Consider the following 64,067-nt stretch of genomic DNA (forward strand, 5'->3'; position numbering starts at 1 on the left):
GCTCCTGCCTTTCTGATCAATTCAATCTCCTCGTCAATCGGCCAGCCACCGTCACGCCAGGGAGGTAAAGCCATGACCGCGGTCCAGCTAACACAGACAGATAGACTACCACGGGAATTGCTTAGTGGCGTGTTGCGAGACAGAGAGTAGAGAGAGAGAGAGAGAGAGAGAGAGAGAGAGAGAGAGAGAGAGAGAGAGAGAGAGAGAGTGTGTGTGTGTGTGTGTGTGTGTGTGTGTGTGAGAGAGAGAGGGTGTGTGTGTAGTGAGGAGGGGATGAGGAGAGTTGAGTTGGTTGCAGTGGAGACCAAGGACTTGAGTGTGAGAAATAGATTTGGCTCCTCCTACGATATGCTCTCTGATGGGCCCCATAATTCTGCACCCTGCACACGTCTACTCATTTAGCCTTCTGGTGGAAAAGACAAGGCATGGTAAGCGCTGCTCAAGTGATGTTCTTTTGATTGGCACGGTACGACAGAATGATGAGTATACATGGCGGGCGCCCTTCACTTCAGTCAGAAGCTGATCATATTATGACATCTATACAGCATGGTAGAAATAGGTCAAAAATCGTTCATTTCTGAGTCACGAAGTAGTTGATGTCAGAATGCGGAAATTGTACCCGTGTTCATGGATCAGATGTCATCTCAAATCTCTCGAGCTTCTAGTGCAGTCGCCGTAAAGCCTCTATCATAACCTTGACTTCGCTAACACCCGTTGCGCCGACGGACTTGACGATCTCATCCTGTACACTTGGTTCGCAGGTCAAAAACCGTTCTATTAATTCACCGTCCACAAAACGATACGGTTCTTTGGCCTCGCGCACCATGCTGCGGAACCCACGGAACTCATTAAATGGGATATTACCCAGAGACTCGACTTTCCCTGCCATGGTGGCTTGCAAGCGCATCAGGAAGTCCTGGTGTTGTGGGTCGATCACAGCAAATAGGTAGATTGAGCCCTCGACCTGTTGTAGAGCAGTCAGAAGTCTGCACAATGATTAGGGTGATATCAAAAGGACAGGATGACATACCGTGCCCAAGAACGCTCGGGGAGTGACAGTTACACTCGCCAGTTGTTGTATGTGGACCGGCCGGATTCGATTGACCATCTCCCCTAGCGAGATCTCACCGGTGACCTCCAATCTGCGCTTGTCATCCTCCTCGACACCGGTCCGATTGCGGCGAAGCACAATCAAGTTACCCTCGGCGTCACTCTCGAGAAAAGTGTCCTCCGCGATGCAGGCGACACCTGTGGCCCAAACCGTCTGGAAGTGTCGAGCTACCTCTGTCAAAGTGTCGGGGAGACCATCTTCACCTTCCTTCCATTCTACCAAGCAGACACTCTTCATCAGATCTGCGACAGCGATCACGTTGCCTGTCACCGTTACATCCACAGGCGCAGTAGAGGTCCTGTAGCTGGCTAGTTTCTCCAGCTTCATCGCTCCGAAATTGTTGTTGACCACTTTATAGACCACGACCTACTAATTGTTAGTACGCGGGGGAAACATCGCTCACAAGTGTTGCTGGAGAACTTACAGTCTTGACGAGAGCCGCTACAATCTTCTCACCTAGCATGGCCAATGCACGACAGGCACCTTTCACAGGCAAGTCGGCTACCTTGGCCAGTTTCCGACCATTGTCAACCTCGAAGACCAAGATCCGGCCTCGAATCGACTCTTCTCCCTCATCGTCCAGGTACGCTGTGCCAACAACGAAGCGATCCTTGATCACCTCCCGACCATTTTCATCTTTACCGGCTGAGAACTCGGCACGGACAACGCTCTCCACTAACTCCTCGGGTTGAAAGTCAAAGGAATCGAGGCGTCGGAACAGAATCTCATCCGCAAGGACAAACCTGCTTTGAACCTGCTCTTCGCCGTCTTTCAGTTTGCGCTCGATGGTGCCAATTCCAAAAGCTTTCTCCGAAGGTGAATAAGCCACTCTGCGGGCAGTTGCGCCCACTGGAAGGGTCTGGATCTGCGTTGTCCTCTCCGTGTCCACCAGAGCGATCTTCAGATCGTGGCGCGTAGCAACAGCGATAGCTTCGGGATATGCCTCGGAGTTGAAGTGGCAGATGCGAGAAGCACCCTCAGAATTCACAGCGGAATAGATAATGCGACCTTCAGAACCATAGATAAGGCTAGGGTTCTCACAAGTTGCGAAAACGTTGTAGAGTCCATCCCCTCTCGGGAGCTTCTTGAAGGTCGGCTGCTCAGAACCCAAGATGAGTTTGTTCATGCCTGACAAAGAGTAGTCTTTGGTATCAAATGAGTAGGTGATGACGCTACCATCTGCCATCGAAATGAAAAGAGTTGACGGACTGTCCATGAGGACATCCGCCACTAGGACAGAGCGAGGAAATGCCTCGCCTGCAGGGCCCAACGATAACGTGTGGAGGTCACTCAAGTCTTCCAGCTTCAAAACCGAGACCTTGGCCAACTGGGGGAATGCGACAATGCAGGCATCGGTGGGACAAGAAGGGATCGTGACGCCAGAAATCTGATTGTCGGCGCCGAAGTCTTTCTGGGTCACTACCTGCGGCTCATTTTTGAGTGCTATAACGGTCACGAGTTCACCGCCAACCACAAGGACCATGCATTCATCGTTGGCTGAAGCAGCAGTGATTACAAGTTGGTCAGGTGGTGTCCACTCGTATGTGACCATGCCACTCTCAAGGTCGGCGATCAGGACTCTTTGTTCGGTGACTTGTAATATCCGGCCTCCAGGTAGATTGGCGGCGAGAAGTGTGTTCTCCGAGAGACTCAGCCCAAGGAAGCCGTCGAGTTCCTCCACCTCACCCTCCGGACTAAACTGGAAAATTCGTGTTTCATCCACAAAGGTCACAAGGAGAGTATCAAGGAATCCACCCTGGGCGGCTACTCGCAAACCCCACAGATCGGTGATGTGTTCCATCTCACCCAGCACACCCAACTCCTCCATGCCGACGCCGCTTCGCACGCTTCTGAGAGTTCCGTCGTCGAAGGCACCTGAACCAGTGACGATGCGGGCTTGTCCTGAAGAGAATTCGTGCGTTTGACTTTCGTTGGTACGGTTCCCAAGGTCCATAATCGTGAAGTCAAGGATCGGTGCCACATTGGAGAGCGTCTGAATTACCTCGAATGACCCATTTCCGATCCGAAGGACTTGTGAATCACCTTGGTGGGAGCCGACAAAAATGATTCCAGCCCCAAGGTACACTAATACGGATGCCCGTGATGTGTTCCCTAAGTGATCCAACTTCCAAGACTGGACCTGATTGTTGGAATCCAGAACCAACATGAGAAGAAACAATCTTCCGTAATCATCAGCCAGCAGCCAGCGCTGACTATCCACACGCTCCCAGGCCACGAATACAGTAGCCTCATCTAAAGGACGAGACACGATCTCGTTGCTGTCCGTATCGACGTATTTGATAGACGTTTCTCCCAGGACAAGAAGACCGCCTAGTCTGATTAGTCACAGATCCTTTTATGCATAAAGGGGGAGGCACAAACCCAAAGGAGCGGGCACCGGTATGAGATGAGAGGCCCCAAGGTCGAGTTCCTCGGAAAAGCCGTCTAGCAGCTCCTCAAACGACGCATCCGCGCTCACGGTAGCGGTAGCCGCGCTGTAGTGCAACTCCCGAACCTTGAGTCTCACTTTCTTCTGATTATCCTCATAAAGCAGCGCAATCCGGGGCAACCCCGACTGGACGTGCAAAAATGCCGAGGAGCGCACGAACAGCTCGTCGATTCGGGTCGTTGTCGGCTCGCCAAGCTCACCAATGCGGGGTGCGTCTGGGCCTGAAGGCAAGGTGACCTGTCTTCCTCTCCTCTTACTGGGCAACTGCACGATGGGAATGACCGCAATGACACCCTCGTAGACTTCGAGCGTCATGAATCGGCCACTCGGATCGATCAAGCAACGATTGCCCGTTTGAGCCTCCCGCGAAGACGGGTCGGCGACATCCACATAGTTCCTCTCCGTGCGCACTTGATTCCTCGTACTGTCCCACGATAGTGTGCAGTAGGTGTAGCGGTCTGTACCCACAACGAGGTGGTCGGTGGACGAGTCAGCGGGAGCCGGAAGTCGGGCCAGCATCGTGACTCTGGCGAAGAGAGAGCACGAAGCGGCGAGGCTCAATCCATCGGGAGTGGGATTGTAGAACTCGAGTCGGTTCGCCTTCCTGTCGGGAAATGAAAGAAAACTGTTAGCCGCTGAACCGCAACGCAAAGGCCCGTCTGAATTGGAGAAGCAAGGTCAACCAACGCGACAACCAGAACCTCCTCCTCCGATTTCATGAACTGCAGCGTCAGCGCATGTCGTATGCTGCTTGCCCGGTGGATTGGCACAACGTAGGCCATCCTGGCGGTGGCACTAATAGCTGGTTGCGCTTTTCGCTGTGGGGACTACTGCGGGGATATGATAACGAGACGACAGACAAGCGACGGGCGCCCCGGGACAATGTGAGAACGCAAGCGAACGTGATGGTAAGGTCGGCGCTCTCAGAACTGTACAAGTAATTGCATAGCCTTCCTGCGAGCCGAAATATTTAAATGCGGATGGGGTGGGATTGCCAAAGGCCAAGAAGCTGGAATGGTAGGATTAGTGATAGTGAAATGACGATGGTCGCGGCGGGTTCCTCCCGCTCAGTAGCAGAAGATGGCTAGCCTCTAACTCCGTGTTATGCCCGAAGATCGGTGCTACTGTATCTTCACCTCTCTTTCACGGCAATCAGCCGAATCAAGACAACATCCTCTCTACTAGGGCAAATCATCATATGTAGTACACTCGACTTCTTCATTTCATACACGTCTACACTCCAAATCTTTCCACATGAGACGACGAATAGCAGTCAGTTCGATAATGTCACGAACGCGGAAATCACGGAACCTGTGAGGTTGTCTCGATCACAAAAAAATAATATACAGTAAGTAACAGATGTTTCTCAGATTTGTGTAACCATGGGTCTCTATATAGCATACTTGTGAATCATTTGAAGGTAGGGGGAAGCTATCATGATGATCTATCTTGGTTCCCTGCAAAAGTCGATGACCGAAACTCGGCCGACACACCACACCAATAACTCTGCAGAACCAATCAATGCCGCAGAGAAGAACCAAACACTAGGCATACATGAGCCACGCCAAGCAACAAACCAAGAAATGCGGCGAAGTTTATATGCAAAGTTCATCTAGACATGAAAAAATACGAATCAAAAAGTCGTATCGAGAGAAAGGATCACTATAACCTATGCACACCGAAAGGAATCATGACCACACATCCTCCTGGTAGCTACCACTGCTGCGCATGTGCTTAACCATCTCTTCGCCCTTTTCGGCAGGAAGACCGCGCTGCTTGGCGATGATTTGGCCAAGCACAAGGTTAACCTCACGCGCCATGTTCGCAGCATCACCGCAGACATAGAAGGTTGCCTTCTGCTTGAGAAGGTCGCTGACGAGTTCGGCATGCTCGCTCAAGCGATGCTGAACATACACCTTCTGGGAAGATTCGCGAGAAAATGCAGTGATGATCTTCAGCGAGTCACCAAGCTGTTCTTGGTAAATCTATTGAAATTACTTGGTAAGTCTCAAGTGCATACTGAAAAAGGGTCAGGAGAGCCAGAACATACCTTCCATTCATCCTGATACATGAAATCCTCGTTGCGGTTGCGGCAGCCAAAGAACAAAACTGTTGGTCCAACCTTCTCGCCCCGGGCAGCCAGAGCAGCTCGTTCCTGGATGAATGCGCGGAAAGGCGCAACACCAGTACCAGGTCCGACCATGATAACAGGCCGAGAAGGATCAGAGGGCAGCTTGAAGTTCGAGTGACGAACATGGACAGGGACGTGGATACCATCATACTTGTTGCGCGGACCGTTGATCTCGTAGGTCAGTCCGTGAGGGTCGGGAGAAGGATCGCCATTTTGCTTTTGCTTGAGAGCAAGGAGATAATTCGTCGTCACACCCTTGACAATATGAGAGGCGCCAGGCAGCCGAACCGACTCCACAACCGCAGTGACACTGATCTTATCTTTTTGCGCAAGGGAGGACGAGGAGATAGAGTAGTAGCGAGGCTGCAGCTTGGTGAGGCCCTCAATGAGTAGAGAGAAAGGCACGGCGGAGAATGGCTTGGAGGTGATGCTTTGAAGAGCCTGGGCGATGTTGAAGCACTGGTTCGAAATCTTCTCATGGAAATAGTCCTTGTCGCTACCGAGACGAACGATTTCCGCCTTGCTCTCCTCATCGGGAGCAAAGGCGGCGAGAGACGAGACGAATTGACGAGAAACAGGGGCACAGACTTCCAGATAGTAGCGAACAGCGGCATCGTACGTGGTAGGGGTGGGGATCGGAACCTTGGCGGTCACATCAATGCCCTTGATGTTGATAACCGTGTGTCTCTTTCCTTCGAGACCGAAAACTTGGAGGAACCGATCAACTTCCGCACCAGCATTGGTTGGCCAGATAGCGATGTGATCACCGGTTTGGTACGACAAGTTGCTTCCAGCAATACTGATTTCCATGTGCAGACAGTTACGATCCTTGACAGTGAAAAGTTCACGAGACTCGACGATCGGGGCGATATAAGGGTTGTGGGCAGAAAATGGACCTTTCGGGCTGCCTTCGAGATGACCTTTGGTGGCCTCACCAAGGTAAACAGAATCGTCCTCAGGGCTCAGAGAATCATCTTCGGTGACAGAGAAGACGGGTTCATACTCCGCCTCCCGCTCCTCCAGACCAATGGCTTCAGACAGCGCCGCCCACATGGGCTCCTTCCAGGCCAAAAAGTCTTCTTCCATAGTACCAGCGCCGTCATCGCCCTCACCGGCAGTGCCAATCCGCTGAGCTCCAAGTTTCTGGAAAGCGGCGTCCACGTTGCGGACCATCGAATTATAGTGCTCGTAAGTGTTGTTACCCAGGCCGAACGCGACATACTTGAGGGAGGATAGCGGCTTGTCCTCGGCAGAAGCGCCGCTCTCAAAAGCGATATCCTCGCCGGTGAGGAACTGGTAGAACTCCACAGCGTTGTCGGTGGGTTCACCTTCGCCGTACGTGGCCAAAACGAAAAACGCAACCTTATCGTCGGGGAACTGGTCCAGGTTCTCATAGTCATAATCCTCAAGATCAGCGACCATGGTCTTGAGCCCGAAGCGCTGAGATCCTTCCTTCGCCAATCGAGAGGCATAATCCTCTGCGGTTCCAGTCTGCGATCCATAGAAAATCACACAGTTCTTGCCAGTTTCTTCCAACTTCTCGACGATGTTTCTGGATTTGCCGGCCTTGGCGGCACCATTCAGGGCGGGACCTGTAGAGGCATAGGGGTCTTTGGCAACAGCCCAGTAGGTGCCCTTGGTGAAGTAGGCTACGCTACCCACGAAAAGCACCGCCAAGACTACCAAATCGAGGGTGTCGAGTTGCGCCATGATGGCGGGGGAGGAGCTCTGTGGGGGATGCGAGAGCAATAGCCCCGGGGGTTAATGTTGAGACTGGGTAAGCCTGGCAGGAAGCGCAGACTGACTCGAGCGGAGAGACGGGAGGGCGCAAAGAAGGAAGGGGGGTGAGTAAACGAGGGAAAACCGAAAGGTCCCTCAGGCTGTATCGAGTCCCGGCAGCGATCACCAAAGGAAGAATTCCAAGCAGGTGGCGTGCTCCAAGGAGGACTCCGGGAGGAGAGTACAAATATGGAATGGAAAGATAGAAGGAAAGAAGAAGAAGAACGGAAAGGGAGAAAGGAAGAAGATCAGGGCCAAGACCCGAGGAGGGTAAGATGAGGGAACCGTGGTCTGATCTAGGGAAAGACGAAATGCCGATAATCAGTTGGCCTCAGTCACAAGCAGCAAGCACAAAACTGACCGCCGGCGCATCAGAGAGCAGCAATGAGACGGAGGGGCGCCGAGAACCGGGCGGGAACTGTTGAGGGACGATCGATACTGGTAAAAAATGGGTCAAAGACTCAAAGTTGACAAACAGTGGAGTCCCGTCTGTGCCTCAGGCGAAAGTGGCCTTTCCCAGATTCCCACTGTCCTATTCGGGGGTCCGGTGCTTCGGAACTCGGACGGCTGGTGGGTTCAACCGTGCCGCTAATCTATCCTTGGCAATTGTTGCAAATTGCCAGCAGTGCAGTCGCCGGACTCCGATGATCAGACTCGACTGCAATTGAACTCGGACGTCTTTCAGTTCCAGGATGTCTCGCTTGGTTTTCTGGAGTTCTGGAATGGAATAAGATCGATTTGCTGTTAGAGTCCACAGTAATGTGGTGATTGTCCTCAAGTTAGTTGGGTCGATCTGGCAAGTCACCTCGAGATCCTAGGGGTGATCTTGAAAATTGGGCCTGTTCTACGAAATATATACCCTTTCTGATAATGTGAAGGTGTGGGGATACACCCCATGGGCCGACACTTGGACCGAAATACAGTTTGGTTCGGAAGGAGAATTCGGCCCTGGTATGAGCCTATGGCCATCCCAGAAACCCAGGTGGCGGTCGACTCAAGACGAGAAATGAACGTGAAAGGCGCCAAACAATCTGGGGGATCTCCCGAACGACGCTGCCGACCACCAGGCCAACTAGCCGAGTTCCGCCTTTGTGGCAGTTTCTTTGCGTAGGTAACTTGGTATACAGCAGCACATGCTCACTTTCGTATACATAAATTGTACACATAACTAAACCAACCGTCCTGGGCATTTGCGTACTGTACTGTATGTACTGTATGTCTCGTGCACGAGGGATCTGGCTGGTTCTGACTACGGTTGTGTCACTTGGAGCATCCCCGTACAACCACCGATGTAACTGTGCTTTAGACTGCTGCTTGTTCCGCGTGCCCCTAAGGCTTATTGACGTTTCCGCGCCGCGGTATTTCCAGACGCCAGTGCCGTTCCCCGACCAGCCTCATCACGATGGACGGATTCATTCCGCATATACCCTGAACTGTACATTGTGGTAGGAAAATCCGCAACAGCGCATCATTCTTCTAGAGGGTTCTATCGCAGTGTGCAAGTTGCAAGGAAACTTGTCCGCCATGCACCGATTCATATTGTAGCAGTAGGAGATCGCTAGCAAGTAGGTCTCGCGTCAGCGGTCGGAAATCTCTCGTAAGACTGCTCGCCGTTGCCGGAGCCATGACAGCGATGGTGGTATCTTATAGTGCCCACCACTGAAGCGCTGTCTGGACCATGAAAGGTTTCATGTTGTTGGGTTTCTTCTACTGTCCATGTTCAGCCTATTCTCATTAGCGCTATTGCCATCATTATCACGACCCTGGTCTAGTCCAGTGAAGATAATTCCAAGCTCTGTACGGAGCAGAGTTGCCACAAACATCATCTGAAGTTTGAGATGATTACCCCAGGCGGTCGCATTCGCCGCCCCCTTGATGTCCTCAACGAAGGATACCTTGCATTCGTGCGTGTCGTGTTTCACTTTCTCAGGTTGATCGCTTGGACGAGACCGGGGTCTCCGGAAACTCAATAGCAGAGCAATTAATGTTTGTATGCACAATTTTCACGGATACTCAAGCTTATTTGAGCATGATCCTCAATACCCGGTACCTCCTGCTTTTGGACAGACGCTTGAGGCTGCCGTGAAGAACAGAGAAAATACGAGGATATTCAATGATAACAAAAGAATTAACTCTTTCGCATGATATATCTTGATTTAATCATGTGATTTGATACTGTAGCCTGTATGGGGTAGAGTAAGTCAAAAGGTAACTTAGGGTACTAGGTAAAATATTGCCGACTCGATGTTGGGAGAACAGAGAGAGAGAGAGAGCGAGGATAGCAGTGACGTTCCCTCTCCTAAAGGTCCTCCGCACTGTTACCCATCTTCCCCGTGCTCCGAGCCTCTTTCGGTCGCGAACGAACCGGTCTTTCCAGCAACAAAGCTTCAGTGATTCCCAAACCTATGCATCAACAACCGTTATCTCTTGTCCCAGCTGACAACCTCTAAGCAGCAGAGTAGCAATGCACTGCCGGCTCAATCTTTTGGGTTGTTCCGCTCTGACAGAGAAGAGCATTACTCAGAAATGAATTCAGCCTGACTTCCAAACCACCACCAGTATAACAGTGCGTGATCCTGCCTGACCAAAATGCTTTCTTGTGTCTAATAACACTGCCGCTCTGCACGCTAAATCTCATTCTATCGCTACCTCCTATCCTATCACAGGCTTGAGATGATAGCTCGGTGCTAATCTGCTTCTTTCGCTACCTAGTGGCCTCACATCCGTCGATTAAGGCTGGTCCGTTGCAGTCAACGCCAATGCCCCTCATCCCTGACGATTCGAACCCTGTGTCGCACCATATCTTTTCAGCTCCACCAGAACGTCTCGTCACGAGAAGCACCCCATCGTCCACTGTTCACAGCCGCGAAACGTCTACGGTGAGGGGACTTGACTCTGCTTCCTTGTCCTCTTCGAGTCTACAGCCTCAGAACAACCGCCGTGGTGCCTCCCATTCTAAAAGTCCCGAGCCAATCGCTGGACGACCCGGTTTCGGATATGATGGTGGTCTCGAGAGGCGGCCGTCAAATTCCTATGGTCACCACCGTCAAACCTCGATTGTACACGGGATCCAGCACTCCCGCAACCCAAGTTTTGCTGCCTCAACAGCATCAAGCAGTCCGCTGAGTTCCGAACTGATCGTATCCCTGGGTCGAAGTGGCGCGGTCGAGCCGGAAGGTACCGGGTCAGGCCGACCAGAACAGCCCAGTATGCATTCAACCTTTCAATACCAGGGCAGCAACGGGGCAAGCGCTCATATACAGGGAACACTGGGCACAATAGACGATCGAGATGGGGACGATGTCGTTAGCGGCAGTCTGGCCATTGCGACGCATAAACGCATGAATTCCAATGGAAAGCCCAAACAGGAACGATCCCATAGCCGTTCACACTCGAGACCTCATCCTGATATAAAATCTACAGAGGAATATGCACTTCATCACCTTTTCAATGCTGTAAGTCAATCCACCTTTCCATGGTGAGTAAGACAAGCGTTGACCCTTGTTGAAGTTTATTGGACAAGCCGAACACAAGATCAACCAGGCTATCATGAAACTTGGTGAATCTGACGCGCCAGTCGAAGAGGTATGCGGGCCGGGTGCAGACGCAAGCTTCGACCAATTGATATCAGCTCTGGGTTACATTGCACGGCGGAATCCGAAGCCCCTGATTGACACCATCATGTACTGGAGGAAAGCGATAGGCGATGCGGCTATTGTGGCGAAACAGGTTGCTGGCCAGGTAAGTTTCTAAGTGTCTCGCGGTCCCCTCAGATCACCTCTTGCTAATTGCCTGAATATCAGCCCAAGCCACCTGCTGCTGATAACGGGCTTCTCATCCGGCGCAACACGGAGCCACCTCAGATTATTACTGAGTCAGCTACACCGTCCGACTCAAATTCCCCTCCCCGGACGCTGTTGTCTAGGCACGATGAAGTCATCATGGCAGAGCGGCGAGCGACAGTGTCGGTCTACCTGGTTTGCAGAATTCTGATCGAGATCTTCAATCAAAGTAGCCTTGCCTCAATTACTTCGGACATGGTGGATCGCCTGGAGGACATTGTCTTCGGTCAGTTGAAGGCCGTTGATCCTGATCAGATATCGGCGTCATCTCTTCGCATGGCCAATTGGAGAATTTACTCGCAGCTGCTCGGTATCATGAGCGAGACCAGCTTTGCGGGCGTTGCAAACAGATTTCTGCAGGAGCTGGATAAATATCAAAAGGACGAAACATTACGCGGGCCTTCGAAAGAAGGCGATGCCAAGGCCGAGCTCCTGATCTTGGGAATGAGGCACGTTCGTATCAGAACACACCCTGAGATCTGGGGTAAATGCTGTGAATTCATGCTGTCACTTGCGCGCTTGTTCGCGAACGCTCACGGACCGCGCGTCAAGCAGGCATACTGTTACATACTCGAAAAGCTACTACTTCCGGTAGCAGCAAGCACTACCTGTGACCTTACCCTCCCTAAATGGAAGGAGTTCATTGACTTGGTTCAGTCTCGTCTATCACAGATGATGACCAAGCCACGTCATTGGGCTGCAGCATTCCCCCTCCACGTGCTCTTACTATGCGTTTCAACTAAAGAGAACTTTTCTTCGCAATGGCTTTCGGTGATACAGAGCCTCCCGTCGAGGCTAAAAGATCGTCCTACACGGGGAACAGCTCTCCAGGCAATGTGCCGCCTGCTTTGGACATTCTTCTTTCGTTACTCGGAGTCACCAACGGCCACTCTACGTAAAGTCGAAGAAGTGGCCAGAATAGCTTTACCTCCAGGGAAAAGGACGTATCTCAGTACGGAGCCAGCCGTCTCTGACCCTCTGGTTCAGTTGGTACGGATGATCGGGTTCAAGCACCCTGATGTGTGCTTCCGTAGCATCATCTTCCCTATGATCAACTCGGACCTCTTTCTTTCAGGTAAAGAGCTCAAGATTGAGCAGATGGAGCCTGAGAAAATGGTCATTGGCATCAGGACATTCCTTGCTATCATGACAGACCTAGAGAATTGCGATCAACTATGCCCCCCGTTCCCCACGGGATCAATTCCCAATCCCTTCACCGACATCTCTGCTCCAACTCATTTCCATCGCCCACATTTGCTTGCTGACCCTCGACCACCCAATGCATCGGAGAATCGGGATAGCTCCTTGTCGCGACCTGTCAACACGGCAAGGCTTAGTGACAATGTCAGGGAATACTACCTTCGCTTCTGTGATATTCTTGGCAAGATTACCATTCTATGTGACAACACATTTGGTGGCCAGGCGGCTCTGGATGAAAAGTTCGGAGGCACGACACCCAAGACTCCAATTTCGGAAGCTTTCAGCTTTGGTCGACGAGATGATCACCTTACCACCCTAGATCAAAAACAAGGATTCTATGACCTACTTCATGTTGCTGTGCAGGCGCTACCTCGGTGTCTATCTGACCGCATTCCCTTCAATTCCTTGATCAATTTGCTTTGCACCGGAACGGCACACGTTCAGTCGAACATAGCCGTCTCGTCTGCCGAATCGTTGAAAGCCATCGCGCGTCAGTCCCACGCCCAGCAGGTCACGATTGGCTTCGCCAGGTTCATCTTTAACTTCGATGCGAGATACTCGACCATGTCCGATGAAGGCATGCTAGGACCAGGTCATATCGAATCTACGCTGAGGCTCTATGTCGAGTTGCTGAGGATTTGGATCGAGGAGATAAAGCAAAAGTCAAAGGGTGCTGCTGCAGAATCAAACGACAAGACCGGATCAGGTAGTCGAGCTCTACAGTTGGATCTCTCCAGCGTTCTGGCTCATGTTGAGGAAATCGAGTCCCATGGCCTCTTCTTCCTTTGTTCTCAATCTCGACGTGTTCGTGCCTTTGCCATTACAGTTCTTCGTCTCATCACGGAATTCGATAGCGCTCTTGGCAAAGAGAATACTCGAATCATACGGATCCTAGAAGCCGACTCACACCGAATACTGGATGTCAATAGTGAATCATTGACTGTGGCTGAGCTGAGCAGGATTCAAAAAAGTAAGCGAAGAAGTGCTGCTCAGCAAGTCGTGATAGATATGTGTAGCAGCGAGGTTTCGTATGACTCGACACTATGGTCAAAAGTTTTCCCAAACATCATCCGGATAAGCTTCGAGACCTGTCCTTTCGCAGTGACACTGGGACGTGAGATTGTGTGTGCCAGACTTGTTCTTATGCACAAAGCAATCACATACTATGCTGAGGGGCCATCGCATCAATACGGCCCGATGGAAGCTGCTCAAGCTCGTATATTGGGGCGGGGCAACTTGTCGGCCGAAATTGTGATTGAGCAATGGAAACTGTATCTGGTCATGGCATGCACCACTCTCAACAGTGTTGGTGCACAGTCACAAAGCCAGTTGGCAAACGCTCAACATGCACGAAAAGGATCCAAAGGGTCACAGCAGTCTCAAGATAAGATTAGCTCGGCTCGAAGTCTTTTTGCATTTGTAATCCCGTTGTTGTCAGCCGAGCGCCCTACCATACGAAATGCTATAGTGGTCGCCCTCGGATCTATCAACAAAAATCTTTACCGCACCCTTCTCGAATCGCTGCAGTACGCAGTCACAACTTGCAATGAGGAGGCCAAGATTCGAATCGGCACACATTATCGCTCCCCAAGCAGCCCGCGAAGAAACCGCAAGACGGATCGACTGCGGACGGAAGTCACATATGTGTACAAGCTAACGTCGCATTTTCTACAAGAATCGGATATCTACAATGACGACTGGATCGTCAACAACCTTGTCACCTATGCGAAAGATCTTCGAATATTCTTGAGTGATGCCGAGGTCCAGAATGACTGGGAATTCCAGCGTCTCAGGTTTCACTATTGTGGTCTCATGGAGCAACTCTTTGAAGGTATCAATCGAACTAGCGATCCCTCTCGGTGGATACCGTTCGAATCCAGGAAGTCCGCATTCTCTCTCATGGAAGATTGGTGTGGATATTCGCCCAATCAGTCCCAAATTTCGCAGAGGGAGGAGAACATGCGGAAATATGCTCCTTCGCAAAACAATGAGTCTGGAGCTGCCATGGAAATCGAGAAGAAGAACCTGCGTGCAGCAGCTCTGAGTGCCATGGCATCCTTGTGTGTAAGTATCTCCTAAATTTCTATTTTGAGACGGACGGCTGACTGACTTCTGCAGGCTGGACCAATCAGCATCACAACGGAGAGCGGCTCGGTGCTGCAATTTGATGTAGGTCGAATGCTATCTTGGATTGATATTATTTTCACTACTTCGATCAGCGACAAATGGCATGCCATCGGTAGACGTGCTCTCAAGAATCTGATTGTGCACAACAAGGAGCATACTTATTTGTTAGAGCGCTCCATCGAGATGTGCTATGTTGCAGAGAGACCCAAAGCGCTAGAAAGCTACTTTGAAGTCGTCACCCAGGTCCTTATTGAGCACACAGACTTCCCCCTCAATTTCTGGCGGATTCTAGGTGCTGTCCTTGTCACACTTGGAAATCAGAAGAGAGAGATCAGAATGAAGTCCGCCAAACTTCTTCGCATCTTGGAGGAACGGCAGCAGAAAAGCTCAAGACTGCAGGATTTTTACATCAGCATCTCTGACAAGACGACCGCTGTGTACAAACTCGCCCAGTTTGAAACGTCCAAGCGACTGGCGATGCAACACTCCGACCTAGCTTTTCCCTTGTTCTCCGAGCTATCATTGCATTTTAAGAATCTGAGACCAGACAGTCAACGGAACATGGTGGCTGCTATCCTTCCGTGGGTCCAGACAATGGAACTCCAAGTTGATCCGAACGGCGGGCCGACAGCCAAGTCATACATGCTTCTAGCCAATCTCTTTGAGATCACGATTCGTTGCAGTACCACACTTCCAAACGAAGTGCAAGCCCTCTGGCAAGCGTTGGCTACGGGACCGCATGGAGGAAACGTGCAACTGGTCCTGGACTTTATTATCAGCCTCTGCTTGGAACGCAAAGAACAGAACTTTGTTGAGTACGCCAAGCAGGTGGTTGTGTTTCTTTCAGGAACCCCTGCCGGCTCGAAAGTGATCGAGTTCTTCTTGATGCAGGTTGTTCCCAAGCACATGGTGCAAGAGAGGAAGGAAATTACACCAGCTCCGGCCGACATCAAGAGCCTGCCATATGTTGCTGATCTCAATACGGTACTTCCACTAGGAAACAAACAGGCCGGGCTTTCTTTGGGTCAAGTTTCCTTGGTACTGCTTGTTGATCTCATGGTTGCTGCCATCACTCCGGCACTGGAAGATGTGGTCAAGTTGCTCCATGTTGCGCTCATTCTATGGGATCATTACATTGTCACTGTCCAAGAAGAGGCTAGAGAAATGTTGGTTCACTTGATCCATGAGCTGGTCGCTGCCAAGACGGAAGACGATTCCCCTGCTGGCACCAGGGAATCTATTGAGGACTTTGTGGAGATGATCCGCAAGAGTGACCCCAAGGTTGTGTGGGAATATGAGGACAACAGTGACAAAGATGATGCCGATGACGGCCGCCGTGTTCCCACGTCAATGTCTGATGTTACTCATAAAGTCGTCGGGTTTTTTAACCTTGCTTATGAAGGCATCAATGACCTTTGGGCAAAAGAAGCCTTGAATTGGGCGACATCGTGCCCTGTCCGACATTTAGCCTGTCGGTCATTCCAGGTATTCCGTTGCATATCCATGTCACTTGACTCCAGGATGCTAGCCGACATGCTCGCTCGCCTATCTAATACAATCGCAGACGAGGAGTCGGATTATCGGACATTCTCAATGGAAATTCTGACAACGCTCAAGATCATCATCGGGTCCTTGGCCCCTGCGGATCTGTTGCGCTATCCACAGCTGTTCTGGACGACGTGTGCTTGTTTGAATACGATCCATGAAACAGAATTCGTCGAAAGCATTGGTATGCTAGAGAAGTTCTTGGATCGTCTGAATATGAGCGATCCCATCGTAGTTGCAGAGCTCATCAAAGGCCAGCCACCCAAGTGGGAGGGCGGTTTCGGTGGTCTCCAGGATCTGGTCTATAAAGGATTGAAGTCAAGTGAATCTCTGAACCTCACATTGGACGTTTTGCATCGTCTGAGCGGCCTTCCAAACAATGATCTCATCGGAGATAGTGACAGGCTCCTCCTCACAGTATTGGCGAACCTGCCCCACTTTCTCCATCAGTTCGACTCGAATATTGACAATCCCAAGACGTTGGCACGGGCTACTCTACTTGCGCGCGTTGCCGAGAGCGAAGGGTGTCCTCGTATTGCAGCCTCTCTGCTCGGGTTTGCGAACGGACAGTATAAGGCAGAGAACGATTTCTTGAGCCATATCATCACCGAGCTGCGCTCCTACTATTTCCCTCGACTGGATGTTCAGAGCTTGATCTTCCTCATGGGTCTTCTGACAAATACCACTAAATGGTTCCGCGTCAAGGTCATGAAGATACTATGTGTTCTGATACCGGAGATCGACATGCGACGAGAGGAAGTTACGAGCCATGGCCCTGACCTCATCTCACCATTACTGCGGCTGCTGCAAACTGATCTGTGCCCTCAGGCTTTGCAAGTCATGGACCACATTATGACAGTATCGGCCAACCCAATGGAACGCCATCACCTTCGAATGAGCATGGCTTCGGCCTCATCGTCACGGGCCGTTCGCAAAGAATACGAACGTATTCAAAGTCTTTATGGAATACCCGAACCAACCGGATGGTCAATTCCGATGCCTGCCTCTCAGTCTAATATCACGCGTCAGAATGTTCACGCGGTGTTCTACACTTGTGCAGAAGTGGACCGCATGGAGGTGCAAGAAACCGTCAAGCCCGAGGTTGAATTTCATGCAGACGAATACAGTGACTCGTTCTTCCCTATGCGAGCAGATACCATGAAATCAATTGACACGCAGACGGACGGCAACATGGGAGATATTGTGCAGAAACTGGACAGCTTGGACGACTTTTTCGAGGAGGCGGACCCACTCCATCCGGTCTTAGACACCATCTCAGACCCCGCACTACGTAGCTTTGCTGGCGCATATGCCGATACGAGTGCCAGTCTCTATGATCAGCAAACGGCGCCGATTCTGCGCAAATCTCTTGCCAGGACTGCCTCGACATCCTCTTTTCATAATGGACTTGCAGAGTCCCGGCCGCCAAATCTACGATTCGATAGCGCTGGGGTACATCCTTCTGGTACATTCACACCCCCGGCCCCCAGCCAACTTGCACGTCCAGTGTCTCACACTCGGTCCGTGACCTCTCCGGCCAATCATTTGCCTTCGCCATCGTCGTCCAGTGTACAGCAAGCCACGCCTGTCATTGGCTTTGGCGAGTCTGCGTTTCTTTCGGACGATGAGATGGAAGACACGTTTGCTGATAGCAAGCCATCTATACCACATCCCATCAACCAGGTACGAAGCGCTACTGAAGGGTCATCGTCGCTTGAGTCGATGATTCGCAGCGGCATGAGACGGCTCACTGGTGGCACGGCCCCGAGCCGAGACAAGGAGCGTCAGCGTGATATAATCCGCGCACAACAACGGACACAGGCAATTAGCTCACCACGCGTGCCTAAAGTCCCCTCTGAATATTTGAATGGCCCGACGAGCAATCCAGCATCCCCGGGACAGCAATGAGATGCCCCCTGCACCTCAGAGTCCTTTGGTGGACGCTCTGTCCTGCGCAGCTTGGCATTCTATTGAACGGTCATTGGCATCATTTGACGGCGTCTCAATACAATTTTCTTTTCCTCTTCTGGCGTTCAACATACCCATTGTCGATTGCTGTGGTGTCGTACGAGCGGTTTTCATGTTAACTTCCGATGCACTGGCATCTCCCTTCAGTCTCTGTACATTATTTAATCTAGACATGGAACATAAAAAGCGACGTTCACCCTAGAGCGTAGTTGTACTAAATCTAAATTCGGTAAACCGTGACACGTGCAGTGAGTTGTAGTGACGCTCCGCGGCCTTGCCGAATTGGGCCTTCCCCGCACGAGGTCGGGGTAAAGATCGACATCCCCATATTCCATTAGTTCACCAGCATTACTCGATGTGTCTACCAACCACTTTGCTAGCTGAATGGCAAGAATCGGTTATCCACGGGACTACTACCTGACTTCAATTTACTGCTCGACGCCGTCCTCGGGCCCAGCAGCGCTGACCCCCCTCACACCGATGAACTACAGCCAAAGTGCTGCATTTACAGCCTCAACTTACGATAGCTACCACTTTTGCAGAACGACGCGTTCCACTGCTTGACTGTGAGACAAGAAGCCATTGGCAGCACCAAGCTATAGCACTTATTCACACTCAACAATGAATCGTCTCGGTGCTCTATCCCCGCTCCTGAGGGGAACCACCCGCATGTCAAGAGTAGCCCCTTCGAAGAGCCATCCTCTTCGAAAGCCCCCCATTACTCCAAAAAGGCTGTTCTCATCCTCTACACATAAAGATGCCACGTGGGGATTCATAGGGCTCGGACAAATGGGTACGTATGGCGCCAACCTCTCGAGCATGCGTGTTGCGGGTGGCTGACAGTGCGATTCTCTGTCTAGGATATAACATGGCTAAGAATATACAGTTGAAGATCCCCGCCACCGACACGCTAATGATTCGCGATGTCAATCAAGATACCACCGCGCGGTTTGTGGAGGAAGCTCGTCAGGCAGTCAAGCGAGCTGCTGCTGCTGGCACTAGCACTGGCATGGCCAATGTTGTCGTGGCGGAGAGCGCGAGAGATATGGCAGAACAATCTGTAAGTGAATAGAGCTCTCTTCGACGGTCGGAACATCGCGCATCACAGGGTCTATTGGAACTTCGACCCCGGACAGCATTCGCCATGGGATATTGTCTGCAGTCTTCTTGGATTCGTCAAGATTTGTCAATGCCCAATTGGGTCGCTAGTTTTGTCTTCTGATAACGTTTCCTGTTTCCAGACGGTTGTCATAACCAGCCTCCCAGAGCCGCAGCATGTCAAAGACGTCTTTTATTCCATCCTCCGGCACGGTGAACTTCCAGCTCTGGATCAGGAGCGTCTGTTCATCGACACGTCAACCATCGATCCTAGTTCTTCCAAAGAGATTGCGAATGCGATTCACACCACCGGCCAAGGTCGCTTTGTGGACGCACCTGTGTCCGGGGGTGTCGTCGGAGCCCGCAACGGTACGCTCAGCTTCATGTTCGGTGCCACGTCCCAGACCGGTCAGTTCATTGACCGAGTGAGGTCGGTTCTGTCCCTCATGGGCAAGAATGCGTGGCACATGGGCGCCCCCGGTGCCGGGGTCTCGGGAAAACTCGTCAACAACTACATCCTGGCGATCAACAACATCGCCACCGCCGAAGCAATGAATCTGGGCCTGCGCTGGGGCCTGGATCCCAAGACTCTTGCTGATATGGTCAGTACGTCGACCGGTCGGTGCTGGCCGATGGAGGTCAACAACCCTGTGCCTGGCGTAGTGGAGACGGCGCCAGCCTCTCGTGACTATGCCGGTGGCTTTGGCGTCAGCCTGATGAAGAAAGACTTACGGTTGGCGATCACGGCTGCAGAGGAGTCGGGCTCGCCTCTCCCCCTGGCTGACGTAGCTCGTACCGTGTATAATGCTGTGGAAGAAGAGCACCGCGGTAAGGATTTCTCGGTGGTCTACAAGTGGCTTCAGGATAGGTCGCAATAACAGGGGGGTTGAGTTTCTGGGTGGATGTTCGCTTTCAAGGAACCAAATGCCGCAGATATCGCGATGCCCTTCAATCAACCGCGCAATGAAGAGCAGCCTGGTGTCGAAGGACTATAACTCTCCTATCCTAGGAATTGAAGACCTAGGAGCACTTCTAATTGAAGACATGCTTGGCATACCAAGCAAGAGATAAATTCTGTTTAGTTTCCGCGTTCAATCCACAGGCTAGTGGGCATGTGCGTCGAACTCATGTAGGAATTAGTAAACACGAACAATGACACAGCTGTAGCGCCAGATATGGCACATTTTCCAAAAGAGCAACATGATCATCATTTTGTCTATACCAATTATGTAGAGATATTAAGAGTAATAATAGTCCCGACCAACGAGACACACACATACACACATATATATACGTACTCCGCTCACAGAAAGAAGAGAGAGCTCCGCAGCACCATCACGCACCAATGCATCCATCCAACTTCAAAGAGCCCGTCCAGGACTCTCGTCGAACCAATTTGGGATTGCCCCAACCTACTCCTCCTTCTTAACTCCCTCAGCCTCATCCTCACTCCAATCCAACAGCTCCATAATCTCCTCCTCGGACAACTTCTGCGTCTGCTTCTCCGCCTCCTTCTCCAAGCTCTTCTGATACTTCTTCTGCCTCTTGCGGGCATTCTTCCCCCACTCAGGCACCCCGCTCGCCGTCGCGAAATCCTCCTGCGTAACGGTGGACGTAGCCGCGGAGCCGGTCGCGGTCGCGGTGGCAGTGGCAGTGGCGGCGGCGGCGGCGGCGGTATCATCCTCGTCCTCGATCTCATCGTCCGTGTTTTCCACCTCCCCGAGCACCCGTCCCCCGCCGCGGAGCGCATTGGCCGACATGCGCGCCTTCTTCTTCTCGCCCTTGCCTGCGGCACCACCGCCAGCCGCCGCTTCCTGGGCGCGCTTCTTCTCCATGTGCTTCTTGCGGTCCTTCTCGTGCATCTTCTTGAACCAGGCTTCGATGTAAGGTCGGATGATCAGGTAGCCGACCACGGAGAGGATGACCTTGGTCCAGCGGCCCATGGAGACGTTGGCGAAGGAGCCGTGCAGGTTCGTGATGAAGCGGGTGACCACGGTCTCGGCGACGGAGTAGAGCTGCGTGAAGAAGTCGGTGAGGGCGTCGAGGGCGACGGCGCCCGGGTCGGGGGTTGGGGTGGACATTTTGGTTTTTTTTGGGGGAGTTTTCGTTTCGGGGTGGATTGAGGGTTGTTGGGTTTCGACTCTTGTTCTTCGATGCGGGCTGTTCAAGGTTGCGAGGCAGTGGGCGGGTTTGGCCGGATGTTCGGAGTGTGGGGGATTGGAATTGGAAGGCTTGTCTGCGGTATGACGGAAAAGGGCCTTTTTGACAAAAGGCAACAGACACTGCACCACAGAGCTCGGTGCTTGTTTCTCGCCAAAGACACAGAAAAATTGTATAGGTGAAAGGCCACCTCTCTGTCCTCGGTCAAGTAGCTTAGTTTCGCCGCAATAAATCGCGCATTCGGAGTTGAAATGCCGAAAGTGGAAATGTTTTTGGTTCGAGGTTAGCGTCATTCTCCAGGCCCGGGTAACGGATTAATATTTATTCCGGTGGGTTGAGCTTTGGCCAATCACGGCTCATTCTGCATACTCAACGCGTCCCCGACACAACTGCCGCGGGAAGTCGTCGCGCATCGGCAAGCTACAGTTCGGTCGGTATCATCTTGATAGGCGTGTGTGAATTGCGACTGGTGCATTTTGTCAAGTAGAGTCTGCGGTTCGCGTCACTTCATTACTTTCAGGTCTCCGAAAAGCCCTGTTCTCATAGCTGAAATTTCCGCGATGGATCAAAACGAGGAAGCTGGACTCGAAGAGGTATGTATCCCATTATCAGGGTGGTGCGATGCTTGCTCCACTGCGTGTACGCTTGGGCAGCTGTGCTGATTGTTGTCTTCGCACTCATTATAGCGCTTGAAGTCTGCTCTTTGGCTGGCGATTGGGAGGATTGTGGACGAAGAGACCATCAAGCTCGGTATCAACGCCACGCCTCAGTTCATCGGGGCGTTGACAGAGTTGGTCTGGGCTCAGATCGGTTGGTCTCTCTCATCTGCCTACCATCGAGATCAACACGCTGGATGTACGCTATCAGCAGCATCCTTTTAGATGTTTCTTGTTGGATGTTTTCTTCTCCTCTCGCACCAGACTACCGTCCGAATGCTGACTGAATTCCCCAATAGAGACCGTTAGCCAGGACTTAGAATCATTTTCCAAGTAAGTGATATTCTTAAGTGATTCTTTCACTCGAGGAACTTCCTCTCACAACCAAAAGCTGGCTGCTATGTTGTGGTTCTGTCTCGTGCTTTGGGACGTTGGCATTACGATATGCTGACATGCTCGGCTTTCCGTTTTAGGCATGCCGGCCGCTCGACAGTCAATGTCACCGATGTCATGCTCCTGGCACGCCGCAACGAGGGCTTAGAGTCCATTCTCCGCGCGTTCGTTGAGCAGATGCGTGATCAAGAAGCCTGATCCAATGGGGTTCCACCGACTGGTGGTCCCTCCGTCGGGATTACTTCAGTCCAAAGTCTATGTGCAGGTCTACCCGAAAGCTTCCATAACATTGGTGGCTGAGCTCCTCTGCCATTCAGAGCCAACTTCGAGGGTATGTAAGGCAAAACCATTCACTTCCATCTCATGTCAAGCCAGTAACCGGAGAGGTGGCTAACTTTCTGACAGGCATGGTGGCGGACCTTTTTTTTCAAACTTACAGTCGCGGAGATCAGATTGACGTGAATTTAGAAGGTCTAATTCGTCATGGTTCATGACGCCACTGCACAAGGTTCCTAACAACGCGAACAGGCACTCGACCTCGCCAGACACCATCAACCCTGGAGAGTCCAATCACCGGGCCGATTCTACCTCGGAGAATCTTGAACCTATCGCTGAACTACCAGCTGATATCTGACGTCGAACAAGAGGCAGCAAATCATGCTCGCGCTGCTCCTTGACCGGTCCAAAGAAACATGAATACACGTCCTGGGGCCACCCGTAAGGCCCGCTTCAACGCAGGGCCAATGCAACACCAGATACCTCATGTTGTAATGATTATCAGATAAACAGCCTCTCGTCCGACCAATTGAACACCATGTAGACAAAGCACTGTACATATACTTCAACCAATCAATGGAATCTGAAATCATATCCTGTCCGCGTGGGAGACCTTATATCGATTTAACGTCATTGCAACGTCTGCCTTTTGCCGCGACATCTTATATGGCATTCGGTTCATGAATACGGCTGTATACACTTTGCTTTTACAACAGAACTTCGCCGGATTCGCCATTGCGTTGCTTCACGAGGGTGTATAACACAATATCAATCAACATCATATGACGAATACAACTCGACGAAAGCGAAAATAAAATGCTGAATACTGCGACTGACTCGGTCAAAGCTCTTCGGACGACTCTCACAGGAACAGCACCCACCATGAAAGCCGTGCGCTTCCACGGACGGGGCGACATCAGGGTAGACGAGATTGAAGAGCCGACATGCGGGAAGGGACAGGTCAAGGTGATTTCCCCTCCTTGTAGAAGATTAATCTCTACTGACGGCCACGCCATAACATAGATGCGACCTGCCTTCGTCGGAATCTGTGGCAGTGGTAAGCGTTCTACCGTCACTACTTAAGCAGCCCTACTTCCGTACTAACCCTCCTAGACTTACACGAATACATGGGCGGACCAGTCCTAGTACCTAAAAAACCGCACAAGATCACCGGAGCCACGCACCCAGTGACCCTGGGCCACGAATTCGGCGGGATCATCGAAGAGGTGGGTGAGGGCGTAACCCACATCTCGCCGGGACAGCGAGCCGTCGTGCGGCCCACCATCTTCGACAAAGAGTGTACGTCCTGCAAGCTCGGCTACGAATACTGCTGCGAGAACATCGGCTTCATCGGACTATCAGGTACGCCCGACCACCCACCCAACCGACCGTCTTCCTCACTATTGAGCGAGACGAGAGCCAAGGACGAGCAACCCAGCTAACCACCAAATTACCTCTGCGCAGGGTATGGCGGCGGCCTAGCCAACTACATCGTCGCGCCGGCCGAACACTTCTACCCGCTGCCGGACACCATCTCGCTCGAAGCGGCGGCGCTGATCGAGCCCCTAGCGGTCGCCTGGCACGCCGTGAACATCTCTCCCTTCAAGCCCGGTGACAGCGTGCTAGTCCTCGGCGGCGGGCCCGTGGGGATCGGGGTCGTGCAGGTCCTCAAGATGCAGGGGGCGCAGAACATCGTGGTCGCCGAGCTGATGGCGAACCGCCAACGACTCGCGCGGGACTACGGCGCCGCGCACATCGTAGACCCGCGCGCGGAAGGGCCCGGCAACACGGCCGCGCGCGTCCGCGAGCTGACGGGGGGCATCGGCGCGGATGTCATCTTCGATACCGCGGGGGTGGAGGCGGCGCTCAACGAGGCGATCGGCGCCTGTCGCACCCACGGCACGATTGTGAATATCGCGGTCTGGGAGAAGCGGCCCGCCTTGCGGGTGAATGATCTGATGTATAGTGAGTTGAAGTATACGGGGTCGGCGCTGTATGATGAGAGTGCGTTTGTGAACGTGATTCAGGCGCTGAATCATGGTATGTTTCACGCCTGTATCTTTTTGTGGTCCAGTGATGTCGCGAGGCTCTAACATAGGTGATAGGCCAATTGAGCCCGGAGAAGATGATCACCGCGAAGATTGGGTTGGATGATGTGGTGGAGAAGGGATTTGAGGAGCTGGTCAATCATCGAGATGCGCACTGCAAGATTCTGGTCGATGTGCAGGCATAGAGCTTGGGATGGGGTTGCTGTTTACTTACTAACGACGATACGAGTTTCCTGTTGCTTTTGTGTATGAGATTATTGAATTTGCGCCGCCATTGCCATTGCATGATACTGCGGTACTCTCCGGATCTGCAAGAATTGAATGAACACCACTGCTACGTACCATTGAATACTAACAAGAGTCTCAGTTGAACAATCGCACCGCTAAGCCCCGTTGACACCGTACAGTACACATCAACCACCCCCACTCCCCCATCCCATGAAGTCCCACATCGCCCGTAGAAAATAGTCCTAGACACCCCCCGATTCGCCACCTACCAGAACCCCGCATACCGTGTGACGGCGACCTGAAGTCATACTTGCGATTCCATTGACCCTGGCATTATTGCTTTTCAGTCATAACGCTTTACAAGGTGGCAAAAAACATCAACTGGGTCCCATAGCTCAGTTGGTTAGAGCGTAACGCTAATAACGTTAAAGTCGAGGGTTCGAGCCCCTCTGGGACCAGCTTTCTTTTTGTTTTTGCTCACTTGGTTGGGTCTTATCCTGTGGTGGAAGGATGGCTTAGAGGTTTCTTTTTAGCAAGTATAATGTAATGTGGTGGGCTTGGGGTAGGAAAGTGGTCTGTCTGGTCTTAGCGGGTTTTGCGGGTGTACTGTAACGTATGTTTCCAGTATAGCTCACCGACACTATTCATATTTGTCTTCATGGAACGCGGACCCGCTAGTCCAGTATAGCATATAGGGATTGGTGGGCGCTGGTTTGAAAGCGTGCTCCTGGCCTTTATCTAACCTCACTTCTGGAATTGGGTTTCTGGATTCTGGAATACGACAATTCATGGATCCGACCTTCGGGAAATGCTCGCGACGTTCGTCGTTAGACTCCGAGGTTCTTCGTTTGGTATATCGGCGCCGTGCTTCTGTCCGTCGACTGTGCTTGGGATTGAATAATGACTAGGTATTGATTCCGGTGGCTGTGCTACTGGAAGTAGACTATAGGCTACCGCCAGTCTGCGCGTCCAAGGCCCTCGAGGCACGTCGTACCTTCACCCCACAGCTGCACTCCAGCTGATCCTGAGCCTACATCAACTTCCGGACGTACAAGCTATACTGGATGTACATCGATGTCTAGCGCGGCATTTGAACTTGGGCATGCCAAGCCCATCCAGCCACATACTAGTCCAGCTAGCCGGGCTTTTGGCAGCATCCACCTCGCCAGACACATGGTTGCTGCGTTTCTCTGCTGGTTGAAAAGGCTTCTGTCCTGGAAATGTTCGGATTGAAGCAACACAATGTACATCACATGGGCCACAGCAGCTTTGGGCGTGGATGGTGAGGATCGTGGATGCATCCGACTCTTCCTCCGCTCACTGACATCAACAAAGACATATCAGCCCTATGAAGCGGCTCGAGTGTGACAAGATGATCTGTTAAAAGACGCCTTGGTGTAGACTTCTTCCCCGGGTTGGAACGCTACTAGACAGTCCAATCCGACATTTCAGCAACGCTCTACATGACCGTAGCCGGAGGACGGACGGAGCATTGGGTGGTTTGGAGGGATCGTCTGGTCGCTGCGACAGGGTAGTGTTTAGATTTGGACATGCGATTCGCGGACTATGTATCTGTCTGAGAATCGGTCCAGTCAGGCCCCTCCCTGTCTTCTCCACATGGCATACACGACCAGGCCGTCATCCCAGTATACAGCCGTACCACGGGCTGCCTGATTCGATTTGATTTGCTGTCCGTGGGATGTACGTACTGTACATACTCTAGATGCGAGAAATCCACCACTCTTGCCCCATCTCAATTGATCTGAACACGTCGGCAACATACAGCAGGTTACCCATCACTGTAAACCTGCAAAAGAGAATGCGCAGGAGGCAAAAAGATGGTCCCAGAGGGGGTCGAACCCTCGACTTTAACGTTATTAGCGTTACGCTCTAACCAACTGAGCTATGGGACCCGCTTGTTGAAGTGGCGCTTGATTTAGCGCTCTATAGGTCACAAGTAAGCTGTAGGGGAAACAGAGGCACATACGTACCTGCTCGTGTGGTGTGGGGGGTTGTTGTGTTGTTCGAGGCGTTGAGAGTCACTCGATATGCTTAGATGCTGGGCTGGTCGGCCAGTGGGGCAATTCTGCAATCAGTGGGATGGTCTGCATGTGACTTGTTCGTGCATACATGGGAGGTCTCTGCGTTGGTGGATGTCACAGTATGTGCAAGCTGCTGAACCGGGTGGTATTGACATCGGATTTGGGGGACGCCCGCGAGCACGATGCTAGCCAGTACGTTTAGGGGTGCGGTGCCTCGTTTCTTGTAGGGCGGGTGCATGTGGTGGGCGGTGACTGCGGTTGTGGCATTGATGTGTTGGGTGGTCGTGATGACACATACTTCAATGTAGAAATGTGTCGAGTCGGAGGCAGCTTGCATCTAAAGACTCTGTGGGATTTGTTCTGGCTATGCTACTAGAATGTGGAGGCAGGGGGGAATAGCGCCTATGTGGTGATACTTACGATGTCCCAAACTCAATTCATTTAGAGTTTGTTGATAAGATTAGCTTTGGTTGGCGGACCCGGCCAGCCACGAACCTTGCTGGCATGGCATCTGGTACGAGACGTCAAGTACTGAAGCAGGAATATGCGGCCCACTTTGGTACACAAAAAGGTGCCAACTATCTGTCGGGTATGCATGTAACGAACGTGTAGCCGGAAAAAAAATAAAAATAAAAAAAAAGAGCTACGGCGCACAGCTCCAGTTTGTCAATGGACCTCCTTCAGCTGTCTCTTCCCATTCTCTGACCTCCATCTCGACCTCGGATTAGGTCTAATAAACCAAAAAGGGAATGCGTGGAGGCAAAAAGATGGTCCCAGAGGGGGTCGAACCCTCGACTTTAACGTTATTAGCGTTACGCTCTAACCAACTGAGCTATGGGACCCCACTTGTTGATTCGGCCGAGGATCAAGTGCTACATATGCCTAGATAATGCTGCCGTGGTCTTGTTCGTCCTAGGGAATCAATATTGGGCGGATTTAATGGCTAATTATGGACCTATTTGTATTCCCCTTTATTGTTTTCTGGCTCTCTGATGTCTACTGTTCTATGTGCTTTGGGGCTAGAACAATGGATTCATCAAACAGTACCACGACTCTGCATGTTCCATCGGCTAACCGTCTTCGGTGAGTTGACTGGCTTGGTCGGGCTGAGTAGGTGATTAGCACGCTCGATTGCTGTGGCTCAGGTCCTATTCTTGCTGGGCTGTGGTTATAATAAAGCATTGTAGGGTGCCGTGGGTCCTTCATCTGGCTTGCGTTCCTGGTCTGCTGTTGCGTCTGCTCGGGTCGCGGGTGTACTTTCCGTGCGTGGCGGATATATACCTTTGGTTCCAGCCGGTATTCCGATGTACTTGGTCACAAGACGCAGCAAAGGAACCAAACATCATGGATACAGATGCAATAGACTAAACCACGAAACAACAGCGAACGTCTCGAATACTGCCCCCATCGACATCAAATGCCATGCCAATCAACACAGACACGGATTACTAGATAGTAAACACCGCGAACCGGCAACTAGCTGCATGACCCCCGCACCCCGTTTCCCCCAATCGCTAGCAACCATCCTCTCGGCCTCACCCATCTCGCTATAAATCAAATCCCCAACGTAGAGAAGACAGCTGCTGTTTGCCGTGCTCGCCGCTAGTGATACTATTCATGTGTTCTCATGGGACGTCCCGGCTTCAACTAATCGATATTCGGATTGGGCACGTACGCGTGGCCAGGCCGCAAGAAGCACCTACCGCTCTTCTCTTCTTGTCCTGCTATCATCACCGATTCGGCATACTACCCCGAAAGTGAAAGCTGCTCAGCCCTACTTCAAAGCCCAGGAGGGACAGCCATTCGATCCATCGAGGATTTTTCTCCCCTTACGCAAACGTGCCCAGGCAACATATTTGGAATGAACCGGGACAGTATATGGGGAAGGGTCATCAGGAATTAGCATTGATTATCTGGCTTGGGGGAAACCACGCAACCTGGAGTTTTCGATGTAAAGAAGTCTCTGTGTGCACGGTAATAAGAAGCCTGGACGTTGTACCCAAGCTCGTGGGTGAATGACAGGCGAATGGTGATACAAGTAAAAACACGACCGCAGTAATTAGGTATACATACTATATGACCCCAATTAAATCAAATAGGAATATCGGTAGAAACGTAAGTACCAGGACCAGATCTATCTACAACAGACACCAAGACTCATACCCAAGCCCTCTCTCAAGCTACAAATCGACACACACCGCAAGCCATCCAATCCCCAACACCACAATCCTGCTATATCTCACCGATCTCCACACGAAATCAATATTGGAACATATAACATTAGCTCAAGCCCAAAAACAACAACCGGGTCCCATAGCTCAGTTGGTTAGAGCGTAACGCTAATAACGTTAAAGTCGAGGGTTCGACCCCCTCTGGGACCATCTCTTTTTGCTCCTGCTCCTGCACATTCCACTACTAGTAGTGGTCTGTTTGCAAGAGCATAAACTATCTTTTTGACAATCCCCACCACAGAATAACAAAGCAGCGACGACCGCAGTAACGCCGCTAACGTTAAAGTCGAGGGATAACCAGCGCACTACAACCATTGTATAGAGTCGGACACAGCCAAGTTCACGGTAGACAAAACACACAGCCTGGAGGCCTAGCAACACCCGTGATAGTCCCCAGCGCCGCTGATAGACGACCACATTCGAAGCATAGGAATGAGCACGGCCAGACGTCACCCACCAAACTCAATTTCGCAGTAGCGTATTCTCGTAGATGACGTACAGTCCATCCGAGGTCCCGGGATATGGAATTGAACTTGAATGCAATCCACTTCACACCCGTAGCCACCAGGGCACTGCACACACATACATAGTACAGTAGACGACATACAGTACAAACCGCGAGCAAGTAGGTATAGGCCGAGTTCTACCTGTTCCGCAACCAACCCGTCATAAGAACATAGCGTATTGTACCCAGCCCAGCAACCGTAAGTAAGTACTGTACCGTCCAGGAAAACAATCGCGCAAGCCAAGCCCTAAAACACAAAACCACGGCTAGAGTTACCTTACGCCAACAACTGCCCTTTCAAGCAACGCCTGCAGAACAAAACCCATACTGTGTCGATACCGGCAGCAGCACTACTACAGCCCAGGCGCAACAAGTCTCCTTTTGTTCAAGATCATCCGAGGATGGCATACACACGGTACCAAAGCACCCCGCCCCCATCCAAGTACATTGCACTGCAACCCAAAATACCAGGGAACCCACATGCACACCGGCTACTTCTACCCAGCATCTGTCACCTTTATCCAGTCAATATATCACCAACAGCACTGTATTCCCAACCCCAGCTCCTTCCCACTCCAACCCACCAATTCCCACCCCCCAGGATACCCAAGTATACACAAGACCTCACACCCGCAAATCCAGGGTCGTAGAGCACAACTTCACGCCAGCACCAACAACAACTGGTCCCATAGCTCAGTTGGTTAGAGCGTAACGCTAATAACGTTAAAGTCGAGGGTTCGACCCCCTCTGGGACCATCTTTTTGGGCCCTAGCATTCTTTTTTTTGCTATTGATTATTAATTATATTATCATCAGCTCATCCAAGGCGAGATAAGTGCGAGAGAGAGAAAGAGGGCTGCTTTTCTTTTTCTTCAATTCGCTGGACAGAAGGCGGTGGGGCGTGGATTGTTTGTCCTGCACTAGATATGCGTTTTGTGATGAGTGGAATGCGGTCATGATCCGATCGGATGAGATGCTATGTACAGTACAGTACAGAAATAAGTAGAGTGGTATCTAGCCCATATAAGTAGAGTCGGCAAGTAGGCAAGGTAGTCTATGCTATCGTCATCAACCTCTCCCAGTAAAACCCCACCACCGCTAACAAGCAAGTCTGCAAGACACCCAGATGCAACCTAACGATCACCCTTCTTCACCCCCTTCACCTCCTTCATCGCCTCCTCCACCAACCACACACTCACATCCTGCGCATCCCGGCCGACCCGCCAGCTCCCCAGCACCACACCGCGGGTCTCGAGCAGCTCCTGCGCGCGCTCCCACCGACGCCGCCACATCTCCTCCCGCTTATTCGGCAGCGGCGCGGCGGGCGGCGGATTCTCGAAACCCCCGGTACGGTCCGAGGCACCGCCGCCCCCGCTACCAGTGTTGGCTCGGTTAAGGGAGGAGTTCGACTGCGTGGAGCGGAGGATGTTGGCCGGGGAGGCGGACCAGTTGAGGCGTTCGGAGGCGTACTGCAAGGCTGCAGAGGCTGCTGCTGCGGGGTAGGATTGCTGCGGAGGCTGCTGCGGTGGTTTCTGAGGCGGGGTGGGACGGTTGGCTGTGGATTGCTGGGATGAGCCGGAGCTTTCCACGGATGCCAGGGTGTTGGCTCGACGGGGCGGAGGTGGAGGCGGAGCTTGTTTCGAGCGGGTGGGCTTGGCATCGCCCATCTCCTGGTCGAAACCGGCGGTCTTCGGCCGCGTGGGGAGTTGCTGCATCGTGTGTTCCACAGCTGCGGTCCGGTCCGGCGAGACTTCGGGCTTGGTGGAGGACCGACGCGGCGGTAGGGGAGGCACGGGCTTCCGTTTGATCGACTCCCCCACCGAGATATCGGCGTTGGTTGAATTCGAGCGCAGGGAGGAAGGCTTCGACGGTTTAGCCGGGGGTGTCCGTCCGGCGGGAGATACCGCGGGGGTCTTTCTTTCCCGAGACGAGGCTTCCCGCTCGTCATCATCACGGAGATCAATCAGATCGCCATTGTCCAGGCTGATGGCATCTGCAGGTGGGTTGTTGGCCGATGGTGCCAGAGGCCGGCGAGGCGGGAGCGCCGGCCGCCTCGGGGCTGCATCGGAGTCGTCGACAAGCTGGGGATCGCTGCGACTCGCGGACACTTTGTGTTCCAGATAGTCCACGGACTTCTCGAAGAATTCTTTCTTATGTGTTGTGGTGACGTCGCGGATGAAGATGCCCAGGATCCTGCCTGGGTTGGCCAGGACGATGTCCGTATAGACCTCCAGATCCGCCTCGCCGCTGTCGCCGACCAGGATGAACTTCCGCGAAGGAAAGTCTTTCAGGATCTGCTCGAGGTTGCCCTTTTTCCGCTCCGCCGTAGGCTCAAAGATCCCCTGGAGCATCCCACTGTACTGCTTGAGATGAATGGACCCCGGAGGCAAGCCGACTTGCTTGAAGTACCGCTCCAGGAGCGGATAGAGCTGCCACGGCGCGTTCGAGACATAATGGAAATCCACCCCCATCTTCGCCAGCTGGTTGTACCAGTCCGCCACACCCTCGATCGTTAAATCAGCCAACTCACGGACAAAGGTATTCCGGAAGATCTCCTTTGCGCCGCTCGCGATGGCCGAGTGCTTCACCGTGTCGTCGATGTCACTGATCAAACTGATCCCGGAGGGCTCGATGATCTGCACCTCCTTCACGACCGACAGATTCTCCGAGGCGAGGACGCGGATATGGGTCGGGACGAAGGGCAGGGCGGCACGCATCCTGAAGTGGCCGGACACATCCGTCATGATACTCCTCGACTGACTCCGGGTCTCGTCGAAGAAGAACACGGTCACCGGCATATCCGTGACGGGGTTGGTGAGAAACGGCCGCAACCGCTCCATCAGATGCGCATTGGCCATCGAGAGCTCGTCCTTGGTCATCTGCGCCGTCGTTGTCGTCGTCGCGGTACTCGCCAGACTCGACGACGTCCCCGTCCGCTGCGGCAAACGCCCCGGAACGACCCCGGGATTGTTGTCTCTGTCCCCCAAGGCACTCTCCTTCCACGCCGAGTCCGCGCGGCCCTCCGCCCCCTTGATAATGGACTGAGCCTCCGTATCGACCAGCTCCTCCTCACGCCGATCCGTCTTCCCCCCCGAATCGTCCCCCGCGCCAGCAGCACCCGCATTGTTCGCCGGAGCCGGCACGCCACTCAGCTTCCTAGCCAGCGCAACCATCAACCGATGCTTCCGCGTCATCGGCCCGCGATGCGGCGCATACAACCAGCCGCGCACATCGACCGAGACGACGGCATTCTTCTCCGCATAGTCATCGAACCCCGCCACCGTGTTCGGGTCCGCGTCGAGACCACGATACTCATCGATCGTGGCATTCGAGCCCCTCCGCCGGGCCCACGGGTCATCCTCATGATCCTCACCTACACCATCCCCATCTCTACCAGAATCATCCCTCACAATCCGCCGCCCATAACTCGGGAAAATCACCATCTCCTCCAGCCCGGACCGCGCGATCTCCACGTCCGGAAACGCCCCCGGCGCATCGCTGGTGTAGTACTCATCGCCGTAGTCCCGTTGCGACGACCCCGGCCCCCCTTGCCCGTTCAGCTGCGCCGCCCACTGCGCCGCATACGTCTGCCGCAGCTCGTTCGCCGCCTTGAGGTAATCGTAGACCTTCTTGCGGCGCGCGCCGCGACCGGCCCCGCCGCCGCCGCCCCAGGAGGAGGACTCGTATTGTGACATGGTCGTTGTAGCTGGTGCAGCCGTCGCAGACGTAGAAGCAGACCCACTAGTCCCAGATGTCTTCGACACCGACAATGGCAACCGTCCCCTACGACCCAACAAATACCCTAAAACCCCACCGCCACCACCTCTGCTATCACCACCGAACCGAACACCACCACTAACACTCCCCCGTTGTGCAAGTATGCGGGCCTGTCGCCGAACGATCGCCCGGTAGACGCGGGCCTGGGCGCGGTGCCGGAGCGCCGGGAGGGTTTCGTGGCGGAGACTCCAGAGGCGGAGCTGAGCGCGGCGGAGCGAGTGCGGGCCGAGGAGGAGGGTCCAGAGGCGGGGGTGGGTTTTGCGGGAGGTGGAAGATTTTAACGGTGGAGGGGCGAGGAGAGGGCGGTTGCGGCGGAGGAGGAAGAAGGGGAGGGGTCGTTTGCTGGTGTTGCTGGTGGTAGGTGTAGGGGGCGGGGGCGCGCGCCGGCGGGAGGAGAAGGCGGCGGAGGAGGCGGAGGAAGAAGAGCGAGGGAGGAATTTGGGAGCCACGGTTTTTCCTTTGAGATCAATACCTTTTCGGAGTGGGTTGTTGTTTAGTTAGGGGGTGTAAGTCGGTATTGCTGTGTGATGTGGATGTGATGAAGGAGGGAAGAGAGAAGTTGGATCGCTGGAGGGTGGAGGTTGTCAAGTTGAATTGATGGGGCTGTCTCGGTTTGTGTGGAGGCGATGACGAACTTCCTCGGGCATAAGCAACGAGAGTCTCAAGAGTCTCAAGATCTTGTCAAGGTGGCTTCATCTCCTTCTAATTAGAATTTCGCATGAACGAAGGGCTTGCTGTTTGAAGTACGGACAGCAAAAGAAAATCAAGACGTGATCAGTGAGCGTGTGAAGGGGGTAAAACAGGGCGAGGGTCTCGAAGCGCACTGCAACGTCAAGCTGACGGCCGGAAGAAACCCGCGGTGGAGACACACGCTTCGCCCAATTGGGATCAATTCTACCACTTTTATTGATGGCGTTGTCTAGACTCTGGAGGAACCTCATCGGTAAATTGTCACATTACCATTACGAAAATATCTAGCTGAGTCTTATATATATTATTGTACACTCTTGTCTAAGATATAGCCATGCTAGACAGTATATAAACACCCAGTGACTGTTCACAGGACGCTGCGAGGTCCGATCACTGGCCCCCAGAACCAGTATCTCTAGCCCTGCTGTGCGACATAACCCCACCGCTCAGCAGGACGAAGCAAAGCTTAGATGCTCGTGAAGAACTCGATAGATCTTCCGCATCTTAGCGGTGCATGTCCGCATGCCTAATGCACGGCTAATCTGCAGCTGCGGCAGCTGCCCAACAGACTTTACACCATAGCCAGACGACACGTCGGACATCAAGCCGAATCAGGGTCCTCGGTATAGTTCACCGTCTTCGCCCGCCTACTACGACGGACCCCAACACCATTCGTGCTGGTAAGCTCCGGTGGCTCCGGGATGTCTGGATTTTCCATGTCCACGTCCGAAGCAGACGGCGTGGAAGCGATAGGCGAAGCCTTCCGTTTCCTGGATGTCGGCTTCTTGACACTGGGGGTCCGCTGGACCCGCCGAGTGGCCTTGGAGGCTGGTGTAACCGGCGCCCCGTTCTCCTCTTCGCCGTTTGCTTCCGGCTCGCCTTTCGGCAACGGTGAACCGGCACTGGCGGCGTCCTTCGTCTTCCTCGAGACCGGTGTCTTTCGTGGGCTTTGAGGGACTTTGCGAACGACCTTCTTCGGTCGGAGCCATTCCTCCATACCCGGAGGCCAGTACACTCTTCGCTGGGGCCCGCCCATACCAACCTCCTCTTCCGGAACAGTCCGCTCGGGGGGTACTTGACCTTCAAGGTCGACGAACCCCTCCTTCTTCCTTGTCTTCCTCGGAGGCTTGAATTGTTTGTTCTCGTCCGTGCGCATGTAAGGTAACATGTCGTTGAAGAGCTCATAGCCTGGTAGCTTGAACGTCCTCATCAGCTCGAACACCGCCTGCTCCTTGTCCTTGGCTTCAATCATGAGATCCATGGTCGGATCGCAAGGAGGAAGAGTGGACACGCGGTCGCTGTGCTTTCGGCGCTGGCTATTAGTGATGGCAGCCGCGGTGGGCTCGGAGTAATGCATCTTCTGAGTGATGTTCTTCCGCGTCCAGGTCGCTTTGATCCGGTCATACAGACCGATGATATCCTGCGTCCCCTCGCGGACTTGTGTCGCATCGAAGATAATGTTATGATGGTGAAAGTCCAGAACAAGCGGGATGTTCAGCTCCTCGCAGATGGGTAGGAGATCGTGCACAGACCAGCTAACGTCGTCGTTCTCGAGCACAAGTCGGTTCTTGACATCCTGCGGCAAGGCCGAATAGTTCTCTCGAAACCGGTCGAGAGTGGCCTGCTTATCGCCGAAGACGCCGCCCATGTGCAGGATCATGACTGCATCGCGGTCCTGCTGCGGGGGCAGACGAAGCAGCTGCAGCAATTCAGCGTGGTAATCCAAGTCCCGCAGAGAGTTCTCCACCACGCCATCATTAGGCGAGCCGAGCTGGGTGAACTGACCCGGGTGGGTGGTCACGCGATGGCCCAGCTCGGCGACGAGTCGACCAACCTCGGCCAGCGTTTCCGAGGCGAACGGCGCCAGCTTGTAGCCATACTCCTTGTGACTCGCAAACGGGAACATCTCACTGCTCAGCCGCATGAACCTGATCCCATACTTGTCATTCCAGCGGATGATCTTGAGAAGATCCTTCGCGTTCGTGAGCCCCAGCGCCTCGACATACGCCTGCCCGCGCGCCACATCAGCAGGCTGATCGCGGTCCGGGCGATTCTTCGTCGGATGGGGCGGCTGCGTGGGATCCAGGAGAGGGTGCCGATTCTCCAGGATGGAGGCGATGCGGCAGGTTCGCGAGCAGAACACAGGCGGGTTTGAGTAGCGCAGGTATGTGTTCAAACAAGCCTAGGCGAATCATGTTAGAGGATGAATGACAAAACACACGTTGAATCCAGACAGGGGGAAGACTCACATAGCCCAATCGCCCTTTCCAGGGGAGCGGCAGGTAGCTGCTGTGGACGGGCGGAGGCCGCGATAACGCGTCCTGCAGCTCTTCCGCTTCAACCGGGACATCTTCATCCGACTCCGGATCCAAGGGGACAGCAGTAGAAGCAGCAGTGGCAGCATCGCTCGTCTCAATGGACCCGGGTTCAGCTTTGATGCCCGGTTTCTCTGCGCCGTCAGGCAGACTGCTGCCCGCGCCATCGGGTCTTATCTCAGTGGCGGCGGCCATTTCTTCAGCAGCCTGGGATTCGAGAAGCTCACTCGAAGCTCCGGATAACGAGCGAGACGGGATAAAGGTTGCAGCAATAGATGGGGTCACAATGCGTGGCGGAGAGGTAGAAGATAGGGAAGGTGTGGCAGGTCTGCTCGAGTACGACAAGAGGCGCCTGCCAGCAATAAAGCCTAGGGAGCGGTAGGATCTCTGCGATTGTGTAATTGCGAAAAGCAAATTCGCCGCTGATGGGGTGTGGCGAACCTGGCGGGAGGAGCCAGAGCCAGATTCCTGGCCGCGTCCGGCATATTGGAGAGCGCGATCGATCCTCCACTGCCTGGGCGAAGAACACCCCCGCCAATACATCTAGCAGGGCAGGAATTCTAGAAAAAAAGAATTCCAAGGCTCTAAGTGAGACAAATCCGAAGGCGCATCGTCAGAAAAAGACAAAGAGCTCTAAGGAGTCGAAGCAAAACAGGTCTGTTGGGCGGAGATCCCATGCATCATCATGGTTGCGCAGGGATTTAATCGGGACAGAACGCAGAGGGTATGATGCAACGGAGAGTCAAGGAAGAAAAGATGTCCGGGCTAGACGAGAGAGAAGAAGCCTTAGGCAGGGCACTAGTCACGGGCACTAAGCATGGTTCGGCGCCGCGGTTCCTGCATCCCGCATCGATCGCCGATAGATTACACTGCAGACGCCAAATGGCGCCTTTGGAGAATGTCTGGTCTACAACTATGATTTGAGAATCTTTTCGGGGAAAAAAAAGTAGTTTCATTGCATATGATACAACAGCAAGCTAAATGGAATTTTTGGGGGTAATTTCATTATACCATTAAGACCGCGCGGGTATCTGCGCAAGCCGCTGCAGGTTAATAAGTCTAGGCCACCGGAATCCCCGTCATGAGCGAGGCGATCCCCTTGGGGCCCAGAACATCCTCCAGGCTGAACCAGGAATACACCAGCGCGTCCGATGCGCCCGTATCATACGCCGAATCATCCTGGATGGGCTTTTTGTTCTTGCAGAACACCCGCAGCTCTTTGCAGGCCACGTCCCCATTCTTCTTCAGGTAGTCCCGCATGACGTCGCCCGCGCTCATGACAATGCGACTCACCAGCTCCTGCCCGTCGCCGGATCCGAATCCCATGGCACGTGCAGACTGGGCCGAGCCGCGCGCAACGTGATGGATGAGGATGACGATGTTGGAGATGAAGGACTCATCGGGCATGTATCCCTCGGTGAAGTATTGGACGAATTTGTGGTGCTCCTTGCGGCGGATCAGGCGGAGGAGTTCGAGGGAGCGTTTGTGCATGCCGAGGTAGTTGTACAGGATCATCGGCTCCTCTTCGAAGAGTTTGGTCTTCAGGAAGGCGAGCAGCTGCAGGGTGTCGATAATGTGGGAATTCGACCACTGTCGGGTGAGCATCAGTTCCGGGTTGGCTCTCTGCTGGAGCTCCTTCTTGCTGGAGGATGACTCAAGCTTCGACTTTTGGGAAAGCTCGTCCAGGATGCTGTCGATGTGCACAATCCCGACATCCTCGCCGGGACCAGCACCACTAACGTACTGGGTGAAGAACAAGTTCGCGACGGTAGTGGTGGGCTTGAGCACGCGAGCGTTCTTGCCATCAGGCTTATGGAATGGCCCGCTACCCCGCGAATCGCGGGCGAAATGGGTTGCGGACGAGATTCCGGTGGCCAGCTCAAGTCTGTTCAGAGATTCGCTGGCGTTCTTGGGCCGTGCACCCACGAAGATATGAGACTCGCCATGGATCTTGACAAATGCATCCATATCGGGCCATCTCAGGTCTTTGTGCATGGCACCATTCATGACGAGGTTGTGCAAGAAGGCCAGCTGTTGAACGTCGTACCACTGGGTGACAAGCTCCTGACCCACCCGCTGTATTCGAATATTGAGGTGGAACAAGACCAGGCCACAGAGGATAGCATGCTGCGAGAAGAGTTCATGCTTCTCGGGCGGAGTGCCAACTCTGTCCAATTTGGACAGGGCTCGAACGTCGAAAAACACATCTCCTTTGATCCATGCATCCACAGTTGAAGTAATGCTTCGAATCTCCTCATCGCCCTCCCTGGGCCAGAATTTGGGCTGAGGGTGTGTTTTAGACAGTTGCAGGTAATCATCGATAGTCTTCTGGATGCGGAGTCCAGACATGCAGAGATCTCCAAAGGCGCCTAAGGTACTGTGTCGCATCGCGTGGTGAACGTCGAGGAAAATCTGGGCGGCAAAACAGAGCCACAGACTCACCCTTTTGGTCTTGGCGAACTCAACCAGGCCCCGAGTGATTGCATCCTCGGCAGGCAAGTGAATGCCGAACGTATCGAACATGCAAAACTCGGGCAATATCGAGAGAAGGATGATCTTGTCTTCGTTGAACTTCTCGCCCAGAGACATCCGCTCCCTGTCCGCTTTCGGATCGTAGATGCCGAAGTGGCCCTTTCTGAAGACTGGCTGGTGATTTGCCTGGAGGACATCCGCAAAAGACTCAAGCAGGATCTTGGTTGGCAAATAGCACCACTCGGCGGTATCAGCCAGGTTCTTGTTGTAGGGCAGGCCAATCTCCTTGGACGGAGGCGCAAAGATGCCGCGCGAGAGAGCAGCAAGCTTGTAGACAACAGTCTGAACATCGTCCTTTCGCCCGGACAGCGAGCTGCGCCAGTCCGCCTCCACCTCCTTGACCAGGCCTTGGGCAAGTTGCAAAGCACTGTCAGTGACGACAGCCGCGTTCATGAGGTCGATCTTCTTCTCGTGATACTCCGACCAGGTGATGGAAATGAACTTTCGCATGTTGTCCAAATCCTGAAGCAAGCAGAGGGTCTTGAAGAACAGCTGGCCCAGATACGAGTCTGCTGCGTCCTCCTCGTCCTCTTCTTCATCGACCGTCACCTTGACGAGCTTCTTCGACACTGCGGGTGTCGGTTGAGACGGCGCAGCTTCCTTGGGCTCCTCCACCGTGAGGACCGCGAATCTGTTCAAGAATTGGTCGGTATCGACATCGTCGGGTTGAGGCTGCTTGGCGTCTGGCTTCGTCGAGGACTGGCTGGTCTTCCACTCCAGAGTCTCGCAGATCTGCTCCAGCGCCGTGATGAAATGAGCATGACGCTTGTTGTTGGCAGAGTCGCCCTGGCCCAGGAACCAGGATGTGACCGCTTTTCTCAACCTGATGGCGCGTTTCGCAAGGGTGAGGACCGACTTGGGTACTGGGAGAGTCGAACTGGCCACGACCTCTGCGAACTTTTGCAGATCTTTGGTTGTGGCGCTATACTGAATTGGTTCTGCATCAGTGTCGCCCTTTTTGCCTTTGCGTTTGTCTTTTTTCGTCGCTGCGGGGAGGGTAGCAGAGAGGGTCGGCGGTTGATAGCCACATCGATTAGCTGTCTCTAGTAGCCATGTTGCAAACGTGTTGGTGTCCGCTTTGTAGCGGGCGTAACTACTCTGTAAGAAGTCAGGAAGCATGCTTGCGATAGTCGGATTCCAAAAGCAAAGAGCTCTCTGAGATGAAGAAAAGGAGTGGAGAATGGTGTGGAGGTGGAATGAACCTCCGGGGTGTGTGTTCTTAAACTGGAAATGCTTGTTTGCTCCGACCATTTATAAGAAAGCGGACAACGCGAGGACGCGTGCGCGCGACACATCAGAGTTAAAGTGGCTAAAGTACAAGTGGGTTGCTTGGAAAGCCGCACAAAGGTTAAAAAAAGGTGTATTATAAGACATATATAAAAAGAAATTAGATGAGTAATACTCCTAAGAGAAATTGATATACAAGATTGTGCTTGATGGTGTCAAGGTTGGTATAAGGTGAAAGGATGAGCTTCATACTGTCACTCCCAGCCGTCCACTCAAGTCAAATGTGAAGCAAACTCGGAAGTTTTTTGGCCATGAAAAATGCCATACTACGTGGTTCGGATGGCATCCCAAAGTTTCGTTGTCTCATCATGTTCGTCCACGAAGTAGCTAATTCCTCCTTTGCGGGTCTCACGCCCCAATGTAAGTATGAGCGAACCGACCACACGATGCAGGGAAGATAGTGCAGTGTGTCTAGTAATTAGCCGAATAAGCAGAGTTGCCATAGCCGTAGCCAGGAGGAGCTGCAGCCTCCGGCGCGGTGTGCTTGTTGCGCGTAAACAGACCACCCGTACCGCTGGTCTTCTCGGTGGGAGAGCTTCCTAGCTCAACGTCGCGGGGTGCCGGATGGCTGGGGAGCATGTCATCCGCACTGGCAGTCTCGGGGTTGTTCTTGTTGCGACGCCAGAAGAAGCCCCGGCGCTGCGTGCCGGTGCCATATGTGTACCCGTTGGCGGGGGAGGGGCCGAAGCGCTTCTCGCGCTTGTGGTGACGGGCGAGAAGGACTTGGAAGAGGATGGAGATCAGGAACAGGAAGCTATATTCAATGCAAAGTTAGCACACAAATATTTCACTCGATGACGCCCGAGGACAGAGTAGGGTGACTCACATTCCAATGATAGCGACAGCAAATGAAGCCTTCTCCAGCACGCACGCATATCCAAGGCGCACGTGAGTGTTGGCGTCGTCGGTATTGCTAGCACCGGAACCTAGCGGAGTGTCGACGTGGCCGGAGCAGCTCTGGGTGCCTTTGCGAGTCATTATGGCGATAGCAATCATGGCTCCGATGAAGCAGACATCGAGGAGGACGGCCACGGCAGCAAAGAAAGTGACTCCGCCCAAGCAGCAGGTGAGAAGAATGCCGAGGATTCCGTAGAGGGTTGCTGCACCCGATAGACCTTCGACGGCCTTCATCCATTGAGGGATCGTCTGATCATGCCGGGCGAGAACAGCGAGGAAGTATGAGAAAATGCCGAGGATGACTGCGGCAGCGAGAAACTGGAGGATGCGAATCGCTAGATTCGCGAAGCGGAGGATGACACCGCCGACACCCATGCTGGCAGTCGATGGCTCCTGCTTTAGGTGTTTTCAAATAACAATAGGCTTGTTGATTGTAGATGGGCCTGTATCAGTGCAGCCCACTGGCCTGTACTGTATTGCCCGATTGGATTGGTGTTTTGGTGTTTGAAGCTAGTGAACAAGTCTCGAGGCTTTTCAAACTGAAATGCACCGGGATTAGGGGACTCAGGCTGTGATATACTGACGGAGGGGGGAAGAATTTGCAACGGGCCTGCCCCGGAAGGCAGCAGAATTGCATTGTTAGCAGGCCCAGGGGACGGGGGAGTGTGTGGCAGTAGGACGATCAGTGGATGCAGTGGAGGTCATGTCCCGTTGAACCGCGGCCGGAAAGCGTGGGCGGAGCCTTCACAGGCCCTGTAAAGAGGGGAAATGAACGCATTGCGACGATCCCACGGACAAGGTCCAGCAGTGGTAGCTCAATCATTGGCTTTGAAGGATGAATTAGGATGTCACCAGCCACACTAGACATTCGGACCCTGACGGTGGTGATATCATCAGGGTGGAGGGTGGAGGAGGGTGGAGCCGGCCCATTGGCGGGTAGACGCAGGTCTAAGCCCTGTACGTACCGTACTGAGATGAGAGTACCCTCTCGTGCACCGCCATCCGCCCAGTTCAAGTTAGTGGGAAAATGTTAATGATTCATTTTAGGTATAAGGAATTCCGTGGACGGCTTCGCCGGATGTTCCATTAATAGAGTACTGAGTAGGTAGTTAATTTCCCCAAAGAAAAAGCTAATTAACTGTCTCTATTCTGGGCAATGAACTTCCATTGTTTATTTGCCTTGGACACGGCAGTAATTCCACAGTACCGAGGATCAGTCCCAGGGATAGGCAAAAGCAATCCACTGGAACCATATACCACAAAAAGAAAACCAAAAAGTCAAAAAAGAGCTGGTCCCAGAGGGGCTCGAACCCTCGACTTTAACGTTATTAGCGTTACGCTCTAACCAACTGAGCTATGGGACCCGGTTGATGTATAGAGCCTCGAGCTTAGGCTAAATGAAGGTTGCCAAGCAGGGACGTCGCTTTCATGACTATCTAATACGTCATAGTGGGAGAGCGCCTGGTCCTGCGTGAAATCGAAATAGCCCAGGTCCGATATTGTCACAATCACGTTGATATAGTTAAAAGGTCAATAAGTCACTCGGGGCAATGCGTGCCGATACCACACCGCTGCGCATCCCATCTTATGTACCTGTGATCCAGGGTAAACGTTGAATTGGGTATATATCAATTGTCTGGCCGAAGGATAGTCCGGATGCCGCTGTGGTGACGCGGATTGCCCCATCAAAGCCCAAACGCCCGCCCAATTTTAAGCACTCAAAAGCGAAACCAAAGCCCCCACGGTAAAATCAATGACGCATCGCTGGTCGCCTTTCATCATCACCCATCGACGAGACAGATGAGATCTCATCGAGACTCGCGCGGTGAACTAGGGATGGCCCTCTACTGTATCTCGAAATCTCAGAGATAGTGTCATCCAGGGGATGGTCGAACGGGGATGTCGGCCGCTCGCGCCTCGATACTTGCCGTGAAGGAACGTCGGTACCCGTCACTGGTGATATGTCTGCCTCCGCACGCTCCGGATGCCTGGAATATGGCGGTGGCTGTTCCAGTGTAGTGTTGATCCCGGGTGTCAGGCTGGGTTGACTAGCAGGCGCGTCCAGGCTGCGTGACTGGCTTGTAGCGAGACGGTCGCTCAAGTGGTTCGAGGTGTCGTATGGCATAGGTCCCGTGAAGGGAATGTTATGGGTACTAGCGTTTGTGAATCCCCAGGGTGTCGCTTGGGGTGGTGGCGATCTCGGTAAGTTCTGCTGCGGTTGGGGTAATATTGGTTGTCGAGGGACGGTTACTACATCGACCTGAGAGGTAGATGGGATGGCATGGCCTCGAAGGCGACGGCGCCTCCGTCGGAGGAGGCACAATAGCAGCCCCAAGATGATGGCTGCGCCCGCGACAGCAACAGGGATGGCGATGGCCAGGGTTTTGGTGTTGCTGCTGCTGCTGCTGCTAGCGGAGGAAGTCGACGTGGAAGACGTGGTTGTTGATGTTGTGGGTGATGGAATAGTGGTCTGGGTAGCTGTGAGAAAAGAGTCGGCTGCTGTAGGTGTCGTCGCGCTGGCGGCAATAGACTCCGAAGGAGATGCATTTCCCCCGGCTTGGGATGTGCTGCCACTGCTGCCACTGCTGCCGTTGCCTTCCCAACTGCCTTGACTGCCATCCTGAGATCCACCTGTGCTACCTCCCCCTGACCACTGGCTTCCACTATCTATTCCAGACATGACAGCAGTGATTGAATGGTCTGACCATCCACGTCCGTCGTTGTTGACTGAACAGAATCGCCCAGCAAGGTGGGTAAGATAAGCCAAGCCAGATCGATAAGTACGATATAGCACCACTGAGAGAGTTTCCAGTATATTCGACGCGAAGAAGCCTGGAGGCAAGTGGAGGCCTCAAAATCCTAGGTCAGTGTCGAAGGTGCACACAGACTGAACACACAGTTAACGTCTCACCACGCGTCTGAAGCCAGACATATCAACATACCAAAAACCAATACAAAGATCAAGAGACCCTGAATTGAAAGAGCCTTCCTTCTGTTTATATGCTTATGTCAGTATACTGTATCTGGTCAAAGAACAAAGAATCAGCATATACTAACCACAATGAACACTTATGCCCTTAGTAAAAGACCGGACAGAAAGTCTCTACAATAATATCGAGTAAAAAAAAGTGCAAGAACTCCAGAAGAATAAGAAAAGAAAAGAAGAAACGAAAGTCGGAAGCAACAGGATAGAGAAAAAAGAGAGAGGAATGACATGGCGCAGCAGCAACCTCTTAGTGAACCAGGTATAGTACTATAACCTAAGGCCCAACTTCGAGGGCTAAGGAAGTACAGCCCGCGCCCGCCTCCCCATGTAGGGACCGGCCTACCAATCACCACCAGCTCTGCACGGCGTAAAGCGCCGGTTCATGCCATGGACGACGCGCAATGCATTAAGAATAATATTCTGCCCGCTCACGAGGGTGAAACGAACAGCATTGTTAGCCCCATCCCCCCCCTCCTCCTTACCAGTCGGAATGATTGGCGCCGAAGGCTTGTTGGGAGCAGAAGAAGATGTACTAGGGTACTTGTACAACTGGCACATGCTAGGGTTGAAACCGTGGGCAAAACCGGTCGCCCTGTGGAATAAATGGAAACAAAGGATTGCTTTGCCTCCATACTCATGTGTCAATGAGCGCGTGGGAGTTTTAGGTCGATTGTGGGTGGGTGGATGAATGGATGCTCCACCGAATAGCCCGATCGACGCATTAGCTTGAAGTGAAGGGGGTCTGGAGACGTCGTCGCATTGCGTGGCCCTGAGATGCCCTGGATTATGGGGCTTCGTTTGAATCGGTTGTGATCGCACGGTCTGGGCGGGGCGATATTATCGTTCAATTTCTTCCACATGATAGTTGAGGTTGAAGACTAGAATCCAAGACTCAAATACCAAAGTACAGTGCTTTGTATCGCATACGAGTCGGGTGAGAAGCAACAATCTGGAAAGAGGGTGTAAGCTTGATTTGTTGTTTGACCACTCCGTGTTTCACGGCTGCCTTCCGCCAACTACGCCAACACAGCCACCCAAGGCTGCATTAGGAGGATGCAACTTGCACTTGACCTCGGAAAGGTTGAATTCCTTCGAGCTTAGTTTAGTTGGATAAGGCTCTATGCACGCTATGCCTACAGCGGAAAGAATGTTATTTCGATTCTAACCCACCAATAAATCGCTCTATTTCCAACGCGTATATATACAGTACACTTAAAAAACTTTTGGATTTATACAATCACCGCCCTTTCCCATAGTCAGGCGTGTAAGCCTTGACCTTGCCTTTCGTCAACTCTCTCAACGCCATAGTAGCATACTGGCTCGATCCAAGCTGGAATTTGAGCACCACAGCGAGTTTGCTCTCTCCCTGCTCCGGGGCAACGGCCTCCTCGGCACTAGCACCATCCTTGCCCTGACCCTGAAGTCTTTCCAGATCGGTCGCCACGAACTGCTCATCATCCCTTTCGTAGACCTTCACGTCGACCGAATAATCCGGGCCCATGCGGTTCAATAGCTTGCGGTATCCGCCCGTCAGACTCACATCCTTCCACTTCCGGCGCATATCGAAGGGATCAAGGCCACCACCTTGCTCACTGCCCATGAACTGCTTGTAGAAGTCCGTCATGGCGTTTGCCGGGTACAGCACATCGTAGCCGGGGAGTGTCAACACGACATCGAAGATGTTGTATTTGCCGCTGGCGGCTTCCTCGGCGGTAAGGGCGCGGGCGCGCGTGATGCCCTCGGCCGCGTAGGCGCTGTCGCCGGTCGCATGGGGGGTGATGATGACTTCGCCGTCGGCGTCAACGGTCTCGGCCGGTTCGGTAGTCGCGGCTGCGGAAGCGCCGGTGGCGTTGGCGGAGGAGGAGGTCTTGTCGGTGTGTTCGTGGATCAGGACCAGGTCGCCTTCGACGACCTTGTCGCCGTACAACCGCCAGCGTTCGGTGGCAGCGAAGTTCCACACAAACGACTGGTAGGCGTGGACATACATCAGGCGCAAATTACGGGGCACAGCCTGTAGGGCGCCGAGGTAGTCGGTCTTGGAGCGACCCAGTTGGCGCATGATGTTGGCCTCGGCGGAGAATTTGCGAGGCAGTTTCTCGAGCGCTTTGCCGGCGTTGGCGGTGGTCGTGTAGATGTGAATCGCTTCGGCGCGCGCTCGGTCGTCGGAGCTGATAAGAGCGGAGGCGGCTTCTCCCTGTTGCGCGGCATCTAGGGTGTGCGAGCTGTAGTGGAGGATGGCGTCGCAGGCGCCCTTGAAGTCGCCTTGAAGCATCTTAACGCCGACGGTGTCCGTGCGCGTGGCGTAGGTTCCAAAGCGCTGCAGACCGAAGTAGTTGAAGTAGCCTCGTTCTCGAAGGTTGTGGAGGGCAGTCTTGACAAGGTCGGTGGACTTGGCGATGGCGGCTTCGCGGTCCTGAAGGTCGACGACCCCGGGAATTTCGCAGTCGCGGAGGGTAATGACGAACTCGTTGCCGTCAAGATCACCCAAATCGAGACCATACTTGCGATACTCGAAATCACCGAGGACTGCGTTACGGAGAGTAGAGTTGATTTTCTCCAGCCGCTCGGCCTGTAGTCGGTATGCACATGCCCTCTGGACCGTCACACCGCGTCGATCCTTGGTACCGGCGAACTGGAAGGTCTTCGAGTTCACTTTGAGCTGGCGTCCGATAAAGTTCAAGATCTCCATGGTATCCTTGTTCTCCTTGTAGATGGTGAAGTGCAGGTAGGGGCCGCCCAATTCATCCCAGTTGATTGGAACACGCGGCCCGCCATTGCCATTACCGCGGCCACCCTGCGCCTTCTTGTTGTTTCGGTTCGGAGCGACAGAGATGTTCATCATGCCCTCACTGTCGGTCTGGGACTCAAGCTGAGAGTTGAAGATGCGACGGATGGCCTGGTGCATCTTGATCCGCAGATCGCGATCGGTGACCACAACGGTAGCGATCTTGCTGAAGTCGCTGGGCCTCGACTTCGGGTTCTCAAGAGCACGCTTGTTCAGCGCCAGAATCTTCTGTGTGGATTCCTCGCCGAAGAGGGATTCGAGGAGCGCGTTGTCTTCCTCGCTGATCTGGAATTCGGGGGCCGGGGTTTCGGTGGTCGGTGTCGCATCTTTCTCAGCTGGGGCTTGGGCGTTGTCTTCCTGCTGGGGCTTTGCGGCTGGCTTCTCCGAGGGCTGTTCCTTCTTATCCAGCTTGTTTTCCTGGACTGGAACGTTCTGCAGATGCAGCACTTCACCGGACGGCACAATCTCGTTCACGAGGAAATCGGTATATCTAGATGCGAGGAGATGCAATTAGTGACGACCCCATACAAATCATGAAGGAGCCAGAGTATACCTTTTCTTCAAGATCCCGGAGAACCCTTCGTTATCCGCACTGACATAGCCGGTGATTCCAACCTCGATCTCCCTCCGAGCCTGCGCATCGTCGGCCGAGACTGGCGCGGCGGCGGGCTCCTCCGCAACGGGTCCGCCAGCCTGGGGAAGCACAGCGTCGTCCGTGATGGATGTGTTGTCAGTCTTGATCCGCTTGCGCGGCGACTCAATCACGTCGGTGCCCTCCATTGCAATGGCTGCTTTGCAGATAGAAATATGGCTGAGTTGGAGACCGGGATCCAAGTCATGAAGATTGCGGAGCTCCAGAAAGTTACCGTCACGTTTCGCCTTGGCTGGATTGAGTTAGGAGGCGGGGGCTAGCCCTAAAAGGAAATCCCGATCGGGATGAATTATAGATCAGTCTAGTCCTCGGCGGGCAGATGTATAGATACCTACTGTGGTTGACTCCGTTGATTTTGTTAGTACAGTGGAGATGCAGGGATTCGAATTCTTTAAAATTCTGCTATATATATAATTATTAATACTTTGTATAGCTATCTTTAGTGTTGATAACTGCCTTACACCTTACCTTTATACTTTTAATTAATTTTTTTAAAAATTTTTTTAGTAAAGTATTTTAAGCAGCCTGTACAACCTCTTGTAGCTAATTATATAATAATTACTTATTATTAAAAAAAAATTAATTAAGCTAATTTTTTATCCAATTCTATATAGTCTTAATTAGATTAAGATCCGGCAAAAAAGCAGACCAACTAATTAAAAAAATTCTATACTTTTAAAGATTTTAGACTATATCTCTGCTTATATACCCAGGCATATTATTTTATATTAATTAAAGCTGTAGTTGTTTATTATATTTAATAAAATATATATAGCTGTAGATTATAGAAATAATATATTTATAATAATATTTAATATTAATACTACCCCAGTTCTTTTTTTAAAAAAGATATAACTTTTTATAATTTTTATAAAAAAATATTTAAAATATTCAGCTATATTTATATAGTAGACTTGTATAAAGGCATATTTTGTTAAGTTCTTTACCGGCTTTATAAGTTATATAAATCTGTTTATAAAAGCCTAAAATTATTTAGGTTTTATTAGTTTAAAAATTTTAACTCTACTAATTATATATCTAATTTAAGTATTTAAATACCTAGGCTAACTTTACTCTTTTATTGGCCGGAGTAAAAAGTAGTTTATAAAGTACTTTACACCAGAAATAACTTTTTTTTTTAAAGTATAGGCTAAAGCAGTTGCTTTAATAGAAAGTTTAAGCTTTTTAATAATACAGTAGTAGAGTAAGCAGTATATATACTTTAAACTAGAGATCTATTATATAATTTTATTAACTTTTAATTTTAATAGCTTTGCTTTAGTGTCTTTAGCTTTTTTTAGAGTAGCTTATTAACTTTAACATATATATTAAATTTAGCAATAACTAATTTAAAGTTAATTTATAATTTGTTAATATATTAAGCTGGTATTTTAAAAAGTAAAAACTTATAGACAGTTATCTTATTAAAAATGCTTTAAATTTGTTGTTTTAAAAAAGGTAGGCTCAGGTGTTAAAGGCTCAGATATTAAAAATATTTTTAAAACAATAAGAATTAGTATATATTAATAATTTTAATATATTTACGGCTTCAAGAAGTTAACACGTAGCTTGATAAGAAAGGCGGTGTGTAGTAGTAGATATACTGCTTAAAGGATTCAAATCCCTACACCTCTCCACTGTACTAACAAAATCAACAGAGTCAACCACAGTAATCTACACATCTTTGAGTTTCTTCTATTCGTAACGTGGAATCAAGTTTTATAACACAACAGTGACATTCTAGACACGTGAAATGCTGAGCAATATAGCAGCAGCTGGTTAAAAACTAGACGGTCGGCTTATATTGGTGAAGAATATGTATTTGTATGTTGAGGCTGATTATCTGCAATAGAGCAAGAAGTATGAATATATGTAGAACTCGGGTGCTCCGTACAATTAGTTGTTCAAGTTTAGCTCATCTATAAGCTGTTCATTGAGAAATATCAACCATTGCTATTGTGTCCGAATTAATCTTGAACCATCGAACACCATGCAAAGCAAACCGCCCAGAGCCATGAGAACTGGTAGTGAAATCATACTGGTGTACATTACTTACATCATTAAGTCTGCAAAGACATGAGAGCCAAGAATCAGAAGTCAGAGAAGAGGAATATGCCTATAAATCACCAAGAAATCCAATACACCCCAGCCACCTCACAACAAACCTAAAGATTATCTCCTCTCCATTCTCCCAGAACAAAGGGTTTCACCTGACGGCACATAAGTCAAAGTCAAAAAACACCAGTAATACTCCAGTAAGCGCCTTCGGCATGTGATAAAGAAGAACAATCAGTAGTGGATGCTAGACAGCTCGCCCAAAATGAAAGCCAATATAAATAAGCCCTCACACCCTCGCTCCCCCATCTACCCTTCCCATAGGAAAACCAGTCCAGATAAGCTGCAAGTAAGAAGAAGAGGCCCGTAGCATACACACCATGTTCGTCCCAACCCCAGACCAGCTACAGCGTAGCGAGCGCTTCCGCCAGGCCGGGATGATCTGGCACGTAAGCGAGTCGGGCGAGGAGCAGGTCACCGTGCCCGTCTCATTCATCAACTTCAACATCACAGCTGACAATGACGCCCACATCGTGCAGCGCCGGTACTTCGTCGCCGCGCGCGAGCAGCTCCAGCGCCGCTTGCTCGCGTATATCACCTCGGGACACGAGCCCCCGGTGCCGGTGCTCAGGATCTACCAGCCCCCGCCTTGTGATTCTTGTTCCGAATCGTCTTCAGACTCTGAGGAGAGTGATGATGATGAGGAGGGAGAGGGGGGCTATGAGGCTGGTGATGAGAAGAGCGTAGAGGGTTCTAGCATTCGCGGCGTCGATCACGATGTTGACGACGGTGAGGATGATGGCTTCGATGAGCTAAGCGATTTCACTGTCCGGATGGAGTTCGTAGTGGAGGAGACCGTCTATGAGCCTGTCGAGGTGCTGCGGGAATTGGTCGCTCATGTTGATCGGATTGTTAGAGAGATTGACAGCACGAGACAACGTGTTTGGCCCCCCCACGCGGCCGGTCTAGGACTGGTGTCGGCTCGGATTGTGAAGGATGGGCTGCCGATGCAAGAGGAGCAGGAGGTTGATTCCGAGTGGCCGGATGACGAGAAGGAAGACTACTGTTCTTCCAGTTGCGAATCCTCCTCCGGTTACGAAGGAGAAGAAGAAGATTCTGAGTGGACGGAGGACGATGCGTCCTTTGACGAAGCGGAGGAGTGCTGTCCTAGCGCCTCGGATCGCTTTGGTGATAATAATGACCCGGAGAGTGCGGACGACAGCGAGGACGAAGAGAATCCCATCATCTACAGTGATGACGATGTTGTGCCGCTCGATGTTAACGAGGACGCGGTGCAAGCACGCGTCGCTTGGCTCCTACAGGATGCGATGAAGTCGAATCCTAGGCTGCCAATGTAAGCTTCCTTCGACTGTCTCTTGATTCCTTCTTGACCTGGCCTGTTCTCTTCCTAAGTTGTATTCTTTTGCACTCTTGCTCCGGTTATTGGGTATATACAAAGATTTTATTCAATGTAGAGAATTCTAGATCAAAAATTTGTTTCAGTTTCATGTAGATATAAAGCTGATGATGCAAAACTAAAGTGTCATTAGCCTGAGCTTGTAGTAGATTCTAATCAAGTACACAGTGTACCCCCCATACAGCGTCATGTGCATCCCCAACTCCATAGGCAGAAAAAAAAAAGCAACTAGAGGTATCATCTATGCGAGGTGTTGCGACCTCTCCCAAGTCTAATGCTAAATGCAAGAGTTGATCCGAAAAGCAAATTCGTCGAGCACGCATGAAATCAGAAACAAACCGACAAAAATCCTACAGTGGAATGATAAGGATCGAAAGCTTCAAGAAAAAGGGTAGACGAATATCATGTTGCTCGATTCCGCAACGCGAGGGCCTTTTTCAGCGTCTCCTGATCACCGCCCTCCCAAGCAGCTCGGATGGCTCGGACTAGTCCGAAGACCGCTTCGCGCGCTTCTTCCCTTGCCAGACCCGAGTGAAGAAGGGAATCGTATGGAGTCTGTGTGTGTCGGATATGCGCTTCCGCAGCCAAGATGGCCTTGCGCTTGTCCGACATGGTGGTGACGCGTCCCACGCGCCCAGCACCTTTCAAGAAGGCATGGTTGACAATTGTCTCCAGCACGTTCTCCGGCATGAGAGGAAACTGAGTGCGGAGGAGCTGACGGGCCTTGGAAAGGTCTCGCACATCCCGACTCTGGACGGCTTGAGCGCGAGAACTGGCTGTTTCCGCTGCGGAGCTGCGGACGGACTCGAAGATATCGGATGGAACACGCAGGCCGATGGTGGACTTTCCTTTGTCGTCCTAAGGGTGTGTTAGTAACCATACGGTTGCCATGGGGAAAGAGAGAGGGGCAAAAGGGGAAACTCACATAAACCACATAGACAACCTGACGAGCCTCTTTGGTCTTACTGCGGCAATGACGTGTAATGTAGACATCGCCCTTGGGGACAAAAGTATAGTTCTGGGGACACGTGTCTTGACGAAGGCAGTTCTGGATGGATTTGCGTATTGTTAGCGATCAATGCCCTTCCCAGTATGTGTCTGCACCGGGAGCCGCTGGATCAAGATGCAAGGGCGGAGTCGCGGACTCTCGACGACGGAGTTATAGTTCCCCTCTCCAACCTCCCTCCCCGCCCTTCACGAAAAGAGACCGTTTCTGCAATCTCACCTTTTCCAACGCATCTGAAGAAGGCGGAAGAATCGGCATCTTTCTTGACTTGGAGGGCTGCCATGCTGCCCGGAGCTGCGTCGCTGCCGCCTTGAATTTGGTGGTGTTCGCAGCGACTCCGAAATCTCCCCGATCGCGCTTCCTCTGAAGACTCCTTCTCCGTGCTTGTGCTAGAATCCCCCGGGGCGATGCCGGACTGGCTGCCAGGCCGACACCGGCTTTCTTGCGCTTGTCGAATATCTTGGCGAGCTTGGGTCGGCCTTTCTTGGATCGAGCGTTGACTGGCATGCTGGATCAGGATGAGAAAGTCCGGAGGAGACCAAACGAATGTACAGGGTCACTGGACGCGGGACAGATAGCGGTGAATGCGAGATTAATGGTTAGGAATCAATCAATATGCTTTATGCTCGGACGCAAGTGGTCGATCGGTGATGCAATGCTGTAATTCATCGGCGGACGGAGGATTCAATAGATAAGCGAGCGCAGGATTCAGGACGGGGTTCGACTATAAGACGAGGGGTAGATGTGAAAGAGTGACACATCCATTGTGACAGAGTGTGTGCTGTGTTATTCGTTCTTTGTTTTCAAGGGTCCATTATGAGGTGTTCTGGCGCAAGAGACTGCGCATTCGTTCCAAGTTGATGATGCCCAAAGAAGGTGGACTGGACAGCATTCAAGCCCCCCGGGGACAAATCGGCCGCATCGGAGAAAGATGTGGCGGTGAATAGGAAGTGTGGCTGATCCAATCAATGACTGAATATCAAGGCACCCAGGCTGTGGGACGGGCAACTGGTGAGTTTCGACATGGAAGGCGTATCACCGGCTCTACGCATTACCACCGCATTTATTATACCTGATACTGCAGCACTAAAGAAAGTGTGAGAGTATTAAGCTGAGAACCAGTGTAGTACACGGTTGCGAATATGTCTTTGATACTTAGCACACTGTCGCACATGTTGGCACATAGATCACTCAATCCGAGGCTTTCATTGTCTCTCATCTTGCGGACAAGAATAGCCGAGCAACCATTTACAGCCACTGATAGGAGAGATGAATACGATCGGATGGAACTGACCAGCTGAAAGGAAGTCAAAGCAATCGGTGGCCACAAATCCTGATGTGAGGCTGTCGAGTAATCTTCTGTATGCAATTACTGTGTAGTGGTATCCTGCTGCGTTGCAATCGTTCTCCGAACATACTGTCGATGAACTGCATCAACCGTATAGATCTCCCAAAGTGACAGATCACTCAGGGCAACCCGCCGATTACCCCATGGAGCAAGAGCATATCGATAAGCTACAGATGGCTGCATGTTGCCCAACAGCGTCCCGGATTTTGACTACAAGGAGCAACCGATGCTTGATTACCGCGCTGACTGTTTAGCTTTGATTGCCTGCATGAAAAGATCCGGCTACTCCACGTTCCTGTGAACGATGAAGAAGGGTTTCTCAGGCACTTCAAGACCCTAGTTGACTGACAAGGGCAAGAAGTAGTTCTCTGTTTGACCCTCCTGTCTCAGAACTTGCTGTGTCCGATTCAGCCCGCTCGTGTGTGTTTCGAAGAGGATTAGGGCCATGGAGCGCTCCCATCCTGGAAAGGTATGTACGGGTGCTCCCTTGCTGATGTCTTCAACTCTAATAGAGCCGAATCGATCGATGGGAGGGGCGCGTAAACGCACACGCTGCATTCGAGACCATGTCAGGGGCTGTGGATTTATTAAATAAGACAGGACTTGCTGTGTCCGTTCAGCTGCGTTACACGGCAGGGCGTCTTAACTACTGCTGCAGGTCCCATGGCTCGCGTGCAGGTCTAGCGGCTAAACGATTGATGGACGGTAAGTTAGTTGGTTGACTTGGTTTAAGGGTGAAGCTGAAAGGACAAGAGTCACCAACTTTTGCCCCTTAGGCCGACTACCAATCAATAATGAATAGGATGAGGGGTGACAATCAGAGCTGAGCAGGGACATACCTAGTGCTGAGTGAGTCCGTATGTGTATGGGTGACAGAACAACTAGACCATAAAAATTCGACCAGTCTATTCATCCATCCATTTCCTGGAGGGCCACTGTTCTGCCTAGGATAGGCTCCCATTTCCCCGTCCCCAACCCTCTTTCCGACCAATGGTGGCTCGCCAGGATCACAACCGGTCGTTGCTGCAGCAGACGGTGCAGCGCCAGTTATCCCCAAATTCACACTCCGTCGTTGTGCCCGAGATTAGTCTAGACTTAATTGGTATCGGGGCGTCTCACGCGGCGTCCGATCGCGCTGGTCGGGAGAGACTTATCCCAAAGAGGTAATATTACTTCCGGGTCGGACCTGGCCTGGACAGATTGGAGGGGTGAGCATGTCTAGGTAGTATCTAGTATTTCTCCATCACTAGTACCCTGTATTTGTTGAGCTTGCTGAGAGTGTCTGCTGAAAATAAAATGCACAGATTGAAATTGATCAAAACCCTTTTGTTTGTTTGTGCTTGTATCCCGTTTGTATGTGTCTTATGTGTCTTTTGTGTCTTACGTGTTAGTTGAGGCAGTGGATGATTGTGTCTACAGTATGTTTTCTGTCACCACGCCTCACCCGAGACGGAGTGGATAGCTGCAGCGGAGAGACGAAAGGCTAGCCTCAAGAATGGTCTAGCTGTCCAAGTTCAGGAGTTGGCATAATCAGGGCCACTTCTCTGACTTTAGTGACCACCATGTCGTCATTGCTGCCCCGATTCAGGGCCAAGACGAACCGAGGAAAGGAAATTAATCTCGGACAGTTCGAGCTCGCTCCGTCTCTGCTCATTGCTCCAGCTCCCCAACTCCCCAGCATTTACCTAGCTACGGCCATAGTTGGGCATGGAGCTGAACGAAACAGAATCCTTAGTAGGCTCATGGTCTAGTCCAGCCAAGTCGAGTCGAATTGAATCAATCAAACGACCCCAGGACGTCCGAGGGTCATTTAGTCTAGTACGTATTGTTCAGGAACGGGTTGCAAGGCTCCATCCACTTCCCCCTCCCTTTACCCCGTCGCCTAATGTAGGCTGGATCGACAGCAGACTGGGAAGGGAGTCTTCATCAAAGTCAACCTTGTCGAGAGATCTCAAACTCCGAGATGGAGTGGGGGTTGATCAGGCGTGATCGATCGACGGCGGCTCAAGGCCAGCAGAAAGCTTCAGCGGGAGGCATATCAAACTGAAGATGGGCAAAATAGGCAGAGACTCGATACCGTCACTTGTGAAATCTAGATCGGGAGTGCTTCGAATGTTCAATAGAAGGATTGATGAAGGTGTCAGCTCCCAGTAAAGCAGCTGAGCCAGCCAGCCAACAATTGCCAGCAGTGATCGTGCGGGAGAAGGAGATAAGACGATCCACGGGAATTGGACCGTCGTTCCTTGTTCTGGAAACCCTCCACGGGCGCTTTGAACCCCCTAGAGCTGTAGCTTCGTCCGCGTAATCTGTGGGTGGCCATGACCTTTTTGATTCTTCTTTCTTTACTTCTTTATTGCTGAGTTGCCGGTCTGGGGAATGAATGAGGCGGATATTGTTTTAGCTGGGGGTGCATTGATCGTTCAGGGCCAGCCCCGGATATCCGTATATGAACCCGCGGAACCTCGATCGCTAATGGAGCCCGATTCATATCACGACTGGTTCTTCTGCTCTTTGCGCTGCGAACGGAGTCTATTCAGCAGTCTATGATGCCCAGTCTTGCACATTCCTGCAGTATTCCTTGTCCTCATGGCATAGTATAATCACAAGCTTGCCCGAGTGAGCCGGCCGAGAGATAATCTTTCCATCAAGATGCCGAATCTCTGCCACTACCGGATACAGGGTGGAGGAAGATCGGGAAGGAGCATACTGGTTGGAAGACCCTCAATGATGATGATGATGATGATGATGATAAGAATGATGAAAGTACTAGAGAAAAATGACTGGAAGACCAGCAGCTCAAAGGCTCAAGTGTCATATAGTAGAGACACGATTGAACGAGATTGAACTGATGGCAGAACCGGTTCTGGAGTTCTTCATCCTTCCGTAGTCTTATTTTTTCTTCATTGAAAATGGTTCCCCAGTGGATCTGCGGATGTATGTAAAAAGAAAAAAAAAAGAGGGCAAGAAAAAAAAAACTGTCAAATTATTACCAAATTACAAACAGAGGAAAACGAAAACACAAAATTCAATTTCCTAATCTTGATCACTCTGGCAATTGCTTCCCTTTCTCAATTCGATTACTTCCTTCCTATTTGAACCACTTCCCTCCTTGACTGTCTCCTTGGGAACGAATATACAGTCAGTAGTTAGTTAACAACTACTACTACAACTACTACTACTGCCTCCGGTGCAGGGACTACTGCCTTACTACCTACCGATTGACGAACCGAACCTCCCCCTAGAGAACCAAGGTCCAGAGAAGAGAACTTTACTCTCCAACTCTCCAAACACACTCGAAAGAAGAGAAGAGACAAGACAAATTGAAGAAAACGAACACACATTCCGTTGGAGCACCCTTTGTTCTGCAGAAGCTCTATCATTCTTGGAACCTTTCTCTTCTTACTCTTCTTACTCCTACTACTAAAGTACTTCCCCCTCTCACAACCACTTAACCTCCCACCACCATCACTACCACCACCACTTCCTGCCCTTCTCTTCCCTCCCTCCCTCCCTCCTCCCCTTCACTCTCATTACGACCCTCCTTTGTCCACCCCCTCCTCTCGCTCTTTCTCCTCCCTAGGATTACTACCGGGATTCATTTCCCTGCCTCTCCTCCCGATTCGACTACTATGTGCTAGACCGTCAAATCCTCCTTTCCCGTCCGCTCAGTCCTTCGAGGGGTCCCAACGCAAAGCTCGAGTTCTATGACCCCGGGCAACTTCACATTCGTCGGCAATTTCGATCCCTACCGAAAACCCTTCTCCCGAACATTCCTGACGACTCGCAAACATCTTGAAAATTTCTGCGAGAGGGTTGCCTGGCAGCTTTGCAATTGAATGGTTGCTGGGATCACAAAGTTGCTGACATGAGTTGGGATCACCCCGTTCACAGGTATGTGGGATTTGGTTCATTCAGTTCTCTAGTCTCTCTCTTTCTCCCCTACACATACGGCACCACGGGCTGGCACAAGCGGGGTTGCTTTGTCTTCTTTATTCCACTCCACCTCACTCAAAAGCCACTTATGCTATACTTGTGCTTGCGTGCTTGTGTGCTTTAATTCCGCACCCCCCAGCTTTCTATGTGTATATAGTTGGCCCATATATACAATTTGTCCTCTCTGGCTGGCCCTAGGCTGGTTCCGCGGAGCTTTCAGTCGAACTTCCGCAATTCCCCCCCGAAGTAGCCGCTCATGTGCACAATGATACTGACGGAGCCGTCCTTTACGTTCAGCTTCAGCTATCCAAACGGTGAACCTCAGACCCCAACGAGGACTCCTCCGACGACCACAATCTTCGGTGATTCGGCCTTCCAGACCCCCAAACTCGAGTCCAGCTTCTTCGATCCCCGAGTCACTTGGGACACCTCCGATCCCTATGCCTCCAGTCCGGAATTCCTCCGGACACCCCAGAAGTTCGGTATAAGCACCCCTTCGATCAACCCTCTCCGATTGCCAGACACTGGGCCCGACCGACCGTTAGATGCAGACCCCAATTTGAGGAGCGCCAAAGCGGCGGAACAGGACACAGATACAGCCAAACGACGCCGGCCGTCCAAAGCCAATGGGTTTATCGGGGAGGACGGTCCGCGGACGGTAGACTCGGCCAAGTCTGCCGCCACCATACAAACACCCCCGCCGAGCAGCGCTTCTCGAAAGAAGATGACCGAGTATGGCGAGGGCAAAGGCACTGGGCGACGGACCTCCGCTTCCAGTGCGGTGGGCGGTCATCTGGAGACTCCTAGCAGGATAATGGGTGCCTCGCCTCAGTTGTTCAATTTCACCTCCTCCCCAGATCCGTTTCAACTGGGATCGATGAATCCCTCCGCATCCCCTCTATTCCCGCAGCAGAGACTTTTCTGGGATCATGACTTGGGAAATCATGGGGTAGGAATGGGTCTTTCGACAAGCGGTGTCGATCTATTCGCTCCGCAAACCAGCGGCCCCTTCCAGCTCAACCCTCCACCCCTGCAGGATGCCCATATCCCTCAGTTGCCCACCATCGAGGGTGGTATGGAACTTCCAGAGTTCAATACCAACGGCTATAACTTGTCGTCAACCACTACAACCGACGCCGCACTGTTCCCTGCCCCATTCTCTACTTCTCCTCGTCTACCGATCACAAAGGCTGAGGATCCAGCCATGTTTCTCAGCTCTCCGGCACGTCGTTTTGGGGGACCCCAGCCGACTCCCGAGAAGAGACTCTTCGGTCGGCCTACCCGACAGCCCTACCATCATCAGACCGAGGAGTCGAAGCGGGAAGAACTCCGCCGGGCACAGAGTGTACACCACCCGCTCGCCGCGTTCGATCACGAAGAGGACGATGACTACACTCCTCGACAGACCCGGCCGACGCTGACCCGTAGTGTCACTCACACGGCTATCACGTCTTCTCGCCCAGGTGCTGGGAGCACGATGTCTTTGGCGAATGGCATTCGCAAAAGCCCATCGAAGGGCCGCCTATCACCCGTTAAGTCGATGCGGCAGTCGATGCCCCGCTCAACGTCTGCGGCCAGTATACCTACACGTTCTCAGTCAGTGGTTCTCCGGATCGGACGCGACGGTCGAGCCAAGACCGAAATGCAGCCCGTGCAAGAGGCAGCGACTGGATTGACAGATCCCATCACCGCCATGGACTTGGAGGGCTCCACAACAGAGAGCGAGTACGACTCCGTCGATTACTCTGAATACCCCATCATCCCTAGTCGCAACCCCTCATTCGCATTCTCAGACGCTGGAAGGTCAGTGACGGGCCGTAGTGACTCGGGTTCACGGCCTCACTCAAAGGGCTCCTACACCTCGACGGCAGCATCGTCCCAGTCGGGACGGATGTCCCCTTGGAATGGATCTTCTCGCGGACTTTCCCGCCGACCTCAGTACAAACCTACTCTGGATGACTGGAAACGGACCCCGAAAAGACAGACCGGCATGCTTCACTCAGATCTGTCTTATCTGAGTGCCGGATCTCTGGGAGAGCCCTTCGATGATGTGGATGAGGACAGTGGCGATGCTCAGCACGCCCTGCGGAAGGTGTTGCAAGAGCGTGGCCGTCCGCTTCGGCCTCACACTGTCAGCTACAGCTCGCGGATAGGTCGTGCCAATCGTTCTCTGGCCCACCTTCGGTCGTCACCGCCGCGATTTGGAGCCGAACTGGATCTCGCTACGCGGACTATGAACACGTCTCCTACAACGATGACGGACCCTGACATTGCAACCCCGATCACGGACCGGTTCAGTAATCCAAGCAGGGGAACCAGGTGTGTTTGCAATTCCATGGACAACGGTGGTCACCTGATGATCCAATGGTAAGTAGTCCTGAACACCATAGCAGTCCTTTCCTAGCCTGACTCCGGGACAGTGAATCATGCAGTCACTGGTTGCATACCAAGTGTGTTGGTCTTGAGCGGGCCAATCTCCCCTCTGTTTATGTCTGCGTCTTCTGTGTTGCACAGACTCCAACTCGGAAGAATAACCGTGTTCGAGTTCCTGTTGGCAGAGTCGGCCATGGTCCCCCCTCACCCTTAGCCCATAAGTCCTACCGGTTCCGTTGAAATGCCATGGACTCGAACACGCTGGTACGACTTGCTTTCTTCACTCCTCGACATCAACCTACCTTCAATACCCTTTACCTCACGCTACCATAACTCATACCCAATACTCCTCTCTACTCAAGGAGCAGAGAGTCCCCACTATTCTGGGTCTCCTTTGTCATTTTTGTCCTGGATTTAGACATACCCCTTTTCCTTTTCTGAAACATACCATCTCCTTCCGGGCGGCTCTGTGTTTACATCACCGCAGTGATGAGGGTTACTTCCTTACTATGTTCCTAATCGTCCGGCAAAGGGCCACGTGATACCTTGTATTTTGTATGTAGCCAACGCTAATCAACCAAGAAACACACTCATGATGATGAAACATTTATCCTGCACAGTCGTTTGGACAATGCACTCGTCGCTCGCAGGAGGAAGAGCACAGTAGAGTTAACAGCAGATCACTACTTTGAAAGGCAACTGTTCTAGTTTTGTTTTCTTGTTCATATACTAGTTCCAGCGTAAATTGGACATATCTAGACTTAAGTTATCTGACAAAGACTACTAGGTTTTGAAGCTATATACTTGCCCTAAATTACAATCACTAGTTCATAAATTTAAGAGAGATATACAAATTTGAAAAGAAATCTATGATTTTAGTTATATCATGCAATATCTAAGTATTTCCAGAGGGTATCTTATATCTTCTAGCATTGATGAGTCTTGGTTTTTGACTATAGTAGACTAAGGTAACGGAACAGTGTCGACCTTGTTGATCCATTGCATCTTGACCCCTATTCCTGTCCATCACCTCCAACCTTGACAATGCCCCCGGTCACTCGCTCCATGCGCCGCAATCTTCCCACCTTCCTCCAGGAGTCGTCAACTCGCCAGTCAACCACGTCTCCGCCGCTGCGTCTCAGCGAACCCCCTCGAACTGGCTACCCCGGTCTCCTCGACTGGATCACCATCACCCCGGCTCTCATATGGGACCATGCCAAGCAAACCGATGCCATCAACGAATTCTTCGACCAGCTACAGGGCTATAGCTCCGTCAACCTCCGACTCCGGCGTTCCCGCCCCCTCGAAGCCCCGAACACCGAATATCTCATGATCGGTTCGTTCGATCCTGCCCCGTCCACTGTCCTTCTTTTGGGGGAGATACTGATGAGAAATCCCCAGAATGGAGCCACGCTTCCACCCGAGCCAAATTTCTTGACTCCGACGACTACACCTCGTTGATGAATCTCCTCGGACGATTGACACAGGGTAGATCCGTGCACCTCTCCTTGGTCGATTTCTCGTCCACGAACACGTACGCCTTCCACCCTGACAAACGGGGCCCCGTCGACCACTTCGAGCTCCTGATGGTCGACTTCCCCGGCAACCTGTCCGAGTCACAACGAAACGAAATCTCGCACCGGAATGGTCCGTTCAGTCTGCGCGGCTGGTTCCCCGGGCAGCCGTACGAGGAGATCGAGCCGCTTCCGCTGCACCAGTTGGTTGACTGGACGTGTGGGTGGCTGGTTGACACCACTGGTGCCGGTGCTGCTGCTGTGGATTTCCGGGGCCATCGCGGCGCGCAGTGCCTGGTCTACTTTCTGCGGTGGAATGGGTGGGCCGGGGAGAGGCGCTACAAGGCGATTCACGAGACGCATCCGGTGGATTGGTGGGGGGAGTTTCTGGCGCGGTTGGAGGAGTTGGGGATGCTGGGGTGGGAGAGTCAGCATGTGCGGTTTGATCGGCGGTCACATTAGCCTTGCTGTGCATATGGCGGGGCTTGGTGGGTTCTCTTGGTTTGGTGAGCGTAGGATGAATACGCATGAAGGGGTTTTGTTTACTGATTCGTTGGGGTGAAGGAGGGGAGGGTGGATGGGCTCCGGTCGGCTCTGAAGTTGTAAGGACGGTCTCTCGAATATCCTTCGGCAAGGATTGTATTCTGCCTCCATTTGCTTGTTGAATCGTATACCATCGCTGGCTGGTCTGATATAGCCCAAGTCGGAACTCTAGTGACGTTGCAATACCGGCGTTGTTTGGTCCAGTTGGATCTAGTAGTGGCTGTACTAGACAGCCGCTTTTGGGCCTGTGCCATCGCTGATCCACACATGGTGTAGTACTTCTTGGATGTTAGAAGGGTTATGGTGTTGTTCCAGACGTAGTGTACGGTTGGGCTACCAGCAAGGCAAGGGTCGCCGCGATTAACGCGGGCAGCACGTACCGGCAACGAGTCTGCAAAAACGTGGATGCCATGCTTCAGCTGGCGGAGAGTGAATGCATCAAGCGCACGCGGCCTGAAGACAGTAATGTCTGACGACAGTTCCCATCTAAGGAGAAAGTGCGGATAGTGGCAGTCAGAGTGGGCGGGGAGGACATTTCCAATGGTTTAGCCTTCATTTACTAGAACACGAGCTACGGAGAAAGAGCAACTCTCAGTGCTTGTTGGATTTATTCCTGCCCACCGGGCAACGATCTCTGTAGGCGTCGTATCTCGTCCAAACAGTCGTGATCCTTGGAGAGGCAATTCGACCCATTCATAATCGGCAGCGTCCCCCAACACAGCGTCGAAATCCAGCTACGATCAGCCGTGGCGACTACTGAAAGCTCACCGATACGTACGGTGTTTCAAGTCTGGTTGCACACGCTGGCACCTGGGTCTCTCTTGCGGTAGGCCCTGTCGGATTGGTTCACATCCTTGGAATCTCTTTCGTGCTCGTCAGCCTCACGCTTCCTTTGCTTTGGGACGGACTATAGACCCTCCGAGTCGTCGCTTTCAGATGAAGGGTCCTGTGGCCCCGAATCACTAGACTCCATGAGCTTCCGGCAAGAACTTGGAAGAAGTCATGCAAGGATCTCCGCTTTACGGTCCTCCGTAGACAGTTGCATGACCATGTCATCCATTTTGAACGGCTTTTCATTCTCGTCTACTGAATTGCACGCGACAAAGGTCACAGTTTGGAAGACACAACGCCATTTCCAAAAGCAGCAGCAGAATGTCCTAGCCTCTTGAGCATCATCAAAGAACGTCTGCCGTGCTGCTCCAAGGCGGTTGGCGACTCAAAGCCCGCGAATCTGAATATAGCAGTCGACTCGGCCACTCGCTGTGCATACTCAGAGTGAAGTCGATAAGTATATCGCCCCGTCGTAACTCTGCAGCTCTCGTGGAGAATGCCCCACTGCACTCCTACCCCGTCGGGAATGTCAAGACAATCTCATGCTCGACAGGGCATCTCTCCCCGCGCGTTGCGGGCTGGGGATCCAGCGCTTCAGCTTCAACTTCTTCCACTCTGAAAGTTCTGTCCAAGCGGCATAGCCGTTTCAGTCCGTCGACCACGTCCTGTGAACACCGGCGCGTTGATTGATGCCCGTGCAATTGCTGCGATTTCTTGTACACTTTGGTGGCGCTGCGGATTATGCAGTGGTGCTTGGAGACTTATGGTCATCAGATGTAGGATAAGATTTGTTCACGGTTTCTTGTGGATCATTCTTGGAGAAAGGATGGCTGATCTGATTGAGATACGAATCGGGCGGGTGCATTATGTAGGCTGGCCCGCCGCGAGAGATGGGAGACGTTCTGCGTCGGAGAAGTAGAGTCTGTGTTCAGGGGCGGCATGTATGAGGTGTAGAGATGGCAAGCCATAAATCGAGGTTGGACTGGGTGTAGCTCAAGCTGTAAAGGATGCCAAAGGATGCCTTTGACCCTGGTTGAAGTTGAGGTTGAAGATGAAGATGAAGATGTACAAGACGGACTTGGATTCTGGCCAATGGGAGATGGAGAGAGGAAGGTAGGAAGGAAGATAGAAGGAGAGGAGAAAGAAGAGACAATTCAAGCCGAAGCCTGCTGAAGGTCACGATGATGGCTGTGAATGGTATTGGGAAGAGATCATGTTCTCCAGGTATAGAGTTATCAACACAACAAGACAGTGGTAATTTAGGCGCTGCTATTGAGTTAAGGTGGTATTCTCCATTCCATCCAGTGACAAGCTACAGTACAGGACACATGGTGAATC

General features: G+C 52.2%; 18 protein-coding genes and 6 non-coding genes across 24 annotated transcripts; 10 read left to right on the plus strand and 14 right to left on the minus strand.

Moving 5' to 3' along the window:
• Window positions 1–494: 494 nt before the first annotated feature.
• Window positions 495–4,579, minus strand: BO86DRAFT_349908 (DDB1/RSE1 family protein). The gene is made up of 5 exons (XM_025669371.1): window positions 4,248–4,579; window positions 3,494–4,164; window positions 1,536–3,442; window positions 1,031–1,477; window positions 495–964 (listed from the first exon to the last, which is right to left on the minus strand). The coding sequence occupies exons 1-5, from the start codon at window positions 4,340–4,342 to the stop codon at window positions 662–664; spliced, it is 3,423 nt and encodes a 1,140-aa protein (XP_025522075.1). The 5' UTR covers window positions 4,343–4,579; the 3' UTR covers window positions 495–661.
• A 577-nt stretch (window positions 4,580–5,156) lies between these two features.
• Window positions 5,157–7,836, minus strand: cprA (NADPH--hemoprotein reductase cprA). Its single transcript, XM_025667249.1, has 2 exons — window positions 5,611–7,836; window positions 5,157–5,545 (listed from the first exon to the last, which is right to left on the minus strand). Exons 1-2 carry the CDS (start codon window positions 7,399–7,401, stop codon window positions 5,249–5,251), a joined length of 2,088 nt encoding a protein of 695 aa, XP_025522076.1. The 5' UTR covers window positions 7,402–7,836; the 3' UTR covers window positions 5,157–5,248.
• Window positions 7,837–9,813: 1,977 nt separating this feature from the next.
• Window positions 9,814–18,322, plus strand: BO86DRAFT_414051 (putative cell morphogenesis protein (PAG1)). The gene is made up of 5 exons (XM_025674806.1): window positions 9,814–10,036; window positions 10,183–10,925; window positions 10,981–11,211; window positions 11,274–14,576; window positions 14,631–18,322. Coding segments are annotated over exons 1-5 (7,740 nt in total). The 5' UTR covers window positions 9,814–10,035; the 3' UTR covers window positions 18,093–18,322.
• A 499-nt stretch (window positions 18,323–18,821) lies between these two features.
• Window positions 18,822–20,128, plus strand: BO86DRAFT_326375 (NAD(P)-dependent oxidoreductase; the record flags this gene model as incomplete). Its single annotated transcript, XM_025668564.1, has 3 exons — window positions 18,822–18,945; window positions 19,013–19,212; window positions 19,394–20,128. 3 exons carry the CDS (start codon window positions 18,822–18,824, stop codon window positions 20,126–20,128), a joined length of 1,059 nt encoding a protein of 352 aa, XP_025522078.1.
• Window positions 20,129–20,461: 333 nt separating this feature from the next.
• BO86DRAFT_393618 (uncharacterized protein) lies at window positions 20,462–21,655 on the minus strand. The gene has a single exon (XM_025673057.1). The coding sequence runs from the start codon at window positions 21,329–21,331 to the stop codon at window positions 20,663–20,665; it is 669 nt and encodes a 222-aa protein (XP_025522079.1). The 5' UTR covers window positions 21,332–21,655; the 3' UTR covers window positions 20,462–20,662.
• Window positions 21,656–21,837: 182 nt separating this feature from the next.
• On the plus strand, window positions 21,838–22,898 carry BO86DRAFT_27431 (CENP-S family protein). The gene is made up of 5 exons (XM_025667252.1): window positions 21,838–22,003; window positions 22,097–22,220; window positions 22,366–22,399; window positions 22,540–22,790; window positions 22,865–22,898. The coding sequence occupies exons 1-4, from the start codon at window positions 21,971–21,973 to the stop codon at window positions 22,655–22,657; spliced, it is 309 nt and encodes a 102-aa protein (XP_025522080.1). The 5' UTR covers window positions 21,838–21,970; the 3' UTR covers window positions 22,658–22,790; window positions 22,865–22,898.
• A 719-nt stretch (window positions 22,899–23,617) lies between these two features.
• BO86DRAFT_326344 (uncharacterized protein) lies at window positions 23,618–24,968 on the plus strand (the record flags this gene model as incomplete). Its single annotated transcript, XM_025668563.1, has 5 exons — window positions 23,618–23,701; window positions 23,759–23,792; window positions 23,849–24,097; window positions 24,200–24,775; window positions 24,841–24,968. 5 exons carry the CDS (start codon window positions 23,618–23,620, stop codon window positions 24,966–24,968), a joined length of 1,071 nt encoding a protein of 356 aa, XP_025522081.1.
• Window positions 24,969–25,395: 427 nt separating this feature from the next.
• BO86DRAFT_t304 lies at window positions 25,396–25,469 on the plus strand. The gene has a single exon. It is a non-coding gene; the product is annotated as a tRNA-Ile (tRNA).
• A 1,261-nt stretch (window positions 25,470–26,730) lies between these two features.
• Window positions 26,731–27,765, minus strand: BO86DRAFT_425483 (uncharacterized protein; the record flags this gene model as incomplete). The annotated part of the gene is made up of 7 exons (XM_025675487.1): window positions 26,731–26,877; window positions 26,907–26,955; window positions 27,003–27,097; window positions 27,142–27,390; window positions 27,474–27,484; window positions 27,549–27,635; window positions 27,708–27,765. The coding sequence occupies 7 exons, from the start codon at window positions 27,763–27,765 to the stop codon at window positions 26,731–26,733; spliced, it is 696 nt and encodes a 231-aa protein (XP_025522082.1).
• Window positions 26,851–26,924, minus strand: BO86DRAFT_t309. Its single transcript has one exon. It is a non-coding gene; the product is annotated as a tRNA-Ile (tRNA).
• A 56-nt stretch (window positions 27,766–27,821) lies between the features above and the next one.
• On the minus strand, window positions 27,822–27,895 carry BO86DRAFT_t308. The gene has a single exon. It is a non-coding gene; the product is annotated as a tRNA-Ile (tRNA).
• Window positions 27,896–29,360: 1,465 nt separating this feature from the next.
• On the plus strand, window positions 29,361–29,434 carry BO86DRAFT_t305. Its single transcript has one exon. It is a non-coding gene; the product is annotated as a tRNA-Ile (tRNA).
• A 1,037-nt stretch (window positions 29,435–30,471) lies between these two features.
• On the plus strand, window positions 30,472–30,545 carry BO86DRAFT_t306. Its single transcript has one exon. It is a non-coding gene; the product is annotated as a tRNA-Ile (tRNA).
• A 171-nt stretch (window positions 30,546–30,716) lies between these two features.
• BO86DRAFT_373331 (phosphatidate phosphatase App1 family protein) lies at window positions 30,717–33,483 on the minus strand (the record flags this gene model as incomplete). Its single annotated transcript, XM_025670378.1, has 2 exons — window positions 30,717–32,667; window positions 32,746–33,483. 2 exons carry the CDS (start codon window positions 33,481–33,483, stop codon window positions 30,922–30,924), a joined length of 2,484 nt encoding a protein of 827 aa, XP_025522083.1. The 3' UTR covers window positions 30,717–30,921.
• A 1,373-nt stretch (window positions 33,484–34,856) lies between these two features.
• On the minus strand, window positions 34,857–36,765 carry BO86DRAFT_423359 (UV-endonuclease UVE-1; the record flags this gene model as incomplete). The annotated part of the gene is made up of 2 exons (XM_025675396.1): window positions 34,857–36,437; window positions 36,505–36,765. The coding sequence occupies 2 exons, from the start codon at window positions 36,763–36,765 to the stop codon at window positions 34,857–34,859; spliced, it is 1,842 nt and encodes a 613-aa protein (XP_025522084.1).
• Window positions 36,766–37,573: 808 nt separating this feature from the next.
• On the minus strand, window positions 37,574–40,284 carry BO86DRAFT_349935 (uncharacterized protein). The gene has a single exon (XM_025669372.1). It carries the CDS (start codon window positions 40,219–40,221, stop codon window positions 37,630–37,632), a length of 2,592 nt encoding a protein of 863 aa, XP_025522085.1. The 5' UTR covers window positions 40,222–40,284; the 3' UTR covers window positions 37,574–37,629.
• Window positions 40,285–40,355: 71 nt separating this feature from the next.
• Window positions 40,356–42,157, minus strand: BO86DRAFT_349940 (uncharacterized protein). Its single transcript, XM_025669373.1, has 2 exons — window positions 41,216–42,157; window positions 40,356–41,143 (listed from the first exon to the last, which is right to left on the minus strand). The coding sequence occupies exons 1-2, from the start codon at window positions 41,659–41,661 to the stop codon at window positions 40,801–40,803; spliced, it is 789 nt and encodes a 262-aa protein (XP_025522086.1). The 5' UTR covers window positions 41,662–42,157; the 3' UTR covers window positions 40,356–40,800.
• Window positions 42,158–42,576: 419 nt separating this feature from the next.
• BO86DRAFT_t307 lies at window positions 42,577–42,650 on the minus strand. The gene has a single exon. It is a non-coding gene; the product is annotated as a tRNA-Ile (tRNA).
• Window positions 42,651–42,833: 183 nt separating this feature from the next.
• On the minus strand, window positions 42,834–44,370 carry BO86DRAFT_27550 (uncharacterized protein). Its single transcript, XM_025667262.1, has 3 exons — window positions 44,344–44,370; window positions 44,229–44,278; window positions 42,834–44,173 (listed from the first exon to the last, which is right to left on the minus strand). The coding sequence occupies exon 3, from the start codon at window positions 43,964–43,966 to the stop codon at window positions 43,037–43,039; it is 930 nt and encodes a 309-aa protein (XP_025522087.1). The 5' UTR covers window positions 43,967–44,173; window positions 44,229–44,278; window positions 44,344–44,370; the 3' UTR covers window positions 42,834–43,036.
• Window positions 44,371–45,439: 1,069 nt separating this feature from the next.
• On the minus strand, window positions 45,440–47,884 carry BO86DRAFT_414060 (pseudouridine synthase PUS7). The gene is made up of 2 exons (XM_025674807.1): window positions 47,611–47,884; window positions 45,440–47,547 (listed from the first exon to the last, which is right to left on the minus strand). Exons 1-2 carry the CDS (start codon window positions 47,835–47,837, stop codon window positions 45,510–45,512), a joined length of 2,265 nt encoding a protein of 754 aa, XP_025522088.1. The 5' UTR covers window positions 47,838–47,884; the 3' UTR covers window positions 45,440–45,509.
• Window positions 47,885–50,144: 2,260 nt separating this feature from the next.
• On the plus strand, window positions 50,145–51,122 carry BO86DRAFT_404894 (uncharacterized protein; the record flags this gene model as incomplete). The annotated part of the gene is made up of 1 exon (XM_025674049.1): window positions 50,145–51,122. One exon carries the CDS (start codon window positions 50,145–50,147, stop codon window positions 51,120–51,122), a length of 978 nt encoding a protein of 325 aa, XP_025522089.1.
• A 170-nt stretch (window positions 51,123–51,292) lies between these two features.
• Window positions 51,293–53,046, minus strand: BO86DRAFT_393626 (DUF2293 domain-containing protein). Its single transcript, XM_025673058.1, has 3 exons — window positions 52,407–53,046; window positions 52,107–52,229; window positions 51,293–52,039 (listed from the first exon to the last, which is right to left on the minus strand). The coding sequence occupies exons 1-3, from the start codon at window positions 52,692–52,694 to the stop codon at window positions 51,584–51,586; spliced, it is 867 nt and encodes a 288-aa protein (XP_025522090.1). The 5' UTR covers window positions 52,695–53,046; the 3' UTR covers window positions 51,293–51,583.
• Window positions 53,047–57,733: 4,687 nt separating this feature from the next.
• BO86DRAFT_384047 (PHD finger domain protein) lies at window positions 57,734–59,891 on the plus strand (the record flags this gene model as incomplete). The annotated part of the gene is made up of 2 exons (XM_025670862.1): window positions 57,734–59,835; window positions 59,873–59,891. 2 exons carry the CDS (start codon window positions 57,734–57,736, stop codon window positions 59,889–59,891), a joined length of 2,121 nt encoding a protein of 706 aa, XP_025522091.1.
• A 994-nt stretch (window positions 59,892–60,885) lies between these two features.
• On the plus strand, window positions 60,886–61,817 carry BO86DRAFT_404897 (uncharacterized protein; the record flags this gene model as incomplete). The annotated part of the gene is made up of 2 exons (XM_025674050.1): window positions 60,886–61,177; window positions 61,243–61,817. 2 exons carry the CDS (start codon window positions 60,886–60,888, stop codon window positions 61,815–61,817), a joined length of 867 nt encoding a protein of 288 aa, XP_025522092.1.
• Between the last annotated feature and the right edge of the window lie 2,250 nt (window positions 61,818–64,067).

This window comes from Aspergillus japonicus (genome assembly GCF_003184785.1).
Source record: "Aspergillus japonicus CBS 114.51 unplaced genomic scaffold BO86scaffold_113, whole genome shotgun sequence".
NCBI classification, from domain to species: domain Eukaryota; kingdom Fungi; phylum Ascomycota; class Eurotiomycetes; order Eurotiales; family Aspergillaceae; genus Aspergillus; species Aspergillus japonicus.

Excerpts from the sequence above, each read along its gene's own strand:
- BO86DRAFT_349908 (XM_025669371.1), bottom strand. The coding sequence starts at position 4,342 with ATGGCCTACGTTGTGCCAATCCACCGGGCAAGCAGCATACGACATGCG. Across the intron at positions 4,165-4,247 it reads GAGGAGGTTCTGGTTGTCGC|GAAGGCGAACCGACTCGAGT; the intron begins GTTGGTTGACCT and ends ATTTCCCGACAG. Across the intron at positions 1,478-1,535 it reads TAGCGGCTCTCGTCAAGACT|GTCGTGGTCTATAAAGTGGT; the intron begins GTAAGTTCTCCA and ends AACAATTAGTAG.
- cprA (XM_025667249.1), bottom strand. The coding sequence starts at position 7,401 with ATGGCGCAACTCGACACCCTCGATTTGGTAGTCTTGGCGGTGCTTTTC. Across the intron at positions 5,546-5,610 it reads TGTATCAGGATGAATGGAAG|ATTTACCAAGAACAGCTTGG; the intron begins GTATGTTCTGGC and ends TAATTTCAATAG.
- BO86DRAFT_414051 (XM_025674806.1), top strand. Across the intron at positions 10,926-10,980 it reads TTCATCACCTTTTCAATGCT|TTTATTGGACAAGCCGAACA; the intron begins GTAAGTCAATCC and ends CCCTTGTTGAAG. Across the intron at positions 11,212-11,273 it reads CGAAACAGGTTGCTGGCCAG|CCCAAGCCACCTGCTGCTGA; the intron begins GTAAGTTTCTAA and ends CCTGAATATCAG.
- BO86DRAFT_393618 (XM_025673057.1), bottom strand. The coding sequence starts at position 21,331 with ATGTCCACCCCAACCCCCGACCCGGGCGCCGTCGCCCTCGACGCCCTC.
- BO86DRAFT_27431 (XM_025667252.1), top strand. The coding sequence starts at position 21,971 with ATGGATCAAAACGAGGAAGCTGGACTCGAAGAG. Across the intron at positions 22,221-22,365 it reads GTTGGTCTGGGCTCAGATCG|AGACCGTTAGCCAGGACTTA; the intron begins GTTGGTCTCTCT and ends ATTCCCCAATAG. Across the intron at positions 22,400-22,539 it reads GACTTAGAATCATTTTCCAA|GCATGCCGGCCGCTCGACAG; the intron begins GTAAGTGATATT and ends TTTCCGTTTTAG.
- BO86DRAFT_349935 (XM_025669372.1), bottom strand. The coding sequence starts at position 40,221 with ATGCTTCCTGACTTCTTACAGAGTAGTTACGCCCGCTACAAAGCGGAC.
- BO86DRAFT_349940 (XM_025669373.1), bottom strand. The coding sequence starts at position 41,661 with ATGGGTGTCGGCGGTGTCATCCTCCGCTTCGCGAATCTAGCGATTCGC. Across the intron at positions 41,144-41,215 it reads GCTGTCGCTATCATTGGAAT|CTTCCTGTTCCTGATCTCCA; the intron begins GTGAGTCACCCT and ends CATTGAATATAG.
- BO86DRAFT_27550 (XM_025667262.1), bottom strand. The coding sequence starts at position 43,966 with ATGTCTGGAATAGATAGTGGAAGCCAGTGGTCAGGGGGAGGTAGCACA.
- BO86DRAFT_414060 (XM_025674807.1), bottom strand. The coding sequence starts at position 47,837 with ATGGAGGGCACCGACGTGATTGAGTCGCCGCGCAAGCGGATCAAGACT. Across the intron at positions 47,548-47,610 it reads TCCGGGATCTTGAAGAAAAG|ATATACCGATTTCCTCGTGA; the intron begins GTATACTCTGGC and ends CCTCGCATCTAG.
- BO86DRAFT_393626 (XM_025673058.1), bottom strand. The coding sequence starts at position 52,694 with ATGCCAGTCAACGCTCGATCCAAGAAAGGCCGACCCAAGCTCGCCAAG. Across the intron at positions 52,230-52,406 it reads CTTCAGATGCGTTGGAAAAG|AACTGCCTTCGTCAAGACAC; the intron begins GTGAGATTGCAG and ends AAATCCATCCAG. Across the intron at positions 52,040-52,106 it reads AGGTTGTCTATGTGGTTTAT|GACGACAAAGGAAAGTCCAC; the intron begins GTGAGTTTCCCC and ends ACACACCCTTAG.